The sequence below is a fragment of the Elaeis guineensis genome, chromosome 4 (genome assembly GCF_000442705.2).
Source record: "Elaeis guineensis isolate ETL-2024a chromosome 4, EG11, whole genome shotgun sequence".
In the NCBI taxonomy this organism is placed as follows: Eukaryota; Viridiplantae; Streptophyta; class Magnoliopsida; order Arecales; family Arecaceae; genus Elaeis; species Elaeis guineensis.
This window is the reverse complement of record NC_025996.2, coordinates 10910173-10978095: the sequence shown is the minus strand read 5'-3', so window position 1 is coordinate 10978095 and position 67923 is coordinate 10910173. Positions and strand designations below refer to the sequence as shown.

Genomic DNA, 67923 nt, shown 5'->3' with positions numbered 1-67923 from the left:
CTTCTCTAAGCTGTTTATAAGCCATCCCCCTCCACGATGGCTCCCTCCACCTTTATCTGCTTTCACTGGCAACCCATATTTTCTTTTCTGCTTCCTTTCCATCCTTTTCTTCTCCTTGTTCGTTCTCTCTTTCTCAAACCCATTCTTTACTTGCACCTTTTTTTCTCCTCCTTCCTTCCTCCTCATCATTTTCCTCCCCAAATCTACTCATTAGCTCTAACACTCTACGATAGCCTCTTCCGCATCCACCCTTTTTCATTGGCAATCCATTCTTTCCCCTCTTATTTCTCTTTATCTATTTCTCCTTCTTCATGATAGCTCCCTCCATCTTCATCCATTTCTCTATTGCCTTTATGTTAGGATTTGACACCTCGAGATTCGATCCACATTGAGCCCACAGCGAGATTCACGATGAAAAATAGAGTCCAGGCAGAAAAGATACGTGCTTTTGAAGTCAGCACGAAAATCGAGGTGGTGGAGGACCACCGACAATCGACGGTGGGCTAGCGGAGCGACGACGGCGTGCAGCCCAGGCCTAACGGGCGGGCTCGGCCCAAGCCCGGGCACGCGGGGCACGGCCCCAGCCCAGGCGTGCGGCGTGCGAGCCGGCCCAGGCCCAGGCGGGGTGGCCCAGGCCCAGCGCACCACTGGGGCCTGTTTTCTCGGTCCACCGTGGATTAGGCGATCCATAGCCGGGTGCGTGGACCGCGTAGGCGTTTCCATGCATTTTATCCGGTCCACGGTACTATTCCATGGACCGATCACGATCGGACGGCCCAGGGAGCTTTCAGTCTTGATCCAACGGCTTGGGACTTGATTTGGGTTAGTTTAGGAGTTCTAATCCTAATCTAAACAAAGTTTAAGGTCTATAAAAGCCTGTGATCAAAGAAAAATGGTGTGGTGGCTTGGTTTCTCATGGGAATAGTAACCCGTGGTCTTTGGGCTTGGCTTTTCATGGGAGAAAAGTCTGGACGGCGACCTGTGGTGGTTCGTGAAGATCGTGGCATAGTGGAAACAGTGAATCCCATAGAGAAGAGAGAGAGCACGCGATGCTAAGAAGAGCAGGAAGGCTCTGAATAGCGGATAGCGATCGCTTCAGGGGTTCAAGAGGATCTTCCGAGAGAGAGAGCTTTTGTGTGGAAGAACTTTCTGTGAGAGAGAAATTGGGTGTATAAGGATTGAGGGTGAGATCTCCTCTTGTAAATTTTTTTTTCATAGTGAGGTTTGCATACTCCGTGGAGGCGGATCCTTTTATGGCTGATTCATGTATTTTGATTATTTTTGTTTTATTTCTTCTTTTTTCTGCTGCATCATGCAGTACCGAAAATGTCTTAGGAGGTAGTATTCTGGCCAGACATTCATCCAACAAGTGGTATCAGAGTGAGGCAGTACAAGGATGCAGATTGCAACGATGGTGAGCAAGACTGAAGATAGAGAAAATATGATCAATCAAGTTGAAGATCAACAAGTTTGATAGAAAGAATAATTTCTCTTTGTGGCAGGCAAGGATGAAGGACGTGCTCATCCAGCAAGGGTTGATCGATGCTCTCTTGTGCGAGGAGAAGCCGACCACCATGGAGATGCGGGATTGAAAATGACTACAGATGCAAGCAGTGAGTACCATCCGCATGTATCTAGTGGATGAAGTAGTGATCCATGTGCTTAGCGAGACTTCCCCGACGGTGTTGTGGTCGAAGCTCGAGGAGTTGTACATGGCAAAATCTCTCACCAACACTCTTTTTCTTTGGAGGTAGTTTTACCAGCCGCGGATGACTGAGAGACAGAGCATATAGGAGCATCTAAGTCACTTTCAGAAGATCCTCACCGATCTCCTCAGCATTGGCAAGAATGTTGAGGAGAAGATCAGGGCACTGATTTTGCTAGCGTCACTTCCACCTTCGTACGAGTCCTTGGTAACTGCTTTTCTAGTGGAGAAGAGTACCATCAAGATGGACGAGGTCACCACTGTGATATTTCAGAACGAGGTTCTAAGGAGGGAGAATCCGGCTTCAAGCTCAGGTGGCAGTAGCTCAGCTTTGGTGGCTTCTGGAGAAGTAGGAGGTGATAGACGGAGCGACAGGAGATCGCGACGAGGATGGTCCAAGTCCAGGAAGAACTTGAGCAAAACCAGATGTTATTGGTGTGAGGAGTTGGGGCGTCTAGCCAGAGATTACTCTCAACTTAAAAATCAGACGATGGTTGCTGTGGCGACGGCCAGCAGCGATTCAGATGGAGATATCTGACAAGGTATAAACTTCTTCCTAGCAGTGGATATTAGATTCTGTATGCACCCATCATGTATATTGCAGAGAGGAGAAGTTTGACTCCTTGAAGAACAGTGAAGGCATTGTATATCTGTCGGACGGATCGAGCTGTGAGATCAGAGGCATCAGGACGATCAGCTGGAGGACATATGATGGTGCAGTGAGGAGATTGAGAGAGATCCGATATATATCCAATTTTAGACGGAATCTTATCTCACTTAGCAGACTGGATTCGAGAGACTATAGGACGGTAGTTGATGGAGGAATCTTGAGGATGCTATGCGGTGATAGGATTGTGCTAGAGGGAAAGAAGGAGAACAGATGACATTATTATCTGACAGGGAGCCTAATGCTAGGTGGAGCTTCAGGAGCCAGGTGGAGCTCAGAGCGAGATGGAGCTTCAAGTGGAGGTGGATCGGACACGAGACAAGAGACTCGAGAGGACAAGAGGTGTCGTCGTAAGGTGAGATTCTTATTGCCGCAGGATGATGTCCCGAGCAGATCTCGGGTCAGGAGAAGCACAGCATACGACGGAGATGAGATCGAGCGACCTGACTCGACTCTCATGTTTGTCCATCCATGATCAGTAGGCGATTGCCTCAGGGTATGGGGAAGAGGAGATCTAGAAGCTCTTGGAGTTAGGAGAAGGCCGAATATCGAGTTGAGGTGGAGATTGTTAAGATTTAACGTCTTAAAATTTGATTCATATTGAGCCCACAGCGAGGTTCATGATGAAAAATAGAGTCCAACGAGATCAAGATCACTCTAAACGAAGTCCGGACGGAGGAGATACGTGCTTTTAAAGTTGGCACGGAGTTCGAGGCGATGGAGAACCGTCGGCGGCTGGCAGAGCGGCGGTGGTGCGGCCGCGTGCGACGGGGCGCAGTCTAGGCGAGCCAGCGGGCGGGCCCGGCCCAGGCCTAGGCGTGCAGCGCGCAGGTCGGCCCAAGCTCAGCGCACTGCTGGGCCTATTTTCCTGGTCCACTATGGATCGGGTGGTCCACAGCCAGGCGCATGGACCGCGTGGGCATGTCCCACACGTTTTGCATGGTCCACGATACTATTCATGGATCGATTGTGATCGGATGGCCGAGGAAGCTTCCGGTCTTGATCCAACGGCTTGGGGCTTGATTTATGTTGGTTTAGGAGTTCTAATCCTAATCTAATCAAAGTTTAAGGCCTATAAAGGCCCGTGATCAGTGAAAAACGATGTGGTGTCTTGGTTTCTCACGGGAACAGTAACCTGTGGTCTTTGGGCTTGGCTTTTCACAGGAGAAAAGCCTGGACGGCTTATCGTGGTGGTTCGTGAAGACCGTGGCGCAGTGGAAACAGTGAATCCCATGGAGAAAAGAGAGAGCACGCGACGCTAAGAAGAGCAGGAAGGCTCTGGATAGCGGATAGCGGTCGCTTCAGGGGTTTAAAAGGATCTTCCGAAAGAGAGAGCTTTTGTGAGAGAGAATTTTCTGTGAGAGAGAAATTGGATATACGAGGGTTGAGGGTGGATCTCCTCTTGTAAAATTTCTTTTTCATAGTGAAGTTTGCATGCTCCATGGAGACGAGTCTTTTTGTGTCTGATCTACGTATTTTGATTGTTTTTGTTTTATTTCTTCTTTCTTCCTACTGAATCGTGCAGTACCGAAAAGATCTTGGAAGGTGGTATCCTGGCCAGACATCCACTCAATATTTTTTTTTCTCCTCTTTATTCTCCTCTTCCAAACCATCCATGAGCCATCCTTTTCTACATGGCTCCTTCCACTTCCATCCCTTTTTGTCAGCAACCTATTTTTTCTTCTTTTCTTCCTTCCTATCCTCTTTTGCTTCTCCTCCAAATCATTTCTCACTGGCAGCTCCTTTCCTCTCCTCCTTTTTCTCTTCATCAACTTTTTCTTCTCATCCATATTTTTTTCTTTCTTCAAGCCCATTCATCAGTATGGAGCATATTCTTTTCTTTCTCCAAGCCCATCCATGAGTATAGAGCATTCTATCAATTGAGAGGAAAGCTAATACCATTTATTGATAAGTAAATGGTTGAGCCATATTAAAACATATTGATAACTAGATCAATCAATTTGATACATTTTAAAATATAAGAGATGTAAATGAATTAAATTAAAATTATAGTGATATTTTTATATTTTTATTTTTTAGATTAAAAAAATTTAATTGAAAGATATATATATATATTTTTTAATTACGATGTTACCAAACAGAGCCAAACTAAAGGTGCTGCACGGCTAGAAAGCAAAGTGCCATCTAATTTCCTCGTTTCATCGACCGGAGGCCTGCCAACCTTTCTACACCGCCGCCGCCACGAATCGCACCGCTTGTGGGCTCGCAATTGTAGAAAGTTAACAAATCCTCTAGCGGAAGGAATTCAATAAAAGGTTTAATTATTCATCAATTCAACCTCATTTTAATTCGCGCAACCAAGATCCCCACATCCCCAGTGGAGGTTCTCTCCCCCCGGCCCACCTCATCTCCTCCTCTCAGGAAAAAAAGATAAGAAAACCCTCTCTCTCTCTCCCCGCTCAAATCGAATTGAACCCCTCCTCTGTCTCATCGCGGCCATGGCTTCCGAAAACTTCACCGACAAGAACGTGGTTTTCAAAAAGCTCAAATCTAAGTCGGAGAACAAGGTAATCTTTTCAGGCTCTTCTCTTTCTTTTTCCACTTCTTCGTCTTTTTTGCTTTTGTTCCCCCTTATATGGGAATCAATCTCCTAGGTTGATCCTTATAGATTTGCTTGGTGTTCGCCTCAAGTTCGATCACTTTTTTTTCCTGAAAACCGATTAGATTTTGAGGATCTGGTTCGGGAACTCTAGATCCCGGCGGGATCCTCCAGATCTGATCGCTTCTGACCGTGGATCTGTCCGTCTCAGATATGCTTTGATTGCAACGCCAAGAACCCTACGTGGGCGTCGGTGACATACGGGATCTTCCTCTGCCTTGACTGCTCGGCCATCCACCGTAGCCTCGGCGTGCACATAAGCTTGTGAGGTATGGGATTGTCATTGTCTATTGTTGTTTTATTTAACGAGGCAACTTCTAGGGTTCCCTTCATGTCCTTGTGGTTCTATTCGGTTTTTCTCTGATTAATTTGAAGGCCGTTTCTGAATTTTCAACCATCGTCCCTTTCAAAACCCTGAGGTGATGATGTTGCTATCGCTGCAAATCTTTATGCCATTTTTTATTTTTATTTTTATTCTAGGGTTCTCCTTCATGACCTTGTGGTTCAATTCGATGTTTCTCTGATTAATTTGAAGTCTGTTTCTGAATTTTCAACTATCGTCCTTTTCAAAACCCTGAGGCGATGATGTTTCTATCGATGCAAATCCTCATTCCAGTTGAGGTGATGATGTTTTAAAACCTTGAGGCGATGATGTTGCCATCGCTGCAAATCTGCATGCCATCTTTTTTGAACTCCTTGAGGCGATGATGTAGCTATCGCTGCAAATCTGTATGCCATCTTTTTTGAAGATGTTTGTTGTTGTTTCAAAACCTTGAGGCGATGATGTTGCTATCGCTGCAAATCAGTATGCCATCCTTTTGTGACAGTTTGGGGGGATGATGTTGCTATCGCTGCAAATCTGTATGCCATCGTTTTTGAAGATGTTCAAAGCCTTAAAACATGCAACTCTGGAATTATGTGCATGATAAGATGAAACTGACTATAGGTAAACCCCGATGCATGATGAATGAGTAGACAGTATTGACATGACATTCCCTTCCCATCAATGGAACTTGAGATCAAGCTAATCAGATGTTAATAGAATTCTTGATCAAGGCATATTTTGATTTCTAACGGAACAATGTATATTGTGCAAATGGTTCTTGCATGTCTAGTATAGATTGTAGGATACAGAAGAGGCAGCTTCACCGGTGTTAAAATTTGCTTTGACTATTAGAAAATTCAAGTAATCTAAGCCAGTTTGGTTATGGTAAAAGGCCCAAAAAAAGGAAAAATCAATCCTTGGTCTTGACATTTAAGGTTCTAGGATGGGTGCAAGCTTGTGGCAACATGATAGAAGTGAAAGTTCAATTACTTATAATAGAAGAAAGTAGAGAGGGGAGAAAGCGAATGTTTGTTGCTAGAAGTCTATTACTAAGACAGGTTTTAAGGGCTTTTGTTTTGATAAATCTTTAGACTTTGGGATTATTTTCAGTTTGATATTCATCATGTAATGCATGCAAAGCAGGTTCTGCCTTGGTAGAAATATACCTAAAACCAAGTTTTGCATGTGAAATCTCGAATAGCTTATCTTGATTGGGTTTTGTCTAACAAGAAGTTTTAGCTAGGGATCAATATGCTAACTAATCCGCTCTATCGAAGGTATGCCATATTGTAGTAAACCGGATGCTACAGGATATACCATACCATACTACTAAACTATTATGTGGTATAGGGGGGGCTCATATCAGGTGTATTGACATTGTAACAAGGTGCTCTGGTACAGGGCTCAGTACCAAGACGACGTACATTGGTTTTATCAAACAAAGTATAACAAAGCAAATAAGCTCAATTTTCAAGATTTAAGCTGCAGGGAACCATGTAATGAATAAAATAATGATGATATAATTAATGAGTAATATGCACTCAATTTTTTTTAAAAAAATATATATATACTGCAATAAAAGCTGAGAACAAGTGCAAATGGATATTCTTTTATTCTCTTGACATCAAATGCCAGGGAGGTCTGCACAAATCTTCCTTCAACTAATTCAAGGTGATACATGATTAGGACATGACGAATATGATGAGAAAATCGTGGTCTCAGAGGTTCACTCTTCTTGTCACGTCATGTACTCCCAATGCTTTAACGCATTGTGATAAACTCCCCAACCACTGACGCGTGTATTGTGACATACTGGGGGAGTGAAGCTGGTAGAGCGGATCAACCATAGTGTAATTCTCAAATAAGAAGCATAGAGGAAAAGGTAACATCTTGAGTGAAGAGCTAGGCTTAAAATTGCTGATTCAGCAATACCTCAAACCTTGTTTGATGATCACATGATTGGCCTTTGTAAAGATGAATTAATTAATTTTGGTAGGTGGAGAGGGCATTCACCTAACTTACTCTATCTCATTCATGTTGAAAAATTTCTTTAATTATGCTATGCATGTGGTGGCAAAGGCATGTTTTAGTTATACAAGTGTAATTGTTAAGTATGAAAAAGCTTGACAGTGATCAGTAGTTAACTGGACTGGAGATGACTTCTTGTTTGATGTAAGATGTTTGCATGGCAAAGAATACCGAGTGGGTTATCGTATTTGGAAGTTTTCAGTTGTCTTGACATACCTTTTACATGACCTGGTGTTCATGGCTATAGCCTATCTATATCAGAACTGCTTGGGGAAAAAAAAAAACTTATGAAGTGAAAGTGAAAGGTTTTTGACTGTTAAGATCTTCTGTTGAATGATAGACCAATTAATTATGGTGTCTGACTGCAAAGAGTCATAAATTTGGAAGGAATGGTACTTCTCTCTGAAGTGCAAGTTTTATAAGGTTGTCACAAATGAAGTTGATCTTAGATACATCAATGGAAAAGAAATATTAATCAGATAGACTGGTAATAACCTTGTCACTGGAAAAGAATCTTCTATCAGCAGGTATAATAAACATGCTTGATATTACTTTGTGTTCAAGTGCTCTTGCTATTGAACTAGAATTGTATATTGCTGTTATAACTGTAGTTTGCTGATCAGATTGGGTTGAATTTGACTTGTAAAGCCTGTTGTAATTACCATAAAAAAGTACCTCATCACTTTGTTTTTGTTCCTTAATTTGTTTTTCTTTCACTTTTTCCTTTCGATGCATTTATATTATTCATGTTTTGGAGGCTATGGTTTTATTATGAATTGAATTAATGTTTTGAATATAGCCTGTTCTTGATTTTTTTTTTTTTTTTTTAAGTTGGGGAAGTTCTTGTATATATTACTCAACTAAGAGTTTTTTTCTTCCCTCTAGGTCTACAAATTTAGACTCATGGACTCCAGAACAGCTGAAGATGATGGCTTTCGGGGGCAACAATCGTGCACAGGTTTTCTTTAAGCAGCATGGATGGACAGATGGTGGCAAAATTGAGGCAAAATATACATCAAGAGCTGCTGATTTGTACAGGCAGATGCTTTCCAAAGAGGTTGCTAAAAGTGTTGCAGAAGATAGTGGCTTGCCTTCATCACCTGTTGTAGCATCCCAGTCATCAGATGCAGTCAATGGTCTTCCGGAGCTCAATCTTGTGGATGTGCCAAAGGAAAATTCAAATGAGAAGCGTGAACCTGAGACTGCTCGATCACCTAAGGCTCCTACCCATTCTGCAGTTATAAGTGCTGCTAAAAAGCCTATTGGTGCGAAGAAGACTGGAAGCAAGACTGGGGGGCTAGGTGTCCGAAGGCTTACTACAAAGGTAAATTTCTGTTCTCATTCTAACAATTATAAATTAAAAGGGAATGAAGTCTGAGGAGCTTTACAAAATTAAAATATGGTTGGGGTTGTGGTGTTTTGGTTGGTTTTAGAAGGAGACCATCGAAATGATTTTGTGGTAGTTGGCCTCCATTTTTTTCCTTTATCATTCTTGTCAGACCTTATGTAGTCATGCGGCTGGGGAGCCACTGTATGTGCCTTTTAGCATGCCCTCAAGATTTATGACTTCTAGTGCAGTACTTTCTAGGCATTACAAAGAAATGACCAGCAACCGTTTTAACCATGCCAAGCATTTAATTTGCAGCCAAACGACAGTCTTTATAACCAGAAACCTGAAGAACCAGCACCTGCTGTAGCATCCTTTACTAATTCCAACATGGCATGTGGCCCATCATTTCCTTCTCGATTTGAGTACATGGAAAACATACCATCTGCTGAGTCTAATTCGGGAAGTGCTCAAGTGGTCAGTCATGTTTCTCCACCAAAATCTTCAAATTTCTTTGCAGACTTTGGAATGGAGAGTGGATTTCAGAAAAAGTCAAGCTCGACTCCAGCAAAAGTAGAGGTAAGTTATATTTAAAAGATTTTTTGACAAAATTATCAGGATTTTTCTTTCATTTGGGTTTTAGTTAGTGGGCTGCATGACTGAAGATAGCCCGCCTCAAATACCCCTAAAACATGCCTGAATTGCACCCAGTCATGCCAAACCACCCACATCTGGGTCTTTTCTGCATGACTTTCCCATTTGGGGCCTGCAATGATAGCCCATGTTTGAAACCATCGGATAACCATGGAATTTTGAATACTTCTTGCCTATTGCATGTCAGGTTCTATTTTGTCTAATGCATCTAATCTAGTTGTAAATTAAACTATTCTCAATTGATGGTAGGAACTTTTTCCATTGGCATGGGGAGAAGTAAAACAGTGAAATGTTGGTCAACATGTCTACTGTAATTTAACAAATTAACATATTGCTCCAGCTTCCTCTAGAAACTAACTAGTTACAGAGGCTGTTGTCTTTCTTAGTTGCCTCTTGCACAGGTTTAATTCATTTCTTTCTCAGGTTAATTCATTTCTGCCTTACCATTTTAATCATGGCAAGCTTTTTGTCTAATTTCTACTTGAACATGTGATGTCTCACGCTTCACTTCATGAAGTCATGTCCCATGGTCATGGTCAGTCATGTGTATATCTTTGTTGGCTTCCATTACTTTTATGTTCCTGACCTTGCTTGGTTATACATTTAGTCTATAATTTGATATAATTTTTAACCTTTAAAAGTTACCATTTACCATTTTATTTTGTGATCAGAGTTACCAGGTAGCTTTTTCTTCCCCCTCATATGATTCCTAGGAGATATTTCCACATTCTGCTTGAAAACTGATGAACTTGTTGCAACGAAAAGAAACATGTATTAATTCATTGGTTGTATGTAATTATGTGACAAAGTAAGTGCACTTATTTTTTGTTTTAATCACACTTGAGTATCAAATTTATACTGAATGCAAGCATTTGTGCTCTAGTTACACAAGTATGAAATCTATGAGTATTCTGTAAATTATATTGGTTATTTGGTTAATGTTGCTTCTTTCTACCATGAATTTGCATTCCATATTAGCCAAAGTTCATTTTTTTAATGGATTAAAGACTACAGTTCCATGGTTGATGCTATTGAAGAAGCACAATCATTCCTATTATACATGTGCATGTCAGGAATAATATTTACCAAGGTTCGTAGTAAGTGGACGGATTTTGTCTTTCTGGTGTATTATGTATGATGATATATGCGGAATCACAAACATTGTTTGTGAACCTCTTTCTTATTCACTGCTTGTGTCAGATAATTGCAATCATAGTTGCTTGCTCGGAAATGCAATGTCGTTTATTCTCTTTTTAGGAGGGTAGAAGCATACAAAGAACTTGAGGAGAAGTTATTGTTGCCATTATTGGCTTTTCCTCTCTACCTTAACATTTGTAAAAGTAGGATAAGTTGTGGTGGTAAGCATGAGGAAAAAGCTGTATTAAAGGATGGTGATTTTATTTGACTTGAGTCTGCAGTTATACCAAATAGAGTACTGTTGTAGGTAGTGGTATGAGGAGGACAGATCGAATTTCCTAAGTTGGTGTATTAATTGAAGGTGTCATTATGTGATCTTTATAGCCATAGGTTATCTGGGAAGCACCGGACTAATGCTTGGACAGCTAGAGACTGTAATATGAGATTTCAGTAGTGGAAGTCTTCTTTTACTCCCCCAGTTCATGGTTCATGGATATTTCAAGTGCGTGGATATAGTTGATGAGAACCATGACCCGGCCATGGTTAGGGGTTATTTATTCAATGCACCTATTGTTGGACATGTGCCCAAGGGGAATGTTGGGAAAAAGTGATCCAGTTTTGGTCCAGTAGAAGTTTCTCTACCATCATTCTTACTCTGTTCTAATACCTGGATATTTGAAAATTAGCAAGCTTCCCATTTTTGACAAGCTATATTATGTAAAAAATACATCTTTTTCATGGTATTGGGTAACAGGTTATGTTACACAATAAAATGTAGCATAGCCTGTTTGTTATTTCTGGTAGTAACCTTAATACATGCAACTGGTTTCTTATTCAAATGCTATTTCTATCATGTTTCTGTTAGTTGTTAAAGGCTTCGACAAAAATAATCTGTCATGTTTGGGAACCATATATTACCATATAAAATAAGCATGCTTATTTTTCAAAAAATTGTTTGGATGATCATTTTGTTTTGAAATGAGCAATCTCTTCAATATAAAGGAGAACATTCCAAAATCCAAAGAAGTCAGATCATGAACTAAGTAAGTTCCCTAAATTGAAAAAGATTGCTTGGCTCTCAAAGATTTAGCTTTCTGGGCCACTTCTTTAGTAAGGTTGGGAGTTGCAACAAAATCAGGATTAGCTTTATTTCTTGATAGATCATGGAATAAACTCAAGTGATAATTCATATGCCTGACTATGAATCTTGGCATTGTGGAGATGATCATGATGATGAGTGGCAAGTTCTTATTTGAAGAAAATCATTCTGAACTTTTCCGGATTAATTTCATTGCATTTTTGAGGCGAAGGAAATGCAAGGCTCCCAAGTGGGATGGTGATGGTGATGGTGATGTACAGCTGACATTGTTATGGCCTTGCTTACATATTGGGCTATATTGACATTTCATCCAAGAAGCTAGCAGCTCTCATCCATGGCTTATTATTTGTTTAGTGATGTTGGGAAGATGCTCTTTTCATGAATTGAGATGTTTTAGTCAAGATTACCTATTGCACAATTAACCATAGGCCTTACCCTAATTCTTACCTTTTGTAATATTTTAGGTCAACATTGACTTGTAAACTACTGGAAATTTTGGTTACACCACATCCAGGAGCTTCTGCAATCAGCAGTGTTACTTGGACACTTGAGGGTTTTAGGATCTGTGGGGCGTCATCACTTATTGCTACGTGATATCTACATGACACTGCTTAACATTTGATGTAATCAAGGAAGAAAATTGTCTTGATGTGCATGGGAGGATGATTTAGGTGCAATTGAGTCAATCTTAGGAGATTAAGTAGGATATTTTTGTTTGTACTAGGTGATTATATGATGGGGTGTTGAGATTAGAAGTTGTGATCTTTATAATTAACGTTATACCGACTTTTGTTTCTGTGGGCCATAACTTACTCCAGCTAAATTAATTGGGGGTAACTTGGAGGATGGATAAGGTGCTGCAATTACATAGGGCTAGCCAAGAGATGAAACCTTTTGCTATCTTCCCTTTTCTAGTCTGTAAGTATGTGGGCAAAGTTTTTGCTTTGTTTCTTTCTTGTTTCTGGAGACAAAAATGAAAAGAGTCCTGTGCTTTGGAGTCCTAGTTTATTAAGGAATAAGAAGTCTATTTATGGTTCAAGTAGTGCAAGGTTATTCTAGTGTTCACTAATTTTGGCAGTACAGATCTTTGCTCATGTCCCGTTTCTATTGTTTTGGGATATTTTACTTAATGTCTGGGCATTTGTGGGCTAAGGATTAACCTAAGATCATGAATATGATGAGAAGGATTAACCTTGTTTGAGAACATGAGAACTTTTAGTCAAATATTCAGTTGCATTAAAATGGCTGTCTTAAATGATACCCATTTTGTTTCCCAGTAAATGTTTAGGCACTATCATAATGTCCACTGTATGTTATAAGATATGGTTCTTTTACCAATCATAATTAGATCCACAAATCTGTTGGTTTATGCAGTGGATAACTATATAATGGGCATTCCAAATTATTTGGCACCTGATCTTGTTGTAGGACATCTAATTTATGCTCTGTGATTTTTAGTTTGTTTAAGCTCTCATGATGATTTTCAGATCCAGGAAAGTAATGAAGCAAGGCAGAAATTTTCAAATGCAAAATCAATTTCATCAGCCCAATTCTTTGGTGATCAGAACAAAGATGTTGATAAGGATGCTCAAACCTCCCTGCAAAAGTTCTCGGTATGCTCTCTTGCTGTTGTCACAAACCTTGCTGAAATCTTATATACAGATGCTCAGGATATCTAACATTAGTAGAGTTCGGTATATATAATATCAATGTTACATTAGTTGCATAATGATTTGTGTAAAATCCTGTTTCTCATCTCTGGATCTCTGCTTGTTAATTTTATTGCATTCTGTTGCGGACTGTTGGGCAGATCAACTGTGATTTGGATGTTATTTTCTTCAACTATCGGATTCTAAATATTAATGCTTAAGAAGTTGGATTACTGTTCAAAAGCCACTGGTTTTAACATACCTCTATGTAGGGCTCAACTTCCATTTCAAGTGCTGATCTCTTTGGTTACGATAGGAATGATTCTCAACTTGACCTCAGTGCAGCAGATCTTATTAACCGAATTTCCTTCCAGGTACTTTCTTGAACATGAGATATTATATGATGATTGATTAGTTCCGGAAGGTTCCACTTGATAGGTCAGCATCAGAAATGCAGACTGTCCATGAGTGTCTTGAAATGATTCAACATGAGGGTGATGAGTGGTCTTTATATTTTGTTCACATTCCATGCCTGCAATTTGCTACCACAGTGGCGTTGCCTTTACAACCTTAATTATTTCTTGAGAATGAAACTATCAAATTTGATGGCTTTAGTGTAGGCCTGAAGTTTTTTCACGAATGCCTCCAGGTGTTTGCAGTTTGTATTTTATCCAATGATTTTCTTCAATATCTTGTTTTGCTCAGGCATCACAGGATATATCCTCCCTCAAGAACATAGCCGGGGAGACTGGGAAGAGATTGACATCTTTAGCCTCCAGCCTTATCAACGATCTTCAGGATAGAATCCTCTGAGTGTGCTTCATGAGGTCACAGTCATGTACATGCCTAAAGAACAGCTACTTTTTCAAATACTGGATCAATCTCAACGTCACGGGAGGTTGCTAGTTTACTGTCTTAGATTTGTCTCATAAATTTTTTTCGCAGATATACATTGTTCATCCATCCAAGTTTCTGTGCGTGACCAACTTTTGTAGCATGGAAGCATAGGAGCCTGTAGAACCCATGTCGGAATGGATTTTATACCTTAAAGCTCTGAAAAGTTTGGGGCTTGTATTTATGGACTGGGCAAATTTGATGCCTGAAAAGTTGCAGATGTTTTTTGTCATTTGTTTTATTTATGTTTATGTGCTGGACCTCTGCAGTGGAGTTGACAATTTTTTTCATTGCAAAATATTATGGAAGCAGTGATAGGAATTCATTTCGCATGCAGCTCTGGGCGTGAAACCGATAAGAATGTCCGTTAAGCTGCGAAGGCAAATGTTACCGTGCCTTTAAAGGAAACAGGATCCCTCTGTTTTGTGTTTGTGCGGATCCTGGGTACCACAGTCTAGGATCATTAGTGCTGGTTAACCTAATTGGGAAGGACATTACTGCAGTTGTCACTATTGGCTTTGGGTTTGTCTTGTTGGCATTTGAATTGGTACGACTAATATTGGATGTGGCTCCCTGCCTTGAAAGGAAAATCCAGGTGGTATACTAGTCCTAACTTTGATTGTTATTTGTCCTATTTGTTCCAACTGGAGTTGTTTCAAGGTGGTGTAATTTGTTCCGACTGCTATTGTTGATGAAATTAGGTTCGAAAGGATTCCCTATTTGTCGTTAAAATTTCAGGGACTTTTAGTCGGTAGCCAGATGCTATTATCGGCCGTTCTCGATCATGGTTCAAACTATAAAACTTGTTGAGACCGGGATTGGCGCCCATAACCTGTGACCGAATCTTGCTCTCTCTTGGCTTCAAAGTGCCGAGAGTTTTAGCTTGCCCCATTCTACCTGTATGATATTTGAAGGCTTGAGAATTCCTGCCTTCATCTTTTAGCAGCTCAAATGCTGTGGAAACAATTTGTCGACCAACAAGATAAGATAGTCTCCATTGGCGTAACCATTTGGATTTACGACCTCGGTGGATTTTTGACCTGATTGTTTGCTTGAGGTCCAACAATCTCCCACGTCATTGGATCTACTCGGATAAGTACCGATAATAAGCACTGATGATGTTTAAAGATGAAGTAACAAATCCAACTATTTGAGAAATTATAACCAATGACCTAAAAGATCAGGAGTCACAATGATGCTGTACCATATGTGGACGGTTATAGCATGCGAAGAGCGCATTAACTACTTATAATGGAGAAATCATGAGTTACTTGTAATGGAGAAATCATGGTAATTAACTCTTACGTTCCCACATTTCAAGGGATGGGATTACAGAATAATGGTAACTTCCACCTCTTTATAGAGGTAAGAGAAGGATTAGGATAAGTTTTTTTTGGCTAACAAGATTACTGGCTTTAAACTCTGGTTCTTTCTTTCTATTATTCCATGGACTCTGGCTGATTCAAGTATCGAAAAGTCTGCTGTCGAGATAAATACCGGCAAGAAGACTTATTTGTAAAAATGCCTTTGCAATAGGAGTAAGGTACAACTTATTTTGAGATCTCCACCGGAGTTTAGCAGTAATAGTCCCTCACAAGTTACAAGAGAAAATGAAGCTTGAAACTAATTGAATGGATACAAGTTATCTTGGTGGTTATACCATGCTTAAAAATTAGAGGTTTCGGTTCAACTCTAGCGGTCTATCTGAAGATGGACAGCAACATGCAAACGACAGTAAACTCTTCGGGTGGAAGAATTACTGGGAAAACTTGAAACACGTTGGGATGTTATTATATAATAGAAATAGAAACCAATAAAATATATCAGTTTTTAGTATCGTTTTTTTGCCGGGTTGTTGGAACCGGGCTTATGGGAAAAAAACTAGAAGCTGTCAAATTTCTTGAAATCACAGCCGAAGTAGATACATGGCCCACCCCAAGTATTGCACGTCGAAGTGGATGCCGGGCGCAAGAAGCAAGAGAATTATTTCACAATTACGAGTTGAGATAGACTCGGAAACGAGAAAGCGAAGGGTGATATTCCATTAGATCATCAATGACAGTAAAGTGCAGACTGTACGTCATTTTGGATAAATGCTTATAAAACCTTCTAAAACGGACCAGTTTTTAAGCCTTGCGTACTTTCTGGAGCTGTGAATAAACTGCTATTTCGCCCACTAGATTCATGTATTTTATGTAACACTCTTGAGTCTCTGAGAACCTAAGAGCCAAATTATTTACCTCAAGGAAGAATATAAGAAGAAGGAAAAGTCATGCAAGAACTAAAAATAATCTTTTTAACTAAGTTATACAGAAGATGGAGCATTTGGACAAGAATGGGTTAAAAGTTAGAAAACATCCACATAAGTTTTAGCGAACCTTTAACTAGAAAAGGAGCTTTAGATGGAAGGATTGTTAATTATGTCGCCCGAATATGAGAAGGCAGATGTGGCTGCCAGGCTAATCATCTGACTGACGAGAGACAAGCTCAAGATCCGATTCGGAGTCATCTATAAACAAACCAGTCTGATAGAGCGAGGGCTAAGGCTCTGGCGAGATATAGACGTTAACTGTGCTGCCGTTACTGCTTTCCTGGGAGAGCCATCCTCAACATCGGCATGATGTGAATCAAAATGCGCTCTCATTCTTTTCTTAGTGGGACGCTGGCTTTTATCCTGAAGAGGCCGCTTATGTAAAGGCTTGTGCTGCGTGGCAAGGCAGGCCAGAATGCTTGACCTCCGTGAACTAGGCATGCCTCTCACCAATCTTTTGAGTAGCTCGTTCATGGGTACATCCTTCATGGTGTCGAGGATGGGTATCCCTACTTTCTTAGGGACCTTCAATTCCTTTTGGAATTGTGGAAAAAAGTGATTCTCCTTCTCATCTTCTGTAAAATTATGGCACAAAAGGTAAAAAGAATATATAATAAATGAATATCGTTGCCTTCAACGTAAAAATTATCACTTGATCTCAAACAAGAAAATGGATAATGATGAAAGGAAATAGCCATGTGTAACAATAAGAGCAATATAAGCCAACAATCTAGAAAGCTGCTTTCAATATGAAGAGATCTTAATATTCTAACTACTTTTGATGGGAAAACCTTACCCAATGGCTCATCTTGGAAAATATCAGTGATATGTTGATTGGAGGTGGACTCTTTGGTGCGTTTTATGATAAACTTGTCTGGCATAGCTTTGTAAGATCCTTCATCGAGGCTCCTGTGGTAGCGAGCGCTAGGAGTTGCAACATGGCATCTTTCTTCATCTATAACAGAAGAAAAATTAGAGCATTGACTGGGGTCATTATCCTTCCCCTGTATTCCTCTTGAACTGCTGCAACTAGTCTCTCCACTAGAAGGGGAAACAAGATCTCTATCTATATGATCCAACACAGATACTGGGGAAGCATCATTGCTGTCATCCAGGTGGGGTACCTTCTGTGCTCCATTAAAGTTGAAAACCAGGGTGAGGATCCCTGCTTTATATAGAAAAGGATAAAGGCTGATTCGTTTAAGACATGGGTTTCAGAAACTCTGGTCACCTGCAACAGACATGGAATCATTAGAATCATAAGCATAAGCATACCCAAGTAATAGATAAAATATTGGTAGAACACTTGCCTCAGAATCATTCATTTGGTACCACGCTGTTGGAGAGGAACGAACAAAGCAGTAATAATGCCCAGAATAAGGTGAACCATCATGCACCAGGACTGCATATAGGTCATATTTTAGCTTCACCTGCCATGTAAAGCATGCTAGATGATCAGAACTTATTTGTGGCACCAAAATGTACTCAGTTGGGTATAGAAGGGATGTTTACCCCATCCTCTGGGCAACTAAGAAAAGGATTCAAGTCCAGCTCCAATGGATAATCCACAAACTTTTCAATCTTCGTAGCGAAAAAGCCAATGCTCTTGAATCGTTTGAGTTGAAGTGCAACGACTTCTGGAGCTTGGTCGAGCTTAAGTTGCTTCTCCACCAACACCTGAGCCTTGCAGCCTTCACAGGTGAACTTGGTTCAGGATCATCAATTTTCTCCACCTTGGTGAAAGACACCAGAGCGTCTGTAAGGGTGTCAACATCACCAATCTCCAAGCTGAGATCAAGCAGGGGCTCAAAAGTGTCTGAACAGCGACCACAAGCACAGCATCGCAACTGAACCAATGGAACAGTGATTAAAAGGAACAAAGTTAATATTTGTTAAAAGGAGGTACAGGTACCACACACACACAAAAAAAAAAAAAAAAAAAAAAAAAAAAAAAAAAAAAAAAAAAGAAGAAAAGAAAGAGAAAAAAGAGGAGGTTCAGGAAACTGGCAGCCAAGTTGAAATTCGATTTCTTTATGTGGTGAAAAGGAGGGACTTGCAGCAGTTACCTGGCTTCTGAGACGGCCTCCAAAAACCTGCTTGACAAGGCTGTCTTTCTCTAATGAAGATGGGTGGTCCTTCAAGCTGGGGTCGAGGCAGCAGCTATGCAAGCTATCCAGCAAAGCATGGAGGAATTCATGGGCATCCCCTTCACTCCCCCTCTGAAAACAAGATGATATTTCTGGTATAGGTCAAGAAGAACAAGGTTATACTAACCCTTCATTCCTGAGCAATGAGGAGGCACCTCTCTCTCTCTCTATTTCTCAGCACAAGGAAAAGGTTTATTTAATTTGGATCGAATGAAACCAAATGTGAAGCACCAAGAATCTTCAAATTATCTCTTAGCTCAAGGAATCTACAGAACCGCTACATCTAAGTCTAGAGAAGTTAAAACCCAAGTTAGGATTATATCAAAATAGGGAAACACCCTAATTTCAAACTTCCAACTGTTCCTAGATTATTAGACTACACAAGATTGATTCTAGGGTCATGAATCATCATAGTTGTAATTACAGGCAACAAAAAAGGTAAAGAATCATATCAAGTCAATAATTCAGAATCCAAGTGAGATTCAACTTGAGAATGCTGAAATCAAATATAATTCACCTTTGAACTCTTAACCCCCATCAGATCGAAGAAAATACCGGATAAAATCTAATCAACATATGGACAGATGAATAGAAACTAATCATTCAAAGATCAAACCAAAGAAGACATTTAAAGCAGATGAAGTTATTCAAAGGATACTGTCCAGATTATCAGCAATCCTCGTGGGGGAGATAACGTTTCCTGACTCGAGAATACTGAGGTTGATGTGTTCTCTCAGTGCACAGAAAGAGCAAAATCCCCATTACCTCCTGCAAAAAAATTTTCCCAAATTCTGATGTCTACCAATTCGGAAACAACATAAAAATCCAAACAATAGACGCAAATAAATAAGACATTAAAGACAAAAATCTCAGTCTTTGTACTGAAAGCGGAACCAAATCCAATACCACAACAAGTAGAAGAGTGATCGACGGATTGAAGCTTCTGCACTAAAGGAACCGTATGCGTGAGACACTGAAGAACCGCATTGAGAAAGCACGTGTTCCCTAAATTCCAGAGAGCGGCTCCCTAAGCCAAAACCGCAACAAATAGATTCACGATAAAATCACAAAACACGCAACTGTTACAGGAGAACAAAGATAGAAAAGGGATAGAACTAGTGAAGATTAGGGCTAATTACCACGAGACGGGGCTGATAATTCGAACGAGGCGGCGAAAGACAGGATTTTTCCATGTTTTGCGGATCAGAGTCCTGCAGGATTACCGAAGAAGAAGAAGAAACAATTCAGCAAAAACCCTGAGAAAATACGAAAGAATCTAGAAAAAATATACATACGTTTGGGGGAGCAGGGGGATGAAGTGATTCGGCCTCCATGCCGAGCTAGGGTTTCTTTCTTTATTATATCAACGATATCTTTGGGGCTGCGATCCTAAGTAGAGAAGGGTAAGGTTAGGGCTTTGGAATTTGACACGAGGCTTCCTTTCTTATAAGAAATCGAGACCGGGGGGAGAGGAATTCGCGGCCTTTTGAAAGAGTGGACGCGCCATCGGATTTTGAGGGGATATTTCCCGAGCGCGGCTTCTGATTATTTTCCGAGTCCAGTTCGAAGTTAAACTCTAAACCGCAACGTAAAATTGCACCATTCAAAGAGGACCCAATTACTACCGACGGATCCACGTCACTGGTGGTGCACTGTGGGTGTCTTTTAAAGTCCCCCCGGCCGATCAATTAAAAACTGAGTAGTCTTTTTTTTTTAAAAAAATGTTTATCCAATTATTCCTCACAGACGCCAATGTTTCCGTTACTGAGATGGAATTCTTTCTGAAAATAAATAGCTGGTCCTTTTTTAGATTCTATAGAACTAAAACAATGGAAACTTTGGTGGTGACAGATCACTTAGTTTATCCTATCCAAGAAATAGGAGATTTTTCTTTATTTAAGAACAAATATCAAGAATTACATATAGAATCCACCACCAATATTGTAACTTCAGAACCAGTCTTGACATTGTTTCTGATATTTATCAGTTAAAAAATATTTTTAAAAAAATAGAAAATACTGACTTTTATGTGTGAATGATTTAATAGTGCATGGTTGACATATTTTAGCTTAATGTTTGGTAGCCTGGAATTTCTTTATCTCATTTATGTGAGCCAGTGGTCTTTATACAAATTTGAGATCTCATAAAAGATAAAATTATTGGTTCTTTGTTTATCTATCATATTAATTTAGTCCATAAATATTAGCATTTTATTTTAATCATTCTGCCTATTTTATCTCTTTCTGCATGAAATTGGGCTTTTCTACTTGCATAGTTAGCTCTGTCTAATATACACACCACAAACGAGGTTATTAAACATAAAATAATCATTGGAATTAAAGGTCATACATAAAATTTTCATCTAATAGAATTGAATGTAAAATGGTGATCAATCCAAGAGTAAATCTCAATCATCCCCTCCTACATAGGTGTGTCCAACAATCCATGCATGGATCAACATTGATGATTGACCAACGTATATTCTCATGATCAAACACATGTTCTATTTCCTTTGGTTATCTATAGTTGATAGATGCATCACTTAAGGAAATTCGTAAAGCATGTTTGAACTTCTGACCCCTCAACTGCAGCTAGTGGGATAGGTAGGTTGTAAGTTTGATATTATAACGATATAAACAAGTTTAATAAAATTTCTTAATTTTTTCCATCCAAAAATTGACTCAGTTATAGCCTAACATCAAATATGTACCGTTGCGGCCAATCGCCTCATCGTCCGATCGTCGGGGAACATGCACCTGTAAAAACGAGAAGTCCACACTGACCGGAGGCGGCTCCGGCGGGGACCCTCCGACGGTCAAGTCAGAGAGGTGACTGGGCAACAGTGAAATGAAGACAGAGAGTTCGATCGAGGGAGAGAGGAGGAGAGAGGAAGAGAGAGGAGCGAGCCTGTGGTTTTGGAGTCGAGAAGTGGGGGGAGCGGATCCCTTTCACTGTTGCCCTCCCCGATTTATATAGTGGAGCACGGTATGGCGCCGTCATTAATGACGCAGACAAGTGAGAAATTGTCAACTCACTGTAGATTGTCAGAGTCGCCGTGAAAGTGTCATGTCGCCGTGGGGATGTCAAATCACCAAGGTTGACAATGCCCTCGACGGGACAATGCCCCTAAATGGTCGTGCCGCATGTCGCTGTCAGAACTGACAAGGTCTGGCGGCTGTACGGCGATCAGAGGAGTCGACCGACCCTAGGTCGGTGGCCAGCTGAGTGGCGTCGGGCTCCTCCGTTGGTCGGCGAGTTTTGCATGAGTCGGCCATCAGACCTCCGGGTTCAGTCGATCGGAAAAGGCGCGCCCGACACATCCTCAGTCGGTCGTGAGCCGATGATTGGCCGATGATGGCGTCAGTCGGTCGGTCCGACTGTCAATCGGTCGGTCGGTCCCTCCGACCATCGGTCGGTCGGTCGGTGGGTATTCCCCAACAGTTGCCCCCTCCACTCCTGAGTCGGACGGTGAGATGGCCGATGCTTTTATTCGGGCAGCAACCCTGGGCGAACAGGAGTGGATTCGTCGTATGCCAGATTCCGACCGTACCGCGGGTTGATCCGATGTCAGGCATCTCATAAATGCCAAGCGATTTGGACGTCTAGTCGGTGTCAGATGTTACGTCGGCGTCAGGTGTCAGATGTCGCATCTTGTCGTCGTCAGACGTTACGTCGGTGTCAGGAGATCGGGTGCCGGATGATACGGTGTCAGACGACCGGATATCCGGCGCCGATCGTGGGAGCGCGGGGCGCTGTCAGGCGTCCCATCGGAAACACGAATCGGCGTGGACGCATAAATGCGGAACCGCATCCCCGCGTGCCGCGTGTCGAAGGTGGTTGGCCGGCGCCCCCCGCATTTAATATGGGCGGTGCGGCCGTCCTGGGATGGGGCGCGCCGAACCCTCAGGCCACCCGGAAGCCGCCACGTGTCGCACATCCATGGAGCTTCGGTCGGCGCGGAGTCATCTCGGCCGTCGGGCGGCCCTATATATATAGGGCCATCCGGACCCAAGACCTTACTATTGCCATTTTGCTGCCGAAACTCTGTCCGGGCAATTTCTCAATCGTCGCAGGCAGAGCTTTCCTGCTTTCAGAGGAGTTCTTCAGGTTCGTGGTCTCCCCTTCGTCCTCCTTTTCTTCTTCTTCTTCTTCGCCTCTGCTTCTTTCTCTTCGCTTCTCCTCTTTCTTATTCGATTTCGGTACAATGGCCAGGAATCCGACTCAGGGAGCTCGGTCGGGAAATCCGACTGACGACTCCCGGTCGACTCCGGAAGTTGAGGTTTCCTCGCTTTCGGGGCCGAATGTTGATCGGCTTCGGGAGCAATATTGCATCTCGGAGCAGTTTCAACTATCCGCCCCAGGGGCCGGCGGTCGGGTTAACAGCCCTCCGCCCGGTCAGCTGGCGCTGTACGTCGAGGACCTTCGCGCGGGTCTTCGGCTCCCGATTCTGGAGTTCGTCCGGAATCTTCTGAACTATTACGGACTCTGTCCGGCGCAACTAGCGCCGAACTCCGTCCGTCTCATAATCAGTTTTGCGTTGTTGTGTCAGCTCTTGCCGACCAACCCTCGCATTTCTCTCTTCCGGGCCTTCTTTGTGCTCCGACCCCACCCTAAAGTCCGAGGGTGGTGGCTCTTCAACCCCCGGAAGGGCCTTTCCTTCATCACTGGCCTTCCATCGTCCATCCATGGGTGGAAGAATCAGTTTTTCTTTGTTTCTTCTTCATCTTCTTGGGGCTTTCCTTTCCACTGGGGCGTGCCCCGAACTGAAGCCAATGACAACAGCCGGGTGGAGGCAGACGACCGGGAGGACTTCCACCGACTAAAAGATATGTCGGTCCCGAAGCAGAGGGAGCTTGTTACCGAACAAGCTCTCTATGACGCCGGCTTAAGTTTGGTCCCCCGACTAGGTATCGCCCGATCTCCCGGTCTCCTTTTCATCCGGCCCTTAGTCTGGTTCTTTAATTAACACCTTTGTCGGTATCGCAGGGACACCTCCAAGAATGCGGCCGACAGACGCGGAGATTCGGCAATTCGCGACAAGGAAGAGGCCAGCATCGGGGGCCGGTCCTTCGCGCCCTCCGAAGAGGCCTGCTCCAGCGGCGCTGATCGTCGAAGCGTCGGTGACCGACCAGTCAGAGCTCGTCATCACGCTCGCGGCTCCGGCGGCGCGTACGGAGGAGAGGCCGGTTGAAGAAGCGGCCGAAGGAACGTCGGCGGCATCACCGGAGGCGGTGGAGTCGGATGTCGTTCGAGAAACCGAACATCATCCGGCGGCGTCTGTGGCCGCAGCGGGGGGTGCTGGTTCTACTTCGAGCATCCCCTCGCTGTCGGTTCCGTCGGTCGGGGAGGCCGATCGAGGGAAAGCCCCGATGGACCCCGCGGACGAGACAAGGTCGGGGAGCCGCTCTGTGCCTCCCAGCGCACAGTTCCCCGAAGGGGCGTCGGCGTTGGCCGACCACAACCTGGCGAGGAGGTTGTGCCAGGGGATCCTACTCCCGGCCGACGTGGAGTCGCTGAGGTCTCGACAAGTGATCGAGATGTTGTCCAAGTTTTACCCGACCATGGTCGAGGTATGTTTCGTATCACCTTCTTTTTCCTTAGAAATTTTTCTCATTATGTGATCCTGACGAAGCATTTGCAACGGCAGATGATCTATACAATGTCGGAGCTCGAGGCCGGGTACCGGAGGTTCGGTAACGTCCGGGCCGCCTATAAGGAGAGGTCGGCGGCGGCCGAAGCCGAGAAGGCAATGTTGGTCGACCACCTACAACAGTCGGCCGACCGGGAGGCCAAGTTGGTAGACGAGGTCTCCCGGCTCGGGTCCGAGCTAAGGTCGGCCAAGAAGGAGGCCAGACACAAGGGCCGGGCCGTGCGTCGTCTTCGGCACGAACGGGACGGCGTTGCCGTCGAACTCCAAGGCGAGCGCGAGAAGCTTCGGGTCAGCCTGGAGAAGCTCGCCAAGGCTGAGGAGGAGCTTTCGATCGCCCAAGCCGACGCCGACATAGCAAAGGCGGAGGCAGAGTCGGCGAAGGAGTCACTCGGCCGGGCGGAAGAAGAGGCAAGGTCGGCGAAGGAGTCGACCGACCGGGCGATGGAAGACTTTCGGGCCTCCGACCAGTATCGGGAGGAGATGCTCGAGTCGGGTTTTGCCTCGTACTGGGTGGGGTACGAGGACGGTCGGGATGCGGTCCAGGCCTTGTACCCGGAGCTGGACCTCAGCAGGGTCGTCCCGCCGTTTGCCGAGGAGCAAGCCACCGAGGAGATGGCCGACCATCCATCGGGAGGCATTGACGTAGCAGATGAAGCCGTCCTGGAGGAAGTTGCACCGACTGCCAGCCTACCGCCGACCGATGGTCCCGCTTCAGCCGTCGACCCAGCGCCACTCGTGGCCGACACACCGATCATTCCCGATTTACCTTCGATCGAGGAGATCGACTCTGAAGGTTGATCGGGCGTTGCCTTTGCCTTTGTCTTTTCTATTTCGGCATATTTGTAATCGGGCTTCGACCCGACTTTGTAAACTTTCTTTTAACTTTGAATGAAAGCTTTTTTCACATCTTCCTTCGTCTGTTTCTTTCATGTGTTGTTGAATGTCCTCATGAGTCGCTAACTTATGTAAGTCGCTAACCCCCATAGGTCGGTTAGGATATTCGGCATCTCGTGTCAATACGAAGGTAGAATGGGTCCCAACTTTGGATCGGACTCTGATAGTCAAGGTCGTCAGTCGGGCGCGTCTGTTGAGTCGGGAGCCGACCGACCGTGATAAAGGTTCGGTAGTCGGGCCTCCACTGACGCGTTTAGTCGAATGTCGTCCGGCGCATTCTCGGGGGAACGACAACAAGTCGGATCCCGATGCTCTCGCGTCGGGTATTCATGCTGTGTCTTTCGATATACGGTGGTAAGCTGAATATCGTCCGGCCGGCCGTGGATCGGTCGGCAGGTCGTAGATGCGACTAAGGTCGCGTCGTGCGATAGACGGTGGTAAGCCGAATATCCTTCGACCGACCGTAGCCTGGTCGGGAGTCACGACGTCAGTCGCGTAGGCATTTTGCCTCTCTTTGGTCGGGGCCCGATCGGCTTGTTAGCCGATGGTTTGGCTCGAAAGTCCGACCGTAGAAGGAGTGTTAACCCCCGTCAACGTAGATGCATCGGTCCTCACAAGAGTCCGATGTGTCGTCGAAGGTCGAAGGAGTGTAACTCCCATCCATAGGGGTACATCGGTCCTTGTAAGGGTCCGATGGGTCACCGGCGATAAGGTCGTCGGTTCCAGGTGGACACTAAGTCCACGTTGATACGTCGGGGCTTGGCCTTGGTGAGCACCGATCATTAGTCGAAGAGTTAAAACTCCGAGTTTCCAAACTGAATTTGTATTCCGACTGAACAATTACAAAGTTCATGGGTAGTACAACTTCAAGTTGTCGGCGTTCCAAGTTCGGGGAATGAGTTTCCCTTCAAGGGTCTTCAGTCGGTAAGCTCTCGGACCATAAGTGTCTGCTACCTTGTAGGGCCCTTCCCAATTTGGGGCCAACTTCCCTTGGTCCAGGGGCTTCGAGACTTCCGCCTTCCTCAAGATCAAGTCGCCAGGCCTGAAGAGCTTCGGTCTGACCTTGGCGTTGTAATACCGAGCGACCCTCTGTCGGTACGAAGCCATGCGAATTTGAGCCTCATCTCGCAGTTCGGAGAGGAGGTCTAGGTCGGCCCTCTGACTCTCAGAGTTGCCCGACTCTTGATACCGCTCGACTTTTGAAGATGGCAGTCCAATCTCGAGCGGGATCATGGCCTCCGTTCCATAGGCCAGACTGAAAGGCGACTCCCCGGTCGGAACGCGGGGGGTCGTTCGGTAAGCCCACAGAACGGAGCCTAGCTCATCGACCCAGAGGCCTTTGGCTTCGTTTAGTCGGGTCTTGAGTCCATAGAGCAAGGTCCGGTTGGTCACCTCGATCTCGCCGTTGGACTGTGGGTGCCCGACTGAAGTCAGTCGGTGCTTGATGCGAAACCTGGCACAGAAGTCCCTGAAGTCCTGGTTGTCGAATTGCCGTCCATTGTCGGTGATGATCGTATGCGGCAACCCGAACCTGAAGATGATGGACTTCTGGATAAAGTCCTCCATCTTCCGCTCGATAATCTGCGCCAGGGGCTCAGCCTCGACCCATTTAGTGAAGTAGTCGATGGCGACGACTATGAACTTCCTCTGACCCGACGCTGGTGGAAAAGGACCGAGAATATCGACCCCCCACTGGGCGAAGGGCCATGGAGCGATAATAGGGGCAATTTGGCTGGCCGGTTGGTGTTGAATGTTGGCGTATTTTTGACATGGTTCGCACCTCCGGACCAACTCGGCCGCGTCCTTCTTTATGGTAGGCCAGTAGTAGCCCTGTCGCAAGACTTTGTAGGCCAGGGACTTGCCCTCCAAGTAGTTTCCGCAAATTCCTTCGTGAACCTCTCGGAGAGCGTAGTCGGCATCGATCGGTCCCAAGCACCTAAGCAGGGGAAGGGAGAACGATCTCTTGTAGAGTCGGCCATCCATGATGACATATTGAGAGGCCGACCATCGGAGTCGCTTGGCCTCCGCGGGATCCTCGGGACCGATCCCGTCGGTCAGATACCGAACGATCGGGTCCATCCAGCTTGGTTCGGCGGCTAGCTGCTGTACTTCTTCGACTCGATCGACGCTCGGCTGCTCGAGGTTCTCCACGAACATTTGACTCAAGGAGTCGTAAGCCGAAGTCGCCAGTCTGGAAAGTGCGTCGGCATGGACGTTCTCCGACCTAGGGATGTGAGAAATTTCAAAATACCTGAGGCGTGCCACGAGGTCCTTCACTTTCTGAAGGTATTTGACCATGGTCGGGTCTCGCGCCTCGAATTCGCCCTTGACCTGCCCCACGATCAGCTGAGAGTCGGAGAATGCTCGGAGGCTGTCGACGCCCAGTTCTTTCGCCATCCTCAAGCCAGCGAGGAGTGCCTCGTATTCGGCTTGGTTATTGGAGGCCCTGAAGTCGAACCGGAGGGCGTACTCGATGACCACCCCATCCGAATTCGTGAGCAAGAGCCCAGCCCCGCTTCCCTGAGCGTTCGAGGCTCCGTCGATGTGGAGTACCCAGGTGGAGATCGGGTCTGGCTCAGAGACCGCATCTCATCCCGGGTCTTCAGCCCCCGACCCTTGGTCGGTTGTCGGGCATTCGGCGATGAAGTCGGCCAAGACCTGAGCTTTCAGGGCAGGCCTTGGTCGGTACTGAATGTCGAACTCGCTGAGCTTCATCGCCCACTTCGCGAGTCGTCCCGATGTGTCGGGTCTGTGCAATATCGTCCTCAGGGGCTGGTTGGTGAGCACCACTATGGCGTGGGCCTGGAAGTATGGACGGAGTCGTTGTGCGGAGACGGTCAGGGCGAAAATCATCTTTTCCGTCTCCGAATATCTGGCCTCGACGTCGTGGAGCACCTTGCTGGTGTAGTAGATAGGCTGATGGGTTCGGCACTCATTTTCTCGGACGAGCACCGAACTGATCGCCTCAGAGGATGTGGCCAAGTAGAGATACAAGGGTTCCCCGACCTGCGGCTTCATGAGCAGCGGCGGGGAAGCCAAGTACCTCTTCAGGTCTTTGAAGGCCTGTTGGCACTCATCCGACCAAGAAAAACCATTTGCGTGGCGCAGAGTTTTGAAAAACGGGAGGCACCTTTCAGCTGATCGAGAAATGAATCGGCTGAGAGCGACGATCTTTCCGTTCAGCTGTTGGACCTCCTTCTTGGTGTTCGGATGACGTATGTCGAGGATTGCTTTTATTTTCTCAGGGTTGGCCTCAATCCCTCTCTGAGAAACGAGGAATCCGAGGAACTTCCCTGAGGTCACCCCAAAAGCGCACTTGATCGGGTTGAGCTTCATCCGGTGTCGTCGAAGGGTGCGGAAGGTCTCCTCGAGATCCTGAACGTGGTCTGGGATCTGCGTGCTCTTCACCAGCATGTCGTCCACGTATACCTCCATGTTGCGTCCGATATGGTCTTTGAAGACCTTATTGATAAGTCGCTAGTAGGTGGCACCGACGTTCTTCAGTCCGAAGGGCATCACCCGATAACAGTAGAGGCCCTTGGGAGTCACGAATGCGGTATGCTTCTCGTCTTCAGGCGCCATCCGGATCTGGTTGTATCCGGCAAAGGCGTCCATGAAGCTGAGCAGTCGAAATCCGAATGTCGCGTCTACCAGCTGGTCGATCTTGGAAAGTGGGAAGCTATCTTTTGGGCAGGCTCGATTGAGGTCGGTGTAGTCGATGCAGATCCTCCACTTCTCGTTGGCTTTTTTGACCATGACAACATTGGCAAGCCAATCGGGATACGTGGATTCCCGGATGAAGCCCGCTTCGAGTAGCTTGTCCACTTCTTCGTCGATGGCCCTCTACCTCTCTGGAGTGAAGGACCTTTTCTTCTGCCTCACCGACCTCATCGTTGGGTTGATGTTGAGTCGGTGGGTTATGGTTTCTGGGGGGATGCCCGACATATCTGCTGCCGACCAAGCAAATATGTCGGCATTAGCCGTCAGCAGCTCCGTCAGTCGGCGTCGTTCTGGGTCGGGCAGTTGGGACCCGATCCAAACTTTTCTGTCAGGATTTTCTCCTATCGGGATCGCCTCGAGCTGCTCGGCCGGCGAACCTCGCTCTTCCTCCTCCCGTTGGTCCAGCTTGTCGATTGTCAGGGAGCCCTCCGACTTGTCGTTTTGAGTGAAGATCTGGAAGCACCGTCGGGCGAGCTGTTGATCCCCGCACATCTCCCCGATTCCGTTTTTGGTCGGGAACCGAACGAAGAGATGGTACGTCGAGACGATCGCTTTGAGGACGTTCAGTCCGGGTCGTCCAAGGATGGCGTTGTAGGTCGAAGAAACTTGGACGACCGCGAAAGTTAGGTGGACCGTGCTTTGCCGTGGTTCGGTGCCGACCGTCACGGGCAGGGTGATTTCACCCTCTGTCGTGACGGCGTCTCCGGCAAAATCGATCAAGGGAACGGAGACCCTCTTAAGTCGGTCAGTTGACAGCTGCATCCGGGAGAAGGTCGAGTAAAACAAAATATTTGTCGAACTTTCATTATCAACAAAAATTCATTTTACATCATAATTTGCTATTGTCGCCGACACAACAACAGCATCGTCGTGGGGAGTCTGGATGCCCCGAACGTCGTCCTCCGTGAAGGTGATCATGTCATCCGGGCGCGGCTTTTTCGTCGGCTCCCCTCCCGCTGATGTCCCCGGGCCCAGCCGCTTGGAGATCATGTTGATGACTCCGGCCGTCGGCTGATTGTTCGCCGCTTCTTCAGTCGGCTGGGGTCGTCGATCGGCAACCGGTTGGGTCGGCGGGCCCTTCCGAAATTTGCCGAGATACCCCCGATGGATGACAGCTTCGATCTCATCCTTCAGCTGGATGCACTGCTCGGTGTTGTGGCCGTGGCCTCGGTGAAATCGGCAGTACTTCCGACGATCGAGGCCTTTTGCCTTCAGAGGTGGAGGCCGTCGCAGGTATTCTTCCCCCTCGATCTCCATTAGAATCTGTGCACGAGGAGCGGAGAGAGGAGTGTAGGAGTCATACCTGGGGCGTGCCGGCCTCGGGGTTTATTGCCAGGGTGATTTTTGGATTCGTCGGGGTGGCGAGACCCGTCTATCGGTCGGGGGCCCGCTGGGTTCGGCGGGCTCCCGACCTTTTCTCCGCTTCTCTTTCGGGCCTCTGGGCTCGACCAAGCATCGGTCGGACGCTCCTTCGTCCGCGTGTATGTACTTGTATGCACGCTCTAGTAGCTCGGCATACGTCCGGGGGAGGGTCTTATCCAGAGAGTAGGTGAATCGGGACGCCCTCAGGCCCCGTTTCATGGCTGAGATAGCCATATCTTCGTTGAGATCCCGGACCTCAAGCGTGGTCGTGTTGAATCGCGCCACGAAGTGCCGGAGCATCTCATTTTCCCCCTGTTTGAAGGAGAAAAGGCTGTCCGACGTTCGCGACGGCTTTCGGCTGGTGCTGAAATGGGCCACGAACGAGTGCTCGAGCTGCCCGAAGGAGTGGATACTCCCCGATCGAAGATCGGAGTACCAGGCCCTGGCAGCCTTGCGGAGTGTGGCAGGGAAGCCGATGCAAAAAAGAGCATCGGTTGCCCCTTGAATCGTCATGAGAGCCTTATAGCTCTCGAGGTGGTCGACTGGGTCGGCGGAGCCGTCATATGGCTCCACGTGCGGCATCTTGAACCGACTGGGAATCGGTTCGTCGAGGACCAGTCGGGAGAGAGGTTGGGCGGTCTGGAAGTCGACGTCATTTGAAGACTTCTGGCCATCCATCTGCAACTGCGCGAGTCGGCAGTCGATTTCCTCGAACCGGCGCTCGTAGTCGTCCGCTCGTCGATGCTGGGAGACCCCGAGAGTGGAGTCTCCAGAAGATTCCGAGAGGGAGGCCGACGGCGTGCGCGGTCGTTTCTCCTTCCTTGCCCGTTCCAGCGGAGAAGGAGAGGGCTGCTGGGACCGTCGGTCATCACGCCAGGGCCGCTCCTCCTCTTCTCCGTGGGAGCGCTGTTGAGGGTGCTCGCACGGAGGCGACAGGGATCGGTGCGGTCGTCGGCGGTTGCTCCTGGAGGGTATCGGATGGGCCGTCGGTTGTTGCTGGAGGCTTTTGACTGCGTCCGTCAGTACAGTCATCTGCCGTACGATGGCCGCGATCTGCGCCTCCGTGGTCACCGCGGGGTGTGAAGAGTTGGGCTCCGCCGTCGGCGGTGGCGGGGAGGCCTCTTCCCGGCGGGAAGAGCGCCTTGCCGATCCGGTGATCCTCGATCGCTGGGCTCTTGTCTTTGTCATCGTGTTCCCCTTCCTGGTGCGCCAATCTGTTGCGGCCAATCGCCTCGTCGTCCGATCGTCGGGGAACGTGCACCTGTAAAAATGAGAAGTCCACACTGACCGGAGGCGTCTCCGGCGGGGACCCTCCGACGGTCAAGTCAGAGAGGTGACTGGGCAACAGTGAAATGAAGACAGAGAGCTCGATCGAGGGAGAGAGGAGGAGAGAGGAGCGAGCCTATGGTTTTGGAGTCGAGAAGTGGGGGGAGCGGATCTCTTTCACTGTTGCCCTCCCCGATTTATATAGTGGAGAATGGTATGGCGCCGTCATTAATGGCGCAGACAAGTGAGGAATTGTCAACTCACTGTAGATTGTCAGAATCGCCGTGAAAGTGTCATGTCGCCGTGGGGATGTCAAATCACCAGGGTTGACAATGCCCTCGGCGGGACAATGCCCCTAGATGGCCGTGCCGTATGTCGCTGTCAGAACTGACAAGGTCTGGCGGCTGTACGGCGATCAGAGGAGTCGACCGACCCTAGGTCGGTGGCCAGCTGAGTGGCGTCGGGCTCCTCCGTTGGTCGGCGAGTTTTGCGTGAGTCGGCCATCAGACCTCCGGGTTCAGTCGGTCGGGAAAGGCGCGCCCGACACATCCTCAGTCGGTCGTGAGCCGATGATTGGCCGGTGATGGCGTCAGTCGGTCGGTCCGACTGTCAATCGGTCGGTCGGTCCCTCCGACCATCGGTCGGTCGGTGGGTGGGTATTCCCCAACATGTATATTTTGCTACACTCATTTGTTAGTCCTTCATGTCCTATGGCAAATTCATTCAATGTTAATTTAAGAAGGCAACTCAAATTGTAGACTCTTGATAGTGATAGATTTTAGGTGGAGTAACAAAACCAATTCCTTAAAAGATATCTAGGTGTTCAGACATGACTAATCAAAAGACAATGTACGAAAGGAGAAGTGGTTTAAACGTCTTTATTGTTAACTCCATGTCATTCATACACGATCTAATTTTTTAACAAAAACATGATCAAATTTAGGCGGTTAGTTTGATCTTTTCATTTTCGTCACTAGCTAGGTATGAGTTTTCTAAAGCCACGCGGGTCTAGAACTTACAAATTTCAAGTCAATTTTGGTTTTTAGGTTTTTTTTTTTTTTTTTTTTTTTTTTTTTTTTTTTTTTTTTTTTTTTTTTTTTAAAGAAAAACAGTTCTCAACAGAGACGTGGATTTTGCATCAAGCACAGGCTTGGTCCCGCTTAACATTCAAACCCCGCACAAACTTGATGTTGACTTGGTTCGGTAAAGGAATGCTTACGCTTGATGTACTTATGCGGCTTTAATCTACAGGGTGCAAGTACATATAGCACATTCATTTGTGCTGAATTTGAAGGAAGAAGATTGGATTTTACCCAAAAAATAAAAAAATAAAGATTGCAGTATAGAGAATATAAACATATCAACGTAGAGAGTATCTGTCACATATCGGAATCGATCACGCAACACCACTGTATGAACTCTAAAACAATATCCTAAAAATCATATAAAATTTAAACTAAATATAAATTTAAATATTTTTAAAATAAATAAATAAATATCAAACATATCAATTAAATCAATTTATCAAAATAAATAGTCAATTATTCGATTTTTATTATTAAAATATTTTATGATATAAAAAATTGAACTAACTAATAAACTAAGAGTTTCAGTACTCGAATTTTTCGTCCGACCCTTCCAAACTAAATATCCGATGTTTTTGAAAAAAATACAACATAGAGATAAAAATTTTTCAGCTCAATAAGAATCACACTTGTAGACACTACCTTATAAAATTTAATTTCTCATAAAATTTGTTGGCCTTGCCTCCCTCTTTCAATCAACAAAAAAGATACACACACATGCATGTGCGTGTGCGGAGAGGGATTGGATTTCAGATGTGATTCAGCTTTAGTTATAAATTTAACATGTTTATCTGTATTTATAAAATTTATGATGTAAGAATTGTTTTTACTAGCTTCACTGCTCTGATTTTGGCAATCAGTCAGACTAAATAACATACAATCTTCCTTCTTCTTTAAACCTTCATGAATTTTCGAAATTCTGGTTCTTTGATTTATGTTTTCATCCTTAGGTGATTTTCGAACTACTTTTGACTTGATGACAATGGAGTCCACATTGCAACAGTCTAGAAATCCCAGTTCACCCATCATAAAGAAAAGGAAAATAATAGACGTATTCTACATATCTGCATATCTAAATTTCATAAATACATCTTTCTTGATTTTTATTTTTTATTTTTTTTGGACCAAGCAGGCAGTGGCTTTCATCAGGATATGAGTTGTAACTTTTTCAAGGATCTGTTTTGAAAGTTACTTTGGAGTGCTATGACAAAGCAATGGCATTGTTTCTGACATGCCTCTACGAATGCCTCACTTTACCTGCCACAAGGATCAATAGAATAGCATGCCACAAGAAAAACATTTCAGGCTTCCTTGTGACTTAGTTGTTTGCATTAAGAAATCTATGTTGTTTAATTGATAATAAAGAATTTATTTTCACCATTGTTCAAAGTTAAATTTGTGTTCCTTGCAATTGGGTTCGATATCTGTCATATTTTCGTCCTGAGATTGTGAGCTGAAGGTCATAGCAATCACCACATACTTATAAAAAATTCTCCCCACAAGCATGCAAGGCATTTTATTATGATATCATAAAACAACAGTAGAATAATTAATTAATAATTTAAATCCAAAATAGAACAATCCAAATTTCAACTTTAATATCTCAATAAATTCAACAATGTTCAATAAGCCTTACATCAAATTCAATAAGACTTTCAATCTAAAATAAAAATATAGATACCCTGCTTCTAATCACTCTTCCATTCATATTTTGTATCATCTTAAATTCTCGATATCTGTAAAAATAGTAAAATAGGAGGTAATGAACTAGACAATCCAGTAAGCAATGATCACTTTCAATAGATTTCATCAGGCATTAAAGTAAATAATCATTTATCAAAAATAAGCATATAGAGTTTATCAATTCGAAATCAATTGTAATTGTTGGGTACAAAATACCCACGGTCGAAGTTCTCGACGGGATTAGCCCTTGCGAGCTCCGCCCGGACTCCTACGGGAGCCGGGCTCCGTCCTCAACATCAACTGCCGGTAAGCCTTGTCCGGACTCCTACGGGAGCCGGACTTCGCCTTCGACTTTAATTGCAGGAAGACTCCGCCCGGATTTCTACGAGAGCCGGGCTTCGTCCTTGACTCCAACGGCTGCAGACAGACTCCGCCCGGACTCCTACGGGAGCCGGACTCCACCGACAACTCCAACCTCAAGGGGGACTCCGCCCGGACTCTTACGGGAGCCAGGCTCCGTCCTCAACATCAACTGTCGGTAAGCCTTGTCCGGACTCCTACGGGAGCCGGGCTTCGTCCTCGACACCAACGGCCGCAGACAGACTACACCCGGACTCCTATGAGAGCCGGACTCCGCCGACAACTCCAACCGCAAGGAGGACTCCGCCCGGACTCCTACGGGAGCCAAACTCCATCATCAGCCCCGACCGCTGCCGAACTTCAACCGACGGATCTGCACTCCCAGGCAGGCCACAATAACGTCCACGATCCTGCTCCACTTCCTGCGGCAGATTCCGCGCAGCTCCATCACTCTCTGACAGGCCGCAATAATGGTCACAACACTGCTCCACTCCCTGCGGCGGACCCTACGCTACCCCATTACTCCCTGACAGGCTGTATTAACGGTCATGATTCTGCCCCACTCCCTGCGGCGGACCCTACGCTACCCCATTACTCCCTGACAGGCTGTATTAACGGTCATGATTCTGCTCCACTCCCTGCGGCGGATCCTGTGCGATTCCACCACCCCCAGATGAGTCACGACAGCGGACGTCGCTCCACTTCCCGCGGCAGGCCCCACGTGGCACACCCCGATGATAGCCACGGGTCCATCCCACTACTCTTCGCAGCAAACTCCGCCTGACCCTGGGTAACCCACTGCCAGACGGTTACAGGCGTCGCTATCAATTTGTTGCCCCCTCCATCTATAAAAGGAGAACCCCAGGTACGTTATTCTATAAGCTCTCATCTTTCATCTAAAAATTCTGCTAAATTCTCCGTTCGAGCACTCCATTCTTGTTGAGGCAGAGAACTGACTTGAGCATCGGAGGGTCTTGCAGGAGCAACCCCACCTCCGGTTTAGACTTCCTTTGCAGGTCCCGACGGCGACTGCGACTTCCTCGACTCCAGCTTCTCCGGCACAAGCGGATTTTTGCACCAACAGTAATCATGCAATATAATTCATGCTAAATTCATTTCTTTTTTAAAAACTCAAATTTCTTTCGAAATTTCAATTTCTTTCATTCTTATATTTTTTTCATCAACCATGAGTTATGACCACATTTTTTCTGTGGCAGGATCATAACACTGCGTATCATCTTGTAGTGAGCTGCAAATCATCTAGTAGCAAAGTCCTTCGGAACCACTGGTCTCGCTGGCAGTTTGTCGCTGGTCTCATTGACAACATGTCGCTGGTCTCGCTGGTGATATAAACCCTCTGGACAAATCAATTGCTAACGTATATGCCCCCATTGACGGGATCCTTTACATAGTTAGGTTGTCAATTCATATTATTTTTATATCAAAATTCTTCATAATTCATGTTCTTGTTCTAATTCGATATAATACATCAATATAATGCATCATGAAATTCAATATGTTCAATCATGCTTCATCATATCATATCAAAATAAGATATTTTTTATAACAAAATATCATTCATCTAATTTATGTATCGTTTCGCAAATCATGTCAGAAAATATATTATAATTTATCGATAAATCTAAAAAAAATGAAGCATTACTTACCTCATATGCATTCCAACAAATCTACATAATTCTATAAATTTTCTTCCAACATCTTTTGTTCATAGATCATATCACGATATCCCATGATCAAACATCCACAATCCTATATAGGATCAATTTCAATAATTAGAAAGGACATGAATAATTAAGAAAGATAGAATTGATGGACATCCGTATCTCATCGTCCAGATTGATCCGATCATCTAATTTCATCTGGTCAAAATTTAATTAGGATATAGATGGTTCAAAGTTTGGCCAAATCAGATTTTCAAAGTGATAAGATCGAGATTTCTTTATTGCATTCGTAAATCAAATAGAGAGAAAAAATCAGAGGAGAGAGAATTTATGAGGTACAATTCTAGAGAGAAAAATTTATCTGGACTAATCAGACGATATGGTTCAACAAATCCGATCGATCAGATTAAGATAATTTAATCAAGATATGCTGAAATTATCATACGAATAATTCCATAAAATCATGAAAAATAAAATTTAAAGATATCTGATCTGATCAAGATGGGTACCGGTATACTGTCCGGTGATCACAGATCAAAATGCATTACTAAGATCATTTAAATTCATCATCATTCTTCTCAAAATTCTAAAAAATCTTAGGAGAGAGAAATAATCTAGAGAGAGAAAATTCTAGAGAGAGAAATTAGAGAGAGAAAGAGAAGAGAAGATGAAAGAGAGAGAAAGTAGAGAGAGAAAGTTGCTCTCTTTCTTTTTTTTTTTTTTTCCTTCTTCTTCTTCCCACGGTTTCTTTTTGGGCAAAAACAGGGACCGTATGGTCCCTCCCTTGTTCGATCGATCAAAGGCCGCGGCCGGGACGGCGGTGGCCGTCGGCAGGAGGACTACAACACCGCAGCCCAGAGAAACCAAACCGGCGGTCGGTGGTGGCCGTCGGCGCCAGAAAATCAAAGAAAAAAGGGGCGAAAACAAGAGACATTTTCCCCAACAAAATCCGACGAATCTGATCGCCGGCGATGGTGCACACAGGCAAGAGAAGGAAGGGGGAGAAAGGAGAAAGAGAAGACGGGGCTTACCTCGAGCTCCGGTGACATCTCCGGTGAGAAATTGAGGCAAACACAGTGAAAGCTTCCATGAGAAAACTCCGCGATCCTTGCCGTTTGGCTCTTGATTTTTTGATGGGAGGAAGAGAAAAGAGATCTCCCTTTAAATAGGGTCGGAGGGGAGGAGTCATGGCATTTTCCGACTCCAATTAGAAGCCGGTCAGGAGGAAGGAGAAGACTCCCGACGGGAGTCTTCTTCGATTCTCTGTTTTTTTTTTTTCCTCCTATGGCTTTGTGGCCTTTGGACTGGGTTATAACAATATCAGTAGTGCCTTGCTGAGGCTCTGTATTTTCTATTAGTCATTATGGAATCTCACTGTCATTACTCACTGTCATCAGCGAATGTTGGTTGTTCTTCCAATCGTAACTAGATCCTTGTACTAGCGAAAATATCTCTTTGTGCTCGGCAAACATACACAATTTCATACACTTGGTTGTCAACCGTATCTTATACTTTTTCATGTACAAAGGAAGTTCTTTTATCATATATACCTCAACCAGCTTCTTTCAAAAGTGCATACTGGGACATGATTCCGAACGTCTGTTGTTTGAAAACTTGAAGGCATACTTCATCGGTAATATTTCCATTCTGCTTTATCATGATATTTTTCTAATCTTATCGTTCTTTTGTGCAATAGATTGGAGAAAATATGTCCAATATTTAACGTTGAATCAGATCCTCGAGTATCTTGAGGGACAAATTTTGGGATATCGTAGAAATTTTGGGACAATCTTAAGCTGCGTTTAGTAGCCGACGATCTATCCAAAGTATTGGCAATTTAAAGGGATCTATCATATTAGCATATTTGGTATGCTTTTTGGATTGATAATCCAAATTATCAGGTAATCCAGATTATCTCCAACAAAGTAATTTGGATTACCAAAAGGATGGATGGCTATCTAGATTATCAATATTTGATAATGTGACAATAAAAAATTTGGATGAAACTGTCCTCATCAAACAAATGAACCTAAACCCCTCCTCATCCTCCCGCTCGTCGTTCTCCTGTTCCCCCTTGCCGCTGAACCACCTGCTGTCATGTGGATGGCCGTCAGGGCCCGAGGAGGAGGGGAGGGGTGGTGGTCTCACAGAGTCGAAGATGGATGGTGGGTGCAGAGCGGACCGCGGTGGCTGTAGTGTGGATTGCAGGGATGTGGGGCAGACGGCCGCGACAAAGGGGTGGAATGGGCGCGAATGGCTAGGGGGGAGGGGAGGGCGGGTGGTGGTCTCACGGAGCTGGAAGCGGACGGCGGGTGCGCCGTGGACTATCGCGGTAGAGGGGCGGACGGCCGCGGTAGAGGATGGCATTGGGGGGGCCACGGGTGGCACGCTAGAGGGGATGGGTGCGGCATTGGTAGCTGAGGATCAATCGGAGTGGGCCGGGGCAGAACGGGCGTGGGGATCGATCGGGATGGGGGGATGGGAGGAAGGAAGGAAGGGAGAAATGAGGAGAAAAAAATAAAAAATTGAAAAGAAAAGATAAATAATAAAATATTTTTTATTATTAATAAAAAATATTGTTTGAGTAATTATAAAATATTATTATTATGTGATCAGTAATATTATTTAAAATATTTTATTATTATATGAAAAACTATAAGGGTATTTGATTTAATAAATTTGATTTATTATTTGATTATTTTAATTTATTATTTAATTTAATAAATTTAATTTAAAAATATTTTAAAAATTTGATGTTATATTATCAGTAATCTGATTGCCATATCAAACATATCAATCAAAATTTTTAATAATTTTACTACAATGTTATCTACGTATACCAAACATAATAATCAATATTACTGACAATCTATTCAGATTGTAGATAATTCAAATTATTAGATAATCTAAATTATTACTGTCTGATAATGCGTCAAATTAATTTTAAAATATTATTAATTTCTTCCATCCAAAAGACTTGGCAAGAATATGTGATCTGCCAATCATTTCTATTTTTCACTTTTTTATTCTGAGTGCACTTGGCCTACTTATTGGAGTTCTAAAGAACAATGGCATGTGTATGACCAAGATACTGTTACTTACAAGGTACTTTAAGTGATATGGAGGTGCCTAGATGGGATTGGAGGAAAGAAAGGGGACAAAGAAGGTGAAAGAGGATGGACGAATATAACGATCCAAGTATAAATGTATTTAATCTCATATCAACTGCACAATAGATAGATCCCAAGTATTTATATAGGACTAAGAAATTTAAACAATATATTCTAATTAGTTATTTTTGGATGAGATTCTATGTTGTTACAAATTATATTGCCCATAATCTATATAGACCAAAGGTGCATCATGGGCGTATTTGGATGGATCGTCATTATACAGAGACCACACGTTCATGGAGGAAGATGAAAGTGAAGGGTAGAAAGAATGAAGAGGACATCAAGCAGGAGGAATAGGAGTTATAGAAGAATGGATGGTGTTGTGGTATACATGAAAAGAGCATCTTTAGTTCTACATCGATTATGAATCAAGAGGGAGTATGGTTTATATGAATTAAAATCTTCTTTGCATATGAGATTTTTTTTAAAGAACAAAATCATATGGCCCCATGTGACAGCGTTAGAGGTTAAAACGGACAATATCTCACGTATGCGGACGCGGAGTCAACCTAACCATCCAAACCATTCAACTTGATCTTTAATCTCACATCGGTTATGAGTCAAGAGAGAGTATGACTTATATGTATTAGAATCTTCTCTCCTAAATGAGACGTCTTTTAAAGGGCAAAACTGTACGATCCCATGCGATAGCGCCAGAGGTCAAAGCGGATAATCCTCATGTATGCGGACGCAAAGTTAATCCAGCCATTCGATCCTTTGACCCTTGACACCAATAGATGGTAAGGAATATGAGGAGGGAGAGGGAGAGAGAGAGGCTGATTAGGAGAGAAGAATGGAGTTGAAAAAGGTGCATGTAGTTGCCATTGTCTGCTAATAAAGTTTTACCACATGCAGCTCGTCACACCTTTCAAATTGTCAATATTCTCTCCTCACTTTCCTCTGATTTCTTTGCATTCTCTTGCTTAGACTTGCTTTTAAATCAGCGAACACTGCCTCCCTCCTCACACCCCCTTTCCCATAAAAGAAAAATGCAAACACCAATAAAACAGAGTTACCTTTGCGCAATGGCAGACTTCATAAATTCTCTCTTCATGAAATAAGAGTAAAGTAATTCTTCCCTGTTTGAGTGAAGAACATGAGTTTCACAGCCTAATAATATGCATAAACCTCTTGGTAATATGGTTAATGCTGCAAATAAAGGGATGGTTATGGTTAGTTTTCTGGTGGTGGTTCGATAAATCATCCTTGTACTAATTTGATTTTCAATTAATTGTTTGACTGATAAAAAGGTTTTTTTATTTTTTTATTTTTTGTAGTTCATAGTGACCAGATTTAATTGAATCCTTGCTTCAGATTTTGAATTATCTTGCATGTTTTAATGTTTTCCCATTGCATTTGAAACAGCATGATCGTTGATTTTTATTAGATTAAGGATGTTATTCTTTTTATTTCTCAAAAAATTAGATTAAGGATGGTAAAGCGAACAATTTCTTTATTAAATTGAGCTTGCGAGGCTGGAGGATTAGAGTAAGGCTCTGGACAACTTGTTCTGCAGTCTAAAGTGGATTTTGCACTTTTTGTGATGGACACAGCGTTTCGTCCTTTTCAGACGAACCAAGTTAACAATGCCACATGAAATCCGAAAAACCTGTAAATATTATGAATATCACTTTGCAATTGATGCCTAGTGGATTTCGCTTGCAAATGCAGTTTCTAGTTTTTACTGCCACGATTGAGGTTTATGCTCGATAATTTTTTTATTCCCTTCATTTTAATTGCCTTGGATTCCATGAAGCAGCTCTTCTTGTGCTCGTTTTTGCAGGCAAAATACCTCATTCCAAGTTCACTGGAACAATGACATTGTGAATTCATCAATTAAATTCAAATGGCATTTGGTGAAACTCACCAAAGAAAAAAATAAAAATCAAGGTTGGATACTGGTTTCTAATTATGTAGTATATCTGGGAGCAGCCTTGTTGAGATGCCGAAATACGATTGAACAATATGAAGTATAGACAAGAAGCACCAACCAACAAAGCCAGGGAACTCTGCACGGATATCATTGATACAAGACTTCAAGGGGCCGCTAGAGAAAGAAGAACAGTGAAAAAATAATAATAAATGGAATCCTAGGGCCTACAATTAGTGATGGAAAATGGTACCAAAAATAATATATCTTAGAAAAAACCTAGTTGAGGAATGATCTGTACGTCAGGATGGCAGGAATAACCATGAACAACAGTTTTCTCAGAGAGCGGGTTACCTCTCACCCAGCCAGCCATGTAAGGGCTTGATTCTTAGCCAGGTCATTGGGTACCACAGGCCGATGACTCTACCAGCTTCACAAGTCGCCATCCACCAGATCTCTGAGTCCTGAGAGTAATCATGTCAGAACTCGTATGAGGCAAACGTGATAGCAGTTGATGTTCCTTGTAAATTGTTTGAGGGAAGCACCCTGCTTCCTCCATTTCCATTCAAAAAAAAAAAAAAAAAAAAAGCAGTTGATGTTGTACAAAGAAGTATAGGGAACGTGGAACAAAGAATGTCAGACTACGGATGCTAAAACCTGGGAACCAATTAAAGCTACTGATGCAATAAAGCAGGAGGGTCATTTTCTCCAGCATATTTTACTGGATGAGCAATGAGCGGGTTCTGTAGAGGATGAGTCTGGAATGAGTTGAAGGCAATTCAATGTTTGTGGTTCCTAGCACTCCCCTTTCCTGCCATCTATCAAAAATCATGAGAATCATTGATCATGTTCTGCAGCAATAACCATATGTATAATCCTCTACGTGCTACACTACTACAGATTATTTTTACTAGAATGTGGGAAATACAACGTAGAGATGAAATTGCCATTTATATGACCAGGTGGAGTCTCCATCCCAGGAGTACATAGAAAATCACCGAGGAGGCAACTGATTAATTAGGAACACACAATTAGAACAACTAAACATGCGTGATAATCAAAACCCGCTTAATTACCAACTGGCATTTGATAAGTGCTTTGACACATTGCATTGCATAATGTTCTGTAGCTTAGAAATTAATCTATGCGTCTGCCAATAGATAATTGCATAATTGCTAAAACCATAGTTGGTCATGAAGAGATCACTAATGGAATTATATTAAAGAGAATTTCAATTTGTAAACATGAAACATGTCTTGCATATGATTAAGCATAAATTATAATTAGGGTTTTTGGGCTTTACAGAGGAAAACATAAGAGATTATTTAGCAGTAGCAGTATTATTATTAAAGGAGGCCGAGCGTGGCATTTTAAAGGAACGTGACTGCAATGGGACTCCTGACAAGGTATTTGCCGGATACCCATTTAAGCTGCCCTTCTAAGATTTCTCCTGCGCTCCTCTGTGGGTAGCCCTTGTGGCTGAATGTGACATCAAAACTTTGCTTTTCATCAACCTGGGAGAATTGCAGGGTAGCAGGACTAACGTCCACACGTACTCCTTCTGGTTCCTCAACTTCGATTGTGTAGGCACTATCAGCATCTCCTACATTGGTCACGGTTCGACGCACCGTCATCGTCGAGGAAGGTGAAGTTCCAAGGTTCACCATGATTGAAGGGTAGTTTAAGTCTTCTGGACGTATCTGACGGACCTGGGCGCAGTAGACTCTGCCACGAACGATGGCTGAGACCTGGCTATCTGTGTACCCCAAACCACAGAGGTAATGGACATAATCATAGAATTGAAGATCATAAATCAGGCCTGGATCGTTGGCAGCGGCTGGATTGATATGTCCTGAGCCCATGGCGAAGACACTGGCAGCCGTGTCATTGAACTGATCGGCGATGGGATTCCCGGCGTCGTCCAACCTGTTTGCGGTCGTCATGAGTGCTGATTTGATGGCGGCCGGTGACCAGTTTGGGTGAGTGTTCTTGAGAAGAGCCACGACCCCGGAGACATGAGGCGTCGCCATGGAGGTGCCACTCAGAAAATCGAAAGTCTTGGATGTGCCCGTTGGATTTGGGCCGACCTCCCATGGCCATGCTGCTAGAATGTTCACGCCGGGTGCGATGATATCAGGCTTTATGATGCCCCCGTTCCTAAGGCTCGGCCCTCTTGAAGAGAAGGAGGCGACTGCCGGCGTCGGACGGGCTCCAAACTGCGTCCCATTGAAAATGATTGTTGCGGTAGGATTTGCCGTCGTTCCCAGGTAGTTCACGATCTCCTTTGAGGCACTGTATGGGACATTGGAGGCAGGAAGGCCAGGAACCTCGGCACCGGTTGTTTCACCGTCCTCCCAGGCGTTCAGGACTATCATGGCGGCCCCTCCGGCATTCTTGACAATGCTGCCTCTTTTAACGTCATCAATGACTATTTTCCAACACAGCACTATCTTACCTCGGACACCCAAGTTGGCCATCGAGACATTGCAGCCACAGGCATCAGATGTCTGAAGTAGATCACACGGGGACACCAGGGGCAACTGCTTCGACTGAAAGGACTCCGGTTGGTAGGCAGACTCTCCATGCAATTCCATCCCATTTCCAAGCCTCACAATGGCTTGTATTCTTCTGCTCACGGTGCTCGCTCCGACTGTTAGGATCCAAGGAGCATCATTAGCCATGATGCTTTTCATAGGCCCATCGTTCGCTGCAGCCGCGCAAGGGACGATCCCCCTCGTTATTGCAGCGAATGAGCCTTTGGCGACGCTGTTCATATAATCGGGCACTCTGGATGAGCCCAGAGACATGGAGAGGATGTCGACTTCGTCGCGGATGGCTTGGTCTATCCCTTTCAATATATCACTGTCTAAGCCACTGGTTTGGCCGTGGTAATTATGTAGCACTTTGTAGATTGCGAGGTGAGCTCTAGGTGCCATCCCAGACGCCGTGCCGTTGGCCTTGCCAAGAACGTGAGCGCCCTCGACGAAGTTTCCTGCCGCCGTACCGGCAACATGCGTTCCATGGCCATTGTCGTCCTTGGGATTTATCGTCCTTCCATGCCAATACGCTGAAGCCCCGATGAGCTTGTTGTTGCAAAGGGGAGGCCCCCAGTAGCAGCTGCCAGACCAGTAATTCGGGGGTGGCGGCATCCCGTCATCCTGAAAGGAGGGGTGGGTAGGGTCTATCCCGGAGTCGATCACCCCGATAACCCTCCCTTGGCCCTTGGTGGAGGGGTACCAGAAACCACCTTCCCATTGGCTCAAGCCCAACATTTTGGGCGTGTAGGTTGTTGTGAGAACGTACTCGTTCTCCGGATGCGCCAGCACGAAGCCATCCATGGCTTCCAGGGCCTCCACTTCCTCTGGGGTCAGTCTTGCGGCGAAGCCACTGATCACATGGCGGTAAGCGTAGAGCATCCGTGGCTCCCCGGAGTCTAGGGTGGAGTTAGGTAGGAAGGACGTGTACCAATTTACTCTGTCCCTGAAGTGGAGGAACTTGGTGCCTTTGGGCTTTTGTACGTGAACGATGTAGGTTTGCATCTGGGTAGCATTGGCCACCTGGTCGATGATGATGGGGAGAAGACGGCTTTGAGCTAAAATTAGATGACTGGATGAAACGTAGAGGAAGGCAGCGAGGAAGTGGATAACGAGGGATTTCTGATGAATCTCCATACCCTTTGCCAATGGGCAGTGTGGAGTGAATGGGAGAAGTGAGAGGGGCTTCCTTTTATAAAGCCATAAAGCACAAAGAGTTAGCGAGAAAGAAGGACGACGGATTTGGAGGGACACAAATAATTGATAGGAATATTATTAAGGGGCTTCAATTATAGGAAGGATACGGTCAGAAATAGGACCTGTCAGGGACCTAGAAAAAAATGATAGGGCATTATAGGCATATTATATATGTGTATAGGATACGTGCCTTCAATTAGGAACGTTCGTAGTTTTACAGAGTGCGACACGTTTTTAAAATAACAGATAATTACTTTCTATCTGGCCTCTTTCTTACAGTCCTTTGATGATCTAGGTCCATCGATCAAAATTTTGGTTCCTTATTTCAGTGGCCATTTATTTTTGGTCCTTAACCTTTCGTATAAAACAAACACAGATGAAGCCTAATATGCATCTAACTATGCATAAAATAGGCATTAATATGTATATGACAAGACACCAGTGGGCACAATATATAATTGAAATTAAAAGATAATCAAAACTTGGTCAATGTCTAATACTCAAACGGCAGCCAAACCAAAGCAATGAAATAATCTTCTCTAGAAAAATCACAGATCAGCGTGTGATCATTGTGTGAAAGACCTGATGGCAAATTGATAATGCGAAAATAGCATGACAATAACAAGAAAGAGTTTTGGCCTCCATCTTTAAGTAAGTCTGACAGCTAGTTCCTCGCAAGGTATCCGAGAAATGACAGCTAATTCCTCCCAAGGTATCCGAGAAATTAGATATAGGTGACTCGGCCCTAATTAACATGGATCTATTAGATTTAGGTATGGTACGGCACTTGGCACAAGTTGTGCCCATTTTAGGTATTTCAACGTGACCGAGGTGACTCATGTAGCGGTGTGGCTTGATGTGCTTGTGGTGCTTAACACGCTTTCAGCATGGTTTAGAGGAAGCTGCTCGCTGAATGCAGTCAAGACTGTTCACAACATTTTCTCAATTGTGGTTTTTTCTTTTCTTTTCTTTTTTTCCGCAAAAGGGGTTACATAATTTATCCTTGTAGGCAAAGTAAATTACACTACCCCCTTCATCCAAGCGGATCTTGGATCTAATAAACATCCGGCCTTTATATAAATGGATACTTCGCATGTAGGTGGTTTTTCACTGTAGGCAGTACTTCTGTGAGAGGTGAATTAGAGATAGAAAGTTGGCATCTAAATGCAAAGAACAACAAACGGAAAACTCTTGCATCTAATAATTTCAATATGAAACTAAACATAGAAGGACAAAAAAAAAAAAAAATCTTTTGATACGACTAGCATTGAGTGCCAGAAGCACTGTTCCAAAATATGTCCTGATCATCTAAGTATGACATTGTAAGCCGAAGAAACTCGGATGACTGTAGATGTTAAGAGAATGGTACTTTGCTGTGGATCTATTCCTATAGTTAGTGGGAGAGTAATTTTTTCCTCCATGATAACTGCATCTTCGATAAAACTGACTAATAGTATCGAGACTCTTCTGAGTCAGTCAGTTGGTAGTTGTATTCGGAAGAAAGTTGAGTAAAAAAGAACATCGATGGAACTTTCATTATCAACTAGGATTCTTTTTACATCATAATTTGCTATCGTCATTGAAACGATGACAGCATTATAATAAGGAGTCTGTATTCTCCGAACATCATCTTTCGAAAAAGAAATTACATTATCAAGTTATCATTTCTTTGCCGATTTTTCTTCAAAAGTTACCCCCCAATCCTTCGATCGTCCAGAAATTATGTTGATCACTCTCATCATTGGCCGATTGTTGATCATTTTCTCAGATTGTGGCTGAGGTTATTGGTCGGTGGGAGATTGAGTCGGATGATCTCGTCAGAATCTTTTGAGATAGCCACATCGGATCAAGGCTTCTATTTCATTTCTAAGCTGAATACATTATTCGGTATCATAACTGTGATCACAGTAAAACCAACAATACTTCTTCTTGTTGCAACTCTTTGGTGGTGCTTTCATCGGTAGGGGATGTCAAAGATACTCCTCTCTCTCAATCTCCATTAGGATCTGCGTACGAGGAGCAGAAAGAGAAATATAGGAGTCATACCTGCTACCATAATTATTTGATCTTGAACTTCGTTGACGGGTTGAAGCTCCTTTATTGGTTGTCGACCGATTTGGCTCAGTCGGAGCTCCACCTTTCTTTTACTTCTTTTTCTGATATTTTTTTTTCTGTCTAACATCGGTTAGAAGCGCCTTCGTCTGTGTGAATATATTTGTATGCACGCTCTAGAAGTTCAGCATAGATCCGAAGAAGAGTTTTATCCAGAGAATAAATAAATCTGGATCCCTTCAGATCTCTTTTCATAGCCGAGATGGTCAAATCTTCATTAAGATCTCTGACCTCTAGTGTAGCTATGTTAAAGCGAGCCACAAAGTCTCTCAATATCTCTGTCTCACCTTACTTGATGGAGAAGAGACTGTCTGATATTCACGACATCTTTCGACTAGTGTTGAAATGGACCACGAATGAATGTTGCTAGCTGCTCAAAAGAACTTATGTTTTTCGATTGGAGCCCTGAATATCAAGCTCGAGCAGCTTTCCAAATGGTTGGCGGGAAGCCAATGCATAGGAGGGTGTCGGTCGTCTCCTGGATCATCATGAGAGCCTTGTAACTCTCTAGGTGATCAACTGGGTTGATGGAACCGTCATATGACTCTATTTACGGTATCTTGAACCAAGACGGGATCGGCTCATCTAAGATACGCTAAGAGAGAGATTGAGCAATATGGAAGTCGAGGTCATTGGAGGACTTTCGACCTTTCATTTGGAGCCGGACGAATTGATGGTCGATCTCTTTGAATTTGTGCTTATAGTCATCGAGCCACCGTTGCTAGAAAAATTTAGGGGTAGAATCCCCTGAAGAACTTGAGGATGGAGAAGTAGGAGGTGCACGCGGCTTTTTTCTTTTCTTGATGCTATGTACACGAGAAGGAGAGGGAGATCGCTGTCAATGGTGAGCGGCATGATGAGAATGTCAAAAAAGTAGTGGCTCGACACGATGAGAATGTCGAGATGATCATCGTTCTAGGGATGGAGAAAGTGACCGTCGTGGAGGACAGCAGCTGTATCTGAATGGCACTGAATGTGCCACTGACTCCTCCGCCAGCGGTGGCTGCTGCTGTGTTTGTTATTGTTGGAGACTGTATACTGCCTCTATCAATACCTTCATTTACCGTATTAAAGCAGCAATTTGTATCTCCGTAGTGATTACAGGACGTGAAGAGCTGGGCTACCATTGGAGGTGGGGGAGAGAGATCTTTTCGGTGGGAAGATTGCCTCGTGGATTCTATGGAGTTGTTTTAAGCTCTAATTTTTATCATGATTTTTCGTTATCTCCCTACCTGGTGCGTCAATCTGTTGCGGCCAATCTTCTGTTGCATCCGTCGTTAGAGAAAAGTACCTGCAAAAGAAGTCCGCACTGATCGGAATTATATTCGACGGAGACCCTCCGATGCTTAAGTCATTGAGGAGTAGTGAACAACAGATAAGTTTTTAAAGAGGCAGAGTATCGATCCCAAAGTGTCTTATCAAATGCTTTTCATTTACCTCCTTTTATAGACGAGTTATTGGTAACTATTTGTAACGGTTAGACACGTAGATCTCACTTATTTCGGAACTATGTGATTGTGGGATGGACGGTTGTACCCACTACTGATCATGTGGCCATTATGCGCTTTCTGCGTTGGCGGTTTCTGATATATCGACTCTACATCGGTAGTCCGAATGTGTTGACTGTATGTCAGCGATTGTAGAAGCCCGAATGATCATTGATCGATAATTCTGATATATCGATGGTCATTAGTCCGAAGTGGATTAAATCGTCATAGTCGAAGTGTTTGCCAGGAAGGTTAAGAATAGCCGACTGTTGATTGGGCTATCGATTGATAGTCGATGGTCCGCATTTATCAGACTGATTGAAAGTCGGATGATGTTGTGATCGAGACGGAACTTGTTCTGTGATGTAGTTTTGATAGTTCATCATCCATAATCGGTAGATATCCAATCGGCCGACCGTGAATCGGAGGGAGTAGACTGAACTACCCCAACAATATTGCAGCCAGAACTAGACCCATCCATGCATGCCTTGTGGGCTGAGGGCTCTCTCTGAAAGAAGTTCCAATGGCCCCTCTCGCCCCAAGGACCAGCAATGCAGTCTTTGCCAACCTCCAACGCGTCAATGCGGAGCTGTTCACCCCTACGTGCATGGGGACAACGCAAATGAGCTGCAAGTAAGAAACAAGACTACCATGGATGGAGAATGTCTTGGACTTAATTTTTTCTTTTAGTCATGATAAGGGAGGCCAGACTTATAGACTTACGAGTCGCGGACCATTATGGTACTGACAAGAGTTTATCCATAACAGTCAAAATACAAAATGAGCATATTAATGGGATTCTTGAAATGAGGATGGCATTGCTACCGTATCAGCAGATTTCGTGGAAAAGCTAGATTGCTCAAAACAGGCAAGAACTGCCATTATCATAATCACTATTATGATAGCATTATTATATAGGCTAGCAGACCTAAGCATCGACGATTCAGCAGTTGGAGAAATGCTCCGAGTAGTTCTCACAAGCAGGCGAGAAGCATCGACAGTATTAAGTGCCATTAATAATAGAGATCAAGTTCAAGTGATTTCATAGATACAGTGCTTTCGCCCAAAAAATAGTTACAGGGCTTAATAATGCTGAAGCAGATCAATCATGGCGAAGCCCATGTGGCAGAAGACGGCAATAATGCTCTATCAGATAATGTTCATGGCAAATCATGTCATGTAGCATTATAGCCTATAGGAATGCTATTTCTCGTAAAAATGTTATAAGGATGCTAGACGTCAGAAAGATGGGTGCCGAGCATTATCTCGGACGGGATTATCTCTCACCCCGTAGAGAAGAGGTCGGTGAGTTCTATTCCTAGTGTCAGCCCTATGTATTTTCAGGCCTTCATCCCCTATTGCCCAGATAAAATGTCCTGGTCCTGGAAGCCTAGGTTAAATCATAGGTGGGGATGGGACGGGATGGTGTCAGGCTGGGGTTGCTCTGGCTTCCCCTGCTTTGAGGGGGAAAATGATCAGCTAGAAAAACTTCATACGTTCAATTAAAGCTGTATATTCTCTGCATTAGACTAACATATTATAAAGTGAGTAGGTGATTAATGTAGCATGCTAAAGCCCTAGTCCTTTTCTACCAAAAAGAAAAAAAAGCCCTAGTCTTTGCAATTATAATCCAATCAAATTTCATATGATTTCGCATGAAAAAGTACGAAAGGCAAGATTGTTATTCCTGGCCAAAAAGACCATATTAGCTCGTGAAATTACAATTGTAACGTTTATCTGTAAAAAATCTAGATAATATCATCAAAACCACTTTCTATTATTCCTACCAAAAAAAAAAAAAAACCACTTTCTATTAGACAATGATGCTATGAACATATGACAGGGAAGGAAAGTATTTCAGAGGAAAGGACTTTGATGGCCATAAAATTGAAGTAATCTTCCTTTAAGATGAAATATAATTCAGAAGACATCTCAAGGCTTGCACGATCGCAAATTATGACACCACTATCATTTGATTTTACGAAACGAAGAGCGCTGCAACTTATCCTATTCGTTGGGGTTGCTGGTTATGGCGTTTCAGTAAACCTGACGGCAATGGGACTTCTCACATAGTACTTTCCAGATACCCAGGCGAGATTCCCTTCCGAAACTTGGCCTGCGACCGGAGTGGTGCCTCCGATGACGCTCAGAGTGACGTTATAGCTTTTCTTTTCATCAACCTGAGAAAATTGAAGAGTTTTAGGAGAAACATCAACTCTTACCCCTTCTGGCTCTTCAAATTGGACCCTGTAGACAGTTTTGGCATTGCCCACAATTGTGACCGTCCGTTCGATAGTCTTTGTAGCTGAACTCAAACTGAGATATACTGCAATCGAAGGATAGTTCAATTGTTCTGCACTGATTGCGCGCACTCGAGAACAGTTTACCACTCCTCGAACTATAGCTGTGACTTGTCTGTCTGTGAATCCACTGCCACAAAGGTAGCGAATGTAATCATGGGGCTGGATATCATAGATGAGACCAGGATCATTGGCTGCCACCGGATCAACATGTCCTGAGCCCATGGCAAAGACGCTGGCTCCATTGCCATCGTACTGATCAGTGATGGGCTTGCCATCGCGGTCCTGCGTGTATGCAGTTGTCATGATTGCCGACTTGATCGCAGCAACCGACCAATTCGGGTGATTGTTCCTGAGCAGCGCCACGATCCCCGAGACATGTGGCGCGGCCATGGAAGTGCCGCTTGCAAATCTAAATGTCATGCGAGTGCCAGTCTTGTTCGGTCCGACTTCAAAGGGCCAGGCAGCTAATATGTTCACGCCGGGAGCAATGACATCCGGCTTGATGATGTTGCCATTATGGAGACTTGGGCCTCTAGAAGAGAAGGCGGCCACAGCGGGTGTTGGACGTTCTCCAAATTGTGTGCCGTTGAAGGTAATTGCAGCGCTAGCATTCTGCGTTGTCTCGAAGTACTTTAAGATCTTCAATGCATCAGCATTGCTGACTTCGGCGACTGGAAGGACATGAGCGTTAGCATCTGTTGTGTTTCCATCTATATTTTGGTTCATGAGAATCATGCCAACCCCTCCTGCTGCCTTGACGATCATGCCCTTTTCGACAGCTTCGTTGCCTCTTCTCCCACACAGCACGATCTTTCCCTTGACATCAATGTTATCCAAGGAGCCGTTTAAGCACAGTAAGGTATCTTTTGTTTTCAGAACGCCTGGGTACACCAAAGGCAACTGCTGTGTGGCATTGGATGTGTCTGGCTGGTAGGCAGATTCCCCATAGAATTCTGCCCCATCTCCAGTTGTGACAATCGCCCTTATCCTTCTATCCATAGTGCTTGCTCCGACTGTTAGAATCCATGGTGCATCATTGCCTATAAGGCTTTTGATCGGCCCGTCATTTCCTGCGCTGGCGCAGGGAAGGATTCCCCTTGTGATTGCTGCATAAGATGCTATGGCAATGCTGCTCTGGTGGAGGCTTATATTGGTTGCGCCGAGGGACATCGAAAGTATGTCTACACGATCACGGATAGCTTGGTCTATTCCTCTCAAAACATCACTGCTGGTGCCAGTGGAGTTTTGTCCTGGCCCTTCGAATACCACTTTGTAGATTGCCAGGTGAGCTCCAGGTGCCATGCCGGACGCGGTGCCCCTGGCCTGGCCAAGAACGTCGGCATCATCAACAAAGCTTCCCGCGGCGGTGCTAGCCGTGTGAGTACCATGGCCATATGTGTCTTCTGGGTTGGGGTTCCAACGGTGCCAGAAAGCCATGGCTCCGATAAGCTTCTTGTTGCAAACGGGCGGGCCCCAGTAACAACTGCCCCTCCACTTTGCAGGTGGCGGCGGCATATTCCCGCGCTCCCTGAAGGAAGGATGGGTCGGCTTAACACCCGAGTCGATTACACCAATGATTTGCCCATGGCCGAAGAAGGTGTCTACCCAGAGGCCATCCCATCGGCTCAGCCCCAGGAAATCGGGACTAGAGGTTGTTTGAGCTACGTGCTCTATCTCTGGGTACGCTAGCACGAAGCCTTCCATTGTTTCCATGGCCTCCACTTCCTTGGGGGTCAGCATGGCAGCGAAGCCACTAATCACGTGGCGGTATGCATAGATTAACCGTGGCTCCCCTGAGTCGATGGTCGTGTTGGGCAAGAAGGACTTGTACCAAGCTATTCGGTTCTTGAACCGGAGGAACTTGGTGCCCTTGGGCTTTTGTACGTGAACGATATAGGTCTTCATTGCGGTAGCATTGGCTCCGTGGTCATCGATGATGGGCAGAAGTTGGCCATGCACCAGGGGAAAAGTTGGAGTGGACGGAGACAAGAGGAAGGCCACAAACAAGAAGAAGATGGGTTTCTGAATCTCCATGAGGAACACATTGTCAGTGCGAAGAGAAAGGGCGGACTGCTCCTTATGTAAGAGATGAGAGCTGTGATGATAAGACACAACAAATGGCAGGTTTAATGCCTAGCTAGAGGTATCAATCGACAATAGAGATTGGAAAATAATAAAAATTGAACTCTCACGAAAAGGCCAACGAACCGGTTGTCTACGATAATATGGAGGAAGGTGGTAGAGGCATCAGTGCAGGGATGTCCGTGTGGGAAATTATTTGCACGGCAGTCGGAAATTTTTTTTTTTTTCAATCAAATAACGAATATTGGAAGAAAGAAAAATATGATATATATACGCTGCATTATCGTCACGTCCATGGCATCTGAAGTTATACAGATGCCGAGCAATTAACAGACATAAGCGGAGTGATACAGCTGCATTATCTAGGGCCTACGCTTCCTTGAAAGCAAAAAGAGAAAAAGAAAATCCATACTTCTTGCATTTGGTGTAGACTAATCTTTAGATTGACCTTTTAATTATTTTTGTGCGCGCGCACATGTTTTTAGTAATATTGATAATATGGAGGCAGATTATAAGGCATCAGTTCCCTCAACTCTGTCATAAATACTAAATATAGAGGAAAGTGAAAAAAAAAAAAGATGTAAATAAGCATTATCATTGAAAGTTCACACAATGAATTGATATTTAGCATATGATAACCAACAGTGGTGACCAACTAGAATTTAATTTAAAAACAATTTTCTCATCTGATTATATATTTTATAGGTTGCTTTGAAATGTGAACCATCTTGTACAATCTAGATTTGTACACCTCAACCATATCGAGAATACAAAGTATAGAGCAAAACACAGTGTAAATAAACTCCATATTAAAACAAGAGGTAGACATGAAATAGGAGATATTGGTGCTGCATAATATTATAAACAAGTTCATGGCATGTGGCACACTATGAATGCTTAAAATGAAATGAATCAAAATGATGTACTCCAAGAGATCTACAGTTCAAATACACATTTTGATCAATTATTTGTGACGCCAGTTTCGCCCTGTTTTCCTTTTTCTGAGCAAATCTTGCCTGCTCTCTTTGTCCACACAGCCATCCCTATCTATGTTCAATTCCATCGTACACCATGGTCGGAAGGCTAGTTTTTATATGAATTAAAAAACTAAATATTAGTTTACTTTTGAAGAGCTCACTTTTAGTGTGATTAGCATTGGATGCCTAGCTTGAGGAATCTTCCACTATAGCATATAAAGGTATCGAGGGAAAAAATATTCGTTGCAATGGCGATACCATATTAAATTTATAATAAATTAATAAAAAAATTTATATTTTATTGGTTATCGTATATTTCGTCAGTTCTCATGGATAATGCCCCATATTATCTCCCTGTATTTCATCCATTTCCGACCGTTGATCGGTTTGTTACAATGATGACATGGTATCACCATTACAACAAAATTTACTAGTATCAAGGGAGGCTGCACTATAAGAAATATCATTTTTTGCGATAAATTTATTTACGGCAGAAATATATTTCATCACAAATAAAGATATTTACATGAAAATCAAAATTCATCGTTAATAATTATTTATTTACGATAAAAATAATTTTCATCGTAAATATCTTCATATTTGCGATGAAAATAAAATTTCATTGTAAATATATATTATTTACGAAAAAATTAATCATCATAAATAATAAAATATTTATTTTAATTTTAAATTTTTAAATATTAGCAACGAAAATAGTTTCATCGTAAATAATGGAAGTATTTGCAATGAAAATTAAATTTTTATCGTAAATATATGTTAGTTATGATAAAAAATATTCGTCACTAATATTTAAAAAAAATAAAAAAATTAAAAATTTAATAATTAAAGATTATTTAAGATGAAAATATTACGTCGTAAATAATAGAGTATGGATGATGAAAACTAAATTTTCATCATAAATTAATATTATTTACAATGAAAATTTTTCGTCGCTAATATGTAAAAAAAATAAAAAATTTTAAAAATTATAGATTATTTACGACGAACATATGACATCACAAATACAGGAGTATTCACGATGAAAACTTATTTTTTATCATAAATACTAAAGTATTTATGATGAAAAATTTTTATCACTAATATTTGAAAAAAATAAAAAATTTAAAAATTTAAAAATTATAGATTATTTATGATAAAAATATTACGTCATAAATAATGGAGTATTGACGATGAAACTTAAATTTTCATCTCAAATATATTTTATTTACGGTGAAAACTTTTTATCGTTAATATGTGAAAAAAATAAAAAATTTTAAAAATTTAAAAATTATAGATTATTTACGATAAAAATATTACATCGTAAATGATGTATTATTGATGATGAAAACAAAATTTTCTTCACAAATATATTTTATTTACGATAAAAATTTTTCATCGCTAATTTGTATAAAAAAATAAGAAATTTTAAAATTTTAAAAATTATAGATTATTTACGATAAAAATATTACATCACAAATACTTGTATATTTGTGATGAAAATTAATTTTCTATCATAAATACTCTATTATTTATGATAAAAAATCTTACCATAGTTCATTCATTTCATTACTAAAATGTTTGAAAAATTGATATATTTATTACATCAGCTACATATATATATATATATATACACACACACACACATACACACACATATATACATATATTATTGTATTATTGTGGCTAAGAGATGAATGAAAAATGAATGGAAGAAAATAATACAGCGAACAAGACTTGGTCAAGAGAAATTTTTTTAAATAAAAAATTATTTTTTATTAATTATTAGCGATGAAAAAATTTTTCGTCGTTAATTATGTAATTAGCGATGAAATAGAAAATTTTCATCGTCAATAATATTTTTCGGGGCTGAATTTTTTTAGCAATTTTTTTTTGACGAAATTATTAGCAATGAAAATTAATTTTTTATCGTAAATATTTTTTGTTCGAATTATTGGTGATGAAAATTGATTAGTAGCGATAAAAATTTACATCGCTAATACCCTGTGTCCCATCAACTTCCATCGAAAACTCATTTTTCTTCCTTGTCCCCCCCGCAATCCGGTTTCCTCCCCCTCCCGCGAGCTTCCTCCCCCCCACGATGTCTTGCGTGCCTTCGATTTTCGCCGCCTCCGCCGCCCAGGTGAGTCGACTTCATCTCTCTTTTTCTTTTTGGGGTGGATTTCGACTGGGGATGGGGAACGTGCCGGGGCCGGCGCGCCTGGGCCAGGAGGTGGGTCGCGGCCATGTGGGGCCTGCGGGCCGCTACGGCGACGTTGGGCCATGGCCACATGGGGCCTACGGGTCGCGACTGTGACGATGGCCAGGGATGGCGCACCTGGGTCGGGAGGCGGGCCGCGGCCACATGGGGCCTGCGTGCCAGGGCATGCCGGGGCCGGCGACGAGGGCCGGGGTCACGAGCTGGAGCCGACGACGGCAAGCCAGATGGGGTCGGGTCGCAGTTGTGCCAGGGCCTGCAGGCCGGGCTGGCGAGCCAGAGCTGGAGCCGACAACAGCGAGCCGGGGCACGGCTGTGCCGGGGATGGTGGGCCGGGCATGTGTGGCCTGCGGGCTAGGCACGCGTGGGTTCGGATGGGTCGGGCCTGGGTTGGGGTTGGTCGGGCTGGATGGGGCCAGTCGGACCGGGTCTGGTCGGGCTGGCGTGGGTCTGGTGGAGTCGAGTCGGGTCGAGCTGGGGCCGTGGACGGTGGAGCCAGGGTAGGGCAGGTGGGAAGGGTCGGGTCGGGCTGGGGCTGGTCAGGTGGAGCTGGGTTTGGTCCAATCCGGGTCGGGTCAGGGCGGGACAGGCCGGGTCGGGTCGGGTTTGGGTCGGGTCTGTTCCGGGTCGGGTCGGGTCAGGTCCTGATCGGGTTGGTTTCGGGTCAGGTCAGGTTCTTCGAGGATCGATCCGGGGATGGGGCGGTCCGGTAGGTCGGGTGGGGTTGGGATTGGTCGGGTCGGGGCGGGTCGGGGTCGGGTCGATTTCGGGTCGGGCCTGGTCGGGTCGGGTTGAAATTATTATAATTATTGCATATTATCTTTAGTATTACTGCTGAAATTATTTAATTATTTGACTAATTATTTTTTCACTAACACAATGCACATTGCTGTTATTTATTATAATTAAATTATTTTATGTGCTGTTTTGTATACTGCTGAATTTATAAATAAAAAAAATATTTTTATTTTAAAAAAAATTATTTAAATTTTTAATGAAGAAATTTCAATACGAAGTTATTCTTTTTTGATAAATTAGAAATTCATCTTCGAATGCATGTTCAAAGATGGTACTTAAATTACATTGTGCCGTAGATTCCCGTTCAAATTTCGATCTTCATTGAGATCGAAACTTGAATGTCCCATATTCGAGCTTTTTGAAAAAGTAATAATAATAATATTATTAATAGTTGATATTTTATTTTATTATATGGTATTCGGTAGTTATCTGTCCATTGTTCTCCAGGTATATGGTGGATAGGGTGCGTAGGCACCATATCCACATCGTATACTTGGAGAACCATGGAGAGATGCTGTCAAAATTTTTATAAAAATAAAATAAAATATTCACTAATAATAATAATGAGATTATTATTTTTCTGAAAGAGATAGGATCACACCTGTTGGTAATGATTTGAAAAGGATAGGATCATGCATTTTGTATCAAGTGATTCGGATTTGGATCCGGATCGAAATTTTAGCTGGAATTCGGAATGCGATTCAGTCCAAAATTCAGATCGGGATCCAGAATACCACTAAACTTTATTTTTGCTGTTAATGATTTTGTTTTGTTGTTAGATGAATATCAACAAAAGTTGGATGAATGCTAGAAGTATTTTTTTGCCTGAATATTGAAAAGGAGTTCGAGATTTCATTGATTTTGTATGGCATAAGGCTGACAGTGCTAGTCGGATAAAATATCTATGCAAGAGATGTGTCAATTTGATATATCATCACATAGCACTTGTTGAGGAGCATCTGCTATAATATGGTATGGATAAGAAGTATACTTGATGGATATGGCATGGGGAGGGTGATCCGAATGAAGTGGTGCATGACGATGACGATACTGAAAATGAAAGTACTGATGGTGCTAGACCTGTCAAACATAGTGGTATTGAAGAATTGTTAGATGATTTATATCAAGGTGCTTGTTCAAATGTACGCATGAATACTACTGCATCTGAAAGTAATTCCGATCATGAGCATAATATCTGACTTGAGGTAGAAGGAACTTCTAAATAGTTTGCAAAGCTTGTAAGAGATTTACGAGTCACTCTATCCAAATTATACAAAATTTTTTAAGTTAAAATTTTTGATAAAATTACTTCATATTGAAATCGTGAACCGTTGGAGTCAAAAGTTATTTGACCAAATTTTAACATTGATTAAAGCAGCTCTGTTCGATGGAGAGAGACTTTCAAAATCATATTCTGAGGCAAAAATATACATGCGAAAAATGAGACTTGGCTATACTCCTATACATGCCTACAAAAATGACTGCATATTATTTTATAAGGATAATAAACAAGCAATTGAATGTCCGAAATGTGGTGAGTCTAGATACAAAATCGATAATAGGAAATCAAAGAAGATACCTCAAAAGATTTTGAGATATTTTTCATTGATTTCAAGACTTCAAAAGTTGTATATATCCACAAGGATAGCTGAAAAAATGAGATGGCATTATGAGCAGCGGGTTCTGGAGGAGAACATACTTAGCTACTCAACTGACTCTTTAGTGTGGAAAGACTTTGATGCAAAGCATCCGCACTTTGTGAGTGACCTGCACAATATTTGGCTTGGTCTAGTGATAGATGGATTTAATCCCTTTGGTAATCTGAGTACCTCTTACAGCATGTAGCTTGTGATGCTAGTTGTATATAATGTGTCACCTTGAAAGTGCATGAAAGAATCATTTATTTTTATGTCACTGTTGATTTCAGATCCGAAGGCATCAGGTAATGAAATTGATGTATATCTACGACCTTTAATTGATGATCTGAAGGAGTTATGAGAAAATGGGGTACAAACATATGATTCTGTGAGTCGAAGTAATTTTAAGTTGCATGCTTCGATTCTATGGACCATAAATAATTTTCTGGCATATGAAAATTTATCTAAATGGAGCACCAAAGAATATCTTGCATGTCCAATATGCAATAGGGATGCATCCTCTTTACATTTAAAGCACGGACGAAAAATATGTTTCATGGGTCATCGGCGGTTTTTTCCTACAAATCATTTTTGGAGGACCCATTATAATCAATATTTTGATGGTAAGTCCGATCGATATCCGCCACCAAGGAGTTAAGTGAAGTAAAAATTTTAGAACAACTTGAAGTCATTAAAAACATTCAATTTGAAAAAATATCGGGTACTCGCAAGCGAAAGCATACTAAGCTGAGCTGAATTAGACGAAGCTAAGCATCTTTTTCGAACTACATATTGGAAGCAGCTACTACTTCATCATAATCTCGATGTAATACACATTGAAAATAATATTTATGATAATATCATCGATACTGCATTGAATATTTTAGAAAAAAAAGATGGTATAAAAGCTCATCTTGATTTATAAAAAATGAAAATCCGATTGGGGTTGCATTTAGTTCATCGAGGTAAGAGATTTTTTATGCCACCTGTATGTTATTCACTGTTTGGAGAGGAAAAAAAAATTTCTGTGAATGGTTCAAAACCGTAAAGTTTCCTGATGCATATGCTTCAAATATATCGCAGTGTGTTAGGAACAACGACGCAATATCTTCAGCATAAAAAGTCATGACTCCCATGTGATGATGTAATGTTTGCTTCCTATGATCATGCGTGGTTATTTGGGTGGTAATGGTCAAACTGCAATGATTAAGCTAGGAGTGCTCTTCTGAGAACTATGTTGTCGAACATTGAAGATTAACTTATTGAGAGATCAGAGAAGGATATTGCACTCATTCTTTATAAGTTAGAAAAATTTTTTCATCATCATTTTTTGATGTTATGGTGCATCTGGCTGTTCATCTTCTAAAAGAAGCTCTTTTGGCCGGACTGGTACATTATCGATGGATGTATCCTATTGAAAGGTAAAAAAATTATACGTATTTTATCATATCAATTATAAAATACAAATATATTTTTAAAATTTAAATTTTTTTTGTTTGCAGATTTTTATGCACTTTAAAAAGATATGTACGTAATAAAGCAAGGCCTGAAGAGTCTTAGTGGAAGCATATGTAGCTACTGAGTGTATTACGTTCTGCTCGATGTATCTTGACGATATCGAAACAAGATTCAATCATGCAGATCGTAACGCAGATCATAAATGAGATGATAATGAATGATGTTGTCTATATTTAAACAAATGGTTCGACCTACTGGTGCAAGGAGATATGAATTTATGGACATAAATGAGCTATCCAAAGTATATTTTTACGTTCTAAATAATTATGAAAAATTGAAGATTTTATTGAGTAAATATCATCTTACCATACTATTTAATTTCTAAATTTTTTTTTATATCGATATAAAATTAAAAATTATAACTTCTTGCAGTGAGCACAAGAGTATCCATGTAGAGAGAATAATACGGATGTTGATGATCGATATAGGAGAAAATTTACAAAATGGTTTGGTGATCTTGTAAGTGCATTAGTGATATGTTATTTATTTACTTTAAATAATATTATTTAAATAACATAATTTTTTATCTTATAATGTAGATGAAACATAAGTATTTTAATAAAGAAATGGGTGCGACCGATGAGTTGTACGATTTAGCATGTGATCTCGATCGAAGGGTTAATCACTACATATCTTGTATCATTGGAGGAATGAGATTTCATACAAGAAGCTTGAGATGCAACAACGAATCCAGAATAGTAGAATTGCTACAACAAGATATGAAGGAAAAGAAGAGATTGATTATTATGGTGTACTAGTAGATATTATAGAACTGAAGTATGGGTCAGTAATTCTGTATTTTTATTTTAGTGTGAATGGTGGGATATTAGTAATAAAAAGATCGGTATTAATATCGATTTATAATTTATCAGTATAAATCTTATACGAATATGGTATCAAAATGAGCCGTATATATTAGCAACTCAAGTGAAACAAGTAATATATTTGAAGGATCTAAAGTATCGAGGTAATTAGTATATTGTACAAAAAATAATACCTAGAGACGTATATGATATACCAACTCGATTAGAGATGGATGAAAATTTAGATTTACATGAAGATGAAGCTTTTCAGCAAGAAGAACAAACATTAGTCGAGCTTTTGATTGATGAAGAACTTGTAACGACATCTTTGAATAGAGCTGATCTTCCATCCAACGAAGTTGAAACGAATTTTGTATTTAATCTTGATGAACCGGAGGACAACGATCAATTCATAAATGACGATGAGATAGAAGACGACACATATATCGATTACTGTGATTCGGACGAGGATCTACACATCGAGAAGAAACGAATATTGATGAGTAGATCTATATTCTTCATTCAATTTTATCTTCTAATAATGGTATCGATATAATTGTATTCATCAGAATATTATTTGATTTCTACTATTATTATTCAATATTATATTTATTTATATCTCAATTCCTGCAGATATGGCACTAGGAGATAGACGACGATGTTCGCATTCACAGCTCCCTGCAGATGCCTCAGAGGTTGAGGCACCTCCATCGATCTCCATTGCCGCACCTGCTTCACTGTTAGAGGGTCCTGCACCGACAGATCCTAGTGAGGCGGATCCCAGTGAGGCGGGTCCCAGTGGCATTAACTATAATACTTTATATATAATAAAATTTGATTCTTTTATTTGGATCATACTAATGATTTATTTATTATTATTTCAGATGAGTCCTCATCGGTGGTGAGGTGAGGGCGAGATTCATCGAAGAACCTCGCTTTGGAGCGTTGGAGATCCGAGCACCCGGGACAGCATCTCCGGATCGAGATGCCGATCGGCTACACTAGACCCATTCGGGAATGATGTGACTCATGAGACTGAGCTGGGCATCATATGCCACAGTTATGCCCCCGTGATGCTCTTCGATTGGCGTCACGTTCTATCGGCTCAGAGAGAGATTTTTTACATCCACTTATAGATAAAATAAATTATATTATAAATATTTAATTTGCATAGTATTCTTCTAATATTTGTTATTGGCAGGGTGTATTTGATATCGCTGATTTTGAGGAGGATCGTGTGAGGCGAGCCATCGACATTCAGTTATCGTTGCGTTTCAAGGACTATCGCCATCACATGCATCAACATTGGTATCGGGTGGTGTAGAATCATGGGGAGGAGGCAGCACGGCAGCAGCCCTATGACAGTGTCACCATAAATAATTGGACTACTATATACCGACAGTATGAGGATCCGGCATATCAGGTTACACATCTAAACTTTTTTTTTATAGTTTAATGACTTAATCATTTATTTTTAAATTAAATTTTTTATCTACTAATTTTACTGATAATTTTACAGAGACGATGTGCCCAGAATGCAGTGAACTGGATGAGACAGATCGTGCCGCATTGTGGGGGTTTGAGATCGTTTGCTCGTCACATAGAGTACATGGTATGTAATTTTTAATTTTTAATTAACATATAATTTTTAGTTATTTAAAATTTTTTAATTAATTCTTAAATTACAGAGAGATGCTGAGAGTGACGAGCTTCTTGGTAGGATCGATATCTACCAGCGGACCCACCAGCGACGGTCGGAGTAGTGGATGATGGGGAGCCAGGAGCTCTTTGTAAGTTTTTTCAATTATTTTTCATTCATAATCTGATTTTTATTATAAAATTAAAATAACTATAATTTTAATTTTCAGGATCGTATGTCAGATATTAGATCTCAATCTATCTCTGAGGGCTCGATCGCACCCATAGATGATGAGATTTGTGATCGAGTGCTCGGTATAAGACTCTGTTATGTTAGGAGTCTAGCGTATGGGATCACTGCTTCCTCATCCTCACGCACATCTAGGACAGACATCCATTCTGCGTGCGAGACTCGACTGACGGAGGTGCAAAGGCAGGCTGCCGAGGATCGACAGCAAGCTCAGAGTTGGCTGCACATGTTGACGACTATCAGTGCTTTCAGATCCAGATGATGGAGTGGATGACGTAGATAGAACAGACGATGCAGCTGATGAGATAGCAGCAGGCCGATCCGAGCTCCATCATCGGTCCGAGCTCCGTTGAGCACTCCCCGTCCCCAGCTCATTCTCTAGATGTCGATATTTGACGGCTTACTAAGGTATTTTTTTTATTTCAAATATCTTATTATTTTAATTTAATAAAATAAAATAATAAAATTTATTTATCAATTTATTGTGTAAATTTTTATTTTATTTTTTTAATTTATAAAAAATATTATACATATAAATTTAAAATATATATTCATAAAATTTTTTAAAAAAAATATGACTAAATTATTAGCGACGGAATTATTTTCGACGAAATATTCGTTGTTAAAAATATTTTATTAACATAATTTAATTTATTAATAAATATATAATTAACAGCGATGAAAAATATTCATCGTAAATAATTAAGTTATTTACGATAATTTTTTTTGTTGCTAATATTATTCAATTTTTTTTAAATATTTTTTTATTAAATTAATAGCGATGAATTATTTTAGTTGCAAAAATAATTTTTTATGACTGAAATTTTCGTCGCTAAAACTTTAAAAGATAATAGTAGCGAAATTTTTTTATCTTAAATATTTTTTTAGATAAAATTTTTTTATCTATTTTTCTAACGATAAAAAATATTCGTCGTAAATATTTTTTATTAGCGATGAAATTTATTTTGTCGTAAAATATTATCAACGGCAGAATTATTTGTGATGAAATATTAGCGATCAAAATTTTATCGTCAATATTATTAATAATAAAAATTAATTATTAATGATATAAATTTTTTACTATTAATAATTTATTTTGTTGGAGTGCTGAGATGAGAGACAAAATGGGTCAAGATCAGATAGAAGTCAGCATCAATTGTCGGAACTTCTCCGCTGCTCCGCAGCTCGGCTTTATCATTTCCTCGACTCCATAGGAGTCAAATGGAAAATGGCTAATGCCTTTGGGAAAATCAAGGCTCCCTCTGAAGTGACATATTGCTAATGGTTATGCCTTTTCAATAAGATTAACACGAGAAATCTATTCCAAAAGATGAATAGCTATCTAGGTGGCTACCCCAATTGAATACATTTCCCTTTGCTACCTCCATTTAGAATATCTTGTGTCATCATCTCCATGTTTCTTTACCTATTAATGACTCCTGGGACCTGTGCACCAAGGGGAGATATGGATTGTTTGCTAAAAATCTGTGGCCCTCAATTTTAATGTTGATTACAGCTATGGTTTGGTGCTGTTGGCAGGAGAGAAATTAACGAATCTTTCGTCATTATTCTTCCGAAGTTACTTCGACATCATTTAAAATCTTGCAACTATTGAATGATTGGTCGCTGCTCCGTAAACTAAAAGACTTACCGGGCTTCTGCTTGCTTTGGAGGAAACTCAGACCCTATACAGCCACTGTAGACTAATTTTCAGCCTACTGCTCTATATATCTACTTTGCTTGGGTGAATTCTATCGTTGTTGCTTTGTCTCCCTGTTGTGGCTGTTTTTTTTTTTTTGATGGAAATGATGATGGATAAGATGGTGATGTCACAGAGCATCCAATCGCTGAAATTCAAAAGAACAGATACTATTTCTGAGTCTCATTCTTAGCCTCCCCCAACCCCCGTCCCTCTGCTATGTCCTTGGATTCTACTCTTTTTGGAGTCCATCTATGGTCTTTTTGGCTTTTTCTTCTATTTATGGATTCTGTTGTATCTTATTTTTTGTGGGTTGCTATTTCTTGCACCTCTGTACATCACTCTACAAGTCTTATATGAATAAATTGGGTGACTAATGTGGAACTTCACATTACTTTCTTCTTTTTGTCCAAAAAAAAGAATCAACTACAGGAAGCCCACACAACCACACCCAAATACCCAGACGGCACATCCAACCGTCACCTGAGATGCACCATCATGGCTCCTTTGTTGATTAGACCTTGTCATTGCCCTTTTCTCTGTTACGAAGGAAAGGGAAAAGTAGCATCTTACTGCGAGCGCAAGAGGATGGGCAGAAGAGAGTGAGCAGAGATGGGCTTTGGAGCATTTTCGTTCTCCTTATTTTTTTTTCTTTTCTTATTTCTTTTCTTGTAATTTTCTTCTTACCATGTTCATCTCCAGCCGAATGATATATTGGGGGAATAACAATCAAGTACAAACAAGAATTAATAAGGGTTGGATGAGGAGAATGTGGCGTGTGGTACGTGTGCGAGAGAAATCATAGAAAAATGGGAAGACATGAGGCAAGAAATGGTGGTGTTGGAGCAGGAAGAGAAGATTTTGAACAGCACAAATAAGAAGGTAGAGAACGAGAGGAGTGACAAACAAGACGACCGTTGGTGGAGAATGTTTTAGACTTGCGTTTTTTTTCATGACAGGAGAGGCCAATTTTAGACTTTCAAGCTGCACACTATTATAATGTTGAAAAGAGTTTATTCATGAAGGTCAAAATATAATGCAGCATTAGTGAATAAGAATAAGGTTCACACAAGATAAAATTCTTTAAAATATCAAAAAAAAATTTTAAACTCCAACTGAAAAAAAAATAATTCTAAGATTTTATTGATGAGTACTGAATAAACACAGAACAAAGCTATGTATAGTGTCTCAACTCTAACAAAGATAGTTATCTAGATAGTAAAATATTCAAAACAATACAATAACATCTACATAGAATAAATAGTCCAATTAAAAATTATATAAAACCTAAAAATATGAAACTGAACTAAAGACGGACATCCGAACATAAAATGGATCTAAAAATTGGGATGAATAGGTATACTTGGTTCGCGATCGTAGAGTTTAAAATAAGTTTTCCATTGATATATTATGGACTTCGATAAATTTTTTTGGATCAAAAGTTATGGGCGTTTGAAGTTTAAGTCTCCGTTTTTATGCTCTAGCCCATTTATTTGGACTTCTACTGCTTCTTACACTCCAGCTAGCCCAATTACTTTTCAGCTAAATGCATCTACTACCGAGACTTTGAAGTGGCTTGTTTTGGATTGATCCAATTTTTTGATTTTGATCCTGCATCTTCTGGGACTTAGATGTTACTACCTTGTACCTCTTTTTAGAGGCTATGATGATGGGCTTCAGATGTTTCAATGGGCTCTTACTCCTCTTTGAGCCTCCTTGGATCCTTTAATCATTTATGTATTTTATTTACCTATTGCTATTTCGCCAACTTTCATTTTTGTAAATATCTTTGCTTTTGTATCATTGTACATATTTTATGGTGAATAAAGTTTGGTGACTATTGTGCTAATGCACGATAGTCTCCTTTTTATATAAAAAAAAAAAAAAGAAGAAAAGTATATTCATGAGATTCTTGAAATTGGGATGGTATAGCTGCCATGCCAGTAGATTTTATGGAAACGCTAAACAGCTCAAAACAAGCAAAAACTGCCATTATCATAATCACTCTTATGGTCGCATCATTATATAGGAGACGTGAGTATTAACGAGATGACAGTTGGAGAACAATGCGATCCGAGTAATTTTCACTAGCAGAAGACAAGCATCACCTGTAATAAGTGGCATTAATAATAGGGAACAAGTTCAAGTGATTTCATAGTTAAGAGGGCTTAATAATGCAGAAGCAGATCACCAAGGTTTCAGTTATCGGGAAGCCTATGTGGAAGAAGAAGGCAGTAATGCTCTATCGGATGATGTTCATAGCAATTCATCGCATGTAGTATTATAGCCTATAGGAATTCTATTTCTCATAAAAATGTTATAAGAATGCTAGATGCAAGAAAGATAGATGAGCGGGATGAACTACTTCCAGCCAGAGATGACCATCGAGCATTCTCGCGTGGATGGTATTATCTCTCGCCTCTTGGACAGGAGGTCGATGACTACTATTCCTAGTATCGGCCCTTGGTTTTGTCAAGCCTTCTTCTCCCTATCACCCGGATAAATGTCCTGCTCCCGGAAGCTCAAGTTAAAGCATAGGTGGGGTGGGGTAGGATGTGTCAGTGTAGGGTGGCTTTGGCTACCCTTGTTTTGGGTGAGAAAATCTTCAGCTAGAAAAACTTCCTACATGTACTTAAGGTTGTTTATTCTCTGCATTAGGCTAAGGAATTATAAAGTGAATAGGTGATTAATGCAGCATGCTGCCCTAGTCATTGCAATTATAATCCAATCAAATTTCATATCATCTAGCATGAAAATGTGCAAAAGGACAAGATTGTTATGTCTGGTCCAACAAAGACCATATAAGATCCTGAAAATTGCAATAATAATGTATTATACGTGTAATAATCTAGATAATATCATCAAAACTGCTTCTTATTAGAAAATGATGCTATCAACATATGGAGGTGAAGGAATAAGTATTTCAGATAGAAGCAATTGGGTGACCATAAAATGGAAGTAACTTCCTTTAAGACGAAACATAATTCAGAAGACATCCCAAGGTTTACACGATTGTAAATTATGACACCACTATCATTTTATTTTACGAAACGAAGAGCGCTGGAACTTCTGCTATTAATGACTCATGCATGAATAGCAGAACTTATGAACCATAAGACTTAGAAACCATGAAAAAAAGAAAACATGCATGAAGAAGCTAGAGGGGTTGCTAGTTATGTTGTTCTAGGTAAATGTGACAGCGACGGGACTTCTCACATGGTACTTTCCAGATACCCAGACGAGATGCCCTTCCGAAACTTGGCCTGCGACAGGAGTGGTGCCTCCGATGATGCCCAGAGTGACGTTATAGCGTTTCTTTTCATCGACTTGAGAAAATCGAAGAGTACTAGGAGAAACACCAACTC

At 42.4% G+C, this 67923-nt stretch overlaps 4 protein-coding genes across 6 annotated transcripts; 1 reads left to right on the top strand and 3 right to left on the bottom strand.

The window, feature by feature from the left end:
• Nucleotides 1–4686: 4686 nt before the first annotated feature.
• LOC105043926 (probable ADP-ribosylation factor GTPase-activating protein AGD8) lies at nucleotides 4687–14441 on the top strand. Of its 3 annotated transcripts, XM_073255528.1 has the most exons (7): nucleotides 4687–4900; nucleotides 5144–5256; nucleotides 8213–8669; nucleotides 8991–9251; nucleotides 13050–13175; nucleotides 13484–13585; nucleotides 13917–14441. In XM_073255528.1, the coding sequence occupies exons 1-7, from the start codon at nucleotides 4832–4834 to the stop codon at nucleotides 14022–14024; spliced, it is 1236 nt and encodes a 411-aa protein (XP_073111629.1). In that variant the 5' UTR covers nucleotides 4687–4831; the 3' UTR covers nucleotides 14025–14441. The 3 variants fall into 3 exon arrangements, with proteins under 3 accessions (XP_073111629.1, XP_073111628.1, XP_073111627.1); XM_073255527.1 differs by lacking the exons at nucleotides 4687–4900; nucleotides 5144–5256 and having other exon boundaries at nucleotides 8199–8669; nucleotides 13917–14038; nucleotides 14157–14441; XM_073255526.1 differs by lacking the exons at nucleotides 4687–4900; nucleotides 5144–5256 and having other exon boundaries at nucleotides 8199–8669; nucleotides 13917–14049; nucleotides 14157–14441.
• Nucleotides 14442–16359: 1918 nt separating this feature from the next.
• Nucleotides 16360–20121, bottom strand: LOC105043925 (uncharacterized). The gene is given in 13 exon segments (XM_010921653.4): nucleotides 16360–16629; nucleotides 16632–16991; nucleotides 17213–17548; nucleotides 17551–17647; nucleotides 17727–17846; nucleotides 17929–18125; nucleotides 18128–18263; nucleotides 18483–18655; nucleotides 19222–19320; nucleotides 19323–19331; nucleotides 19470–19590; nucleotides 19703–19774; nucleotides 19859–20121. Coding segments are annotated over 13 exon segments (1824 nt in total). The 5' UTR covers nucleotides 19898–20121; the 3' UTR covers nucleotides 16360–16564.
• A 22508-nt stretch (nucleotides 20122–42629) lies between these two features.
• LOC105043923 (subtilisin-like protease) lies at nucleotides 42630–44990 on the bottom strand. The gene has a single exon (XM_010921651.2). The coding sequence runs from the start codon at nucleotides 44977–44979 to the stop codon at nucleotides 42679–42681; it is 2301 nt and encodes a 766-aa protein (XP_010919953.1). The 5' UTR covers nucleotides 44980–44990; the 3' UTR covers nucleotides 42630–42678.
• Nucleotides 44991–50447: 5457 nt separating this feature from the next.
• On the bottom strand, nucleotides 50448–52968 carry LOC105043922 (subtilisin-like protease). Its single transcript, XM_010921650.4, has one exon. It carries the CDS (start codon nucleotides 52844–52846, stop codon nucleotides 50666–50668), a length of 2181 nt encoding a protein of 726 aa, XP_010919952.3. The 5' UTR covers nucleotides 52847–52968; the 3' UTR covers nucleotides 50448–50665.
• Between the last annotated feature and the right edge of the window lie 14955 nt (nucleotides 52969–67923).

Bases quoted from the DNA above. Each gene is read 5' to 3' on its own strand.
- LOC105043926 (XM_073255528.1), top strand. From the start codon at position 4,832: ATGGCTTCCGAAAACTTCACCGACAAGAACGTGGTTTTCAAAAAGCTC. The intron at 5,257-8,212 runs GTGAGGTATGGG...CTCAACTAAGAG, and splicing joins CTCGGCGTGCACATAAGCTT to TTTTTTTCTTCCCTCTAGGT. The intron at 13,176-13,483 runs GTATGCTCTCTT...ACCTCTATGTAG, and splicing joins CCTCCCTGCAAAAGTTCTCG to GGCTCAACTTCCATTTCAAG.
- LOC105043923 (XM_010921651.2), bottom strand. From the start codon at position 44,979: ATGGAGATTCATCAGAAATCCCTCGTTATCCACTTCCTCGCTGCCTTC.
- LOC105043922 (XM_010921650.4), bottom strand. From the start codon at position 52,846: ATGAAGACCTATATCGTTCACGTACAAAAGCCCAAGGGCACCAAGTTC.